The 60,948-nt window shown below is 65.6% G+C and overlaps 1 protein-coding gene across 1 annotated transcript; it reads right to left on the bottom strand.

Moving 5' to 3' along the window:
• Positions 1 to 600: 600 nt before the first annotated feature.
• Positions 601 to 37,602, bottom strand: ADGRD1 (adhesion G protein-coupled receptor D1). Its single transcript, XM_037509874.2, has 25 exons — positions 37,437 to 37,602; positions 33,807 to 33,890; positions 32,136 to 32,231; positions 30,693 to 30,815; positions 29,896 to 30,075; positions 25,894 to 26,148; positions 23,291 to 23,355; positions 22,660 to 22,815; positions 19,946 to 20,005; positions 17,948 to 18,065; positions 17,274 to 17,387; positions 17,045 to 17,120; positions 15,859 to 16,000; positions 13,505 to 13,578; positions 10,651 to 10,774; positions 7,642 to 7,745; positions 6,775 to 6,886; positions 6,244 to 6,397; positions 5,663 to 5,729; positions 5,146 to 5,212; positions 4,381 to 4,472; positions 3,682 to 3,808; positions 2,801 to 2,842; positions 2,293 to 2,385; positions 601 to 2,079 (listed from the first exon to the last, which is right to left on the bottom strand). Exons 1-25 carry the CDS (start codon positions 37,600 to 37,602, stop codon positions 1,984 to 1,986), a joined length of 2,787 nt encoding a protein of 928 aa, XP_037365771.1. The 3' UTR covers positions 601 to 1,983.
• Between the last annotated feature and the right edge of the window lie 23,346 nt (positions 37,603 to 60,948).

Raw genomic sequence — 60,948 nt, 5'->3', positions numbered from 1 at the left:
AGCCCCGGGTCAGGCTGGCGCTGAGGTTGCTGCTGACACGCTTCCTGGCGAGGCGTGGCAGGAGCAACAATGTCCCCTGGGGTGACACCTGCCGGCCCCCCTTCCGGCTGGCAGGTTGGCAAAGTGTTTCGGTCGGGGGATCGCAGGTGCAGGAACCCCTCTTGGCTTCGCGGCCTGGAAAACAGCGTAAGGATCGGCAGGGCAGAGGGGCGGAGGTGCGGCGGACACTCGCCACCGGTCACTGCAGAGGCCAGTGTGGGCACCTGCGCTGTCCCCATCACAGGGGCCGCGGAAGCCTGGCCCGCGGGTCAGACACCCTGCGCGGCGGGGTGTCTCGGGGGTGACAGGGCGTGAAGGCCGAGGCACGGTTCCCCCGAAGCAGCCACGGGACGCGGGCCAGCTGGGTTGGTGCTGAGCCCCCCACCAGTGCGAGCACCCCTGGTCAACCTGCCGCTCCCCGCCTTCCCGGGCGGCGCTCGCCGGCCAGGGCTGGCCCACAGCAGGCCTGAGTCAGGGTCTCAGGAGCCCCCTGGGGGATTTCACCCCTGGCGCTTCCCGACCCGCCGCGGTCGGGGGAAAACCACGCCCGAGTTGAAGGACATCAGGATTTTATTCCACAAACGTCACGGCGTGTCTCTCTGCGCGGCCAGCCCTCAGCTCCGCTGCGCTCTGAACTATCGCGAACACGCAGAGCCCCCCAGTTTCTCATCTTTGGCCAAATATGTGCAGATAATAAGCACCGCGGAAGCCAGCGCAGGGAACCTATAGAGCCCCCACCCCCGCTCCCCTGCGCCGGCTGAGGCTGAGCAGAGTGATCTTGGGGCGCAGACAGTGGCCTCGGGGTGCAGAGTGGACTTGGAGTGCCGGGTGCTCCCTCGGGGCGGGCGAGGCGCTGGCCGGGGCGGAGCGGGGCTGGTCACGGGGGTGAGGCCCGGGCTCTGGCTCCAGACAGCGACCCTGTGCGCGTGGCTGCCCTGCCTCCTGTGCTGGGGGCACGGGGGGCCGGGGGCCATAGGGAGGCGCTCTGGGGGGGAGGTGGTGCTGGCACAAGGACTGCCAGCCGTGGCCCCGTGGCCCGGGGCTCCCCAGCTGACTTCTCAGAACCAGCGTCGGGTCTGGCCTTGGCACCTGCACAGCTCCCGACATCACCACGCGCCCCAGGCCCAGCGACGCCGGTCCACACCAGGGGCAGACGCCCGGACGCAGCCCCCGCGGACCTGTGACGTGGCCGAGGGCTGAGGACCACTGGATGACGCCCTCTTGGGAGACACGGCTGCCACGCCCCTGCCGCCCCACAGGCCTGAGGGTCTCGCGCTCTGCTCACGGCGACAGGAAGCCAGCTCAGGCCACAAGGCCCTCCTCGGGGCCCCTGGACACGGGGACTGGCGCAGGCAGGCGGGCAGCTCACAGCCGTGCGACACCACGGGGTGGGGTGCTGGAGGAGGGGTTTCTCGGGGAGGGGCTGGGGGCGCCCTGGCAGTCAAGAGCTGGCCGAGCCGCGGCCACATGGGCCCTTCACATTGGTGGGGACAGGGGAGCAGCCAGAGGCCCCAGCCAAGAGCCAGGGCAGCAGCCAGGGGCCAGCTCAGGCCAGCAACCAGCGGCAAGGTCCAGACCTGGCTTCCGGGAGCCCGCGGGGGGCATACTGCAGGCTGAGAGCATCTCCCACCCCCCACGGGCCAGCAGGCCCCTCTGGAGGCGCAGCAGCTGGATGCTGGTGCCCAGGGGGCAGGTCTGGTGTCCCCTGCAGGGAGGGGCACTGGGCCCGGGACCAGCAGGCATCCGGGGCGCCGCAGGGGTGGACGCGCAGCCCCAGAAGGCCAGATCAGAGGCTGCCATCCGCCCCGGCCGTGAGCTGAGCGGGGTTCCGTCCCTGGGAGTGTTGCGTCGAGGACGCCTTTGGGGCTCCATGGCTGTCCAGTCGTCACGAGGAGCGGGGCCCTGGCGGGGCGGCTGGTCAGGCGCCGTGAGCGCAGCGCAGAGTCACACGGCGGACAGGTCCACGCGGGGGGCGGAGCGGCTGCTCGGGTCCCAGGGGCTGAGCTTGGTGGAGGCGGCGCCCGGCCGGGTCCCGTGCACCTGCGCGCGAGGGACGCTGAGGCCAGAGCCGCCCTGCAGAGGCCAGCACCGCCCAGGGCTGCCGCAGGAGCAGTGCTCTGGACTCGAGCACAGGCGCGGGGCTGGCAGGTGTGGGGCAGCCGGTGACAGCCCGGGCGGGCGGGCACAGGCCAGAGAGCAGGCTCAGCACGGCTCAGCAGGAGAGAGGGGTGGGGGGGGGCAGGACCCACTCACAGTGTCGGAGCTGAAGGGCCTGGCCTGGCCACTGCGGGCGGAGCTGCTCGTGAGCGACCAGACCTTGGTTTTGTGCTTGAAGGCGGCTCTCACCTGAGGGCAGGGGCAGGCTCAGGGGACGCCAGGAGCTGGGGCCTGTGTCTGGGGCAGCGGCCGCGGGAGGGGACGGGCCGGCGCAGGGCTGGGCGGTGGCACTGGAGCAAGCGAGTCAGCCTGCCCGGGGCTGTGCCCACCCTGTGCCGGCCGCCCCCCACTCCTGCGGCCACGTGGCCCTCTCCCGCCCCACCCCAGCACTCGCTGGCCCCAGCCACCCTCCCCCTGCCTGCCCACCCGGCGCACACCCCGCTCTGCCAACAGCAGCCCCACTCCGCCCACCCCGGCCCCTCGGCCTCGGGCTCAAGAGTCTGCGCCATGTGGGGTCGGGGCGGGAGGCTGAGGAAAGGCGGAGGGACCGGCCCTCGGCACACGGCCGGGGACCCAGACGCCAGCCCGAGCGCCGCAGACGCACCTCGGAGTTCAGCAGGCAGTGGAAGAGGAAGATGAAGAGGCCCTGGAGGGGGGCGGGGACACCGCTCAGTGGCTGGCCTCGCCCAGCGCTCCCGGGGGCCGTCCAGGCCTGGGCCCTGGCGCGGGGGCGAACCGGGGACTGAGCCACGAGGCGGGCGCGCCCTGCATCCTGTGCCGGGAGGGCCGGGCGTCGGGGAGGGCGAGCTGTGGCCGGGGCGCAGGGGCCCGCAGCAGACACAGGCCTGACGGGGCGGGGGGCAGCCTGGGCCCACGCGGCGAGGACACGGCGTCTCTAACGAGCCTGGCGCCCCCGTGGGCCTCGGGGGACAGCGGCCACAGACAGAGCGAGGAGTCAGCGACCTCGGCCCCTCCGCATCAGGCCTGGGCCTGCCCCTGCCTTATGTCAGCGGGCGCAAGAGCCGGAGGGGGCCTGTCCTCTCCCCAATTTACGGAAGAGGACGCTGGCGGAGGGGAGTGCCAGGGGAGGCCCAGGACCGGGAGAGGTGAGCAGCAGCCACCGGCGAGCACCCGCGGCCAGCAGGCACGAGGCCGGGGGCTGTGCCCTCCAGGACCGGCTTAGGCCCGCCGCAGCCACGGGGCCACCAGCTCCGCCTGCCCCAGGCTTCAGGCCCGGCCTCCCGTGTCTCTGGTTTCCAGGCTGGTAGCTCTTCCCCGCCCCTTGCCCAGAACCCGAGGTGCCCCTCGCCCCCAGGCGGGCCACCCTGCCGTCCCGGCTGGAGGCCCAGGCCAGCCGTGCTGCCCAAGCCTGGTGTGTGCTCCGGACCCCACGCCATGAGCTCCAGGGGTGTAGGGGACGAAGCGAGGGCTCCTCTGCCACTGTGGGACCCCGCTCCTCCTACCCCCACTCATCGAAGCCCTTACCTGTAAGGAGTTGAGTATGGCAAACAGGTACTGGAAGACCACGGCCCGGCTGTTGATGGCGAGCACGCCGAACACCCACGAGGTGCCCAGGATGGGCAGCAGCACGGCCACGGCCTTGGCCGTCAACCTGGAAGACACGGAGCCTGGGTGTGGGCAGCGCGCACGGGCCTGAGGAGCAGAGGCCCGGCGGAGGGGCCTCACCTTCCCCGAGTCACCAGTGAGCCGGCCTGCGGGCAGTCCGAGCCGGGGCAGCGTGGCCTCCCCTGCTGCAGCGGCCCAGGGTCCGCCCCCCTCGGGACACAGCCGGAGGCGCAGGCCCAGGACCGCTGGGTGAGCCGGCAGACAGGGCAGACAGGCGCGGCGCTGGGCGAGCGGGGTGGCCGGGGCCGGGTCATCAGGGGGCCGAGGCCGGCCCCCACCCTGGGCAGCGCTGCTCATGCTGGGCTCCGCCTGAGCCTGAGGCAGCCTGTTGAGCCGAGCGGGCGACCCAGCCACCCCCGCCTCGCAGGGCAGAGGCTGGCACCCCGTGGGCCTTGACCATCCTCTCCCGCCGCACCAGCCCCGCCGAGCAGGCCGGGAAGGGAGCCCCTCCGCTCCCCCTCCGGTGGGCTTTGCGTCGCTTGCCGCGGGGAGCCCTCCGACCCGGCCAGGAACCGGTGCCGGGTCCCCCCAGGGCGGCTGCGGGGCGGCCAAGCTTACTTGAAGACACTGGGGTCCCCGTGTATCTTGTAGTTGCCGGTGCTGATCTGCGCGATCGCCCGCGTCACAGCCACAAGGATGCCGGCGTTGGCCTGGGGGAGAGATGCGTGGGGCCGTAGCGTGTCCAGCCCTGCCCGGCCAGCAGCCCCACAGAGCCGGAGGCTCCGGAGCCAGGCAGCACATCCCTGAGCACGGGCTCCAGGCCCCGAGGTCCCGCCAACCCCAGGCACGGCAGAGGCCCCTGTGACCCAGGGCACTGACTGAGGTCCTCTGAGCCTCAGTTTCCCCAGGTGACACGGACTATGACACCCGCAGGGCATCCCGGCCCCACTGGAGGGAGCGGAGCCTTGTGGGTGACAGCAGAGGCGGCAAACACACGCCCCAACTGGCGGCGACCCTGGGAGTGGGGCCCCTCAAGGCCAGAGCAGGCGGCCCCACGCGGCCCAGGGCAGGGGACAGGCCTGGACCCCAAAGCTCGGTCCCAGGCCACCCAGCATCATTCCCAGCCTCGTGCAAGGAGCCCGCCCAGCCCGAGTGTGAGGGCAGGGCCCAAGCCCTTCCGGGCGGAGACACCTGCCCACTGCGCCTACCAGTTCCCCGGGGGTCAGAGAGAAGCATGAGGACCCGCCTGCCCCTCCCCAGGCATTTTTTGGACCGAGACACCCCGGGGGACCGTCCCCAAAGGCACCACGGGACTGGTGAGGGGTCCCCAGTCTGTGAAGCCTGGAGCCCCTCCCACGCCAGCCCTGTCCCCACAGGACCTACCGCCACGACCAGCAGGGCGGGGCCCACGAAGGCCCAGATGGCTCCAGAGCCCAGCGACAGCCAGCAGCTGTGGGGGAGCGCACGGTTACTGGCCCTGCCTGGCACGCAGGCCGGCAGGCAGCCGTCGGACACGTTCCCCCGGCGGCCCCGGCTTGTCTGTCCCACGTTCCAGAAAGACTCCCAGGCCCCGGCCCAGCTCAGGGATGGCCCAGACCCGAGTTGGGCTACGTGAGAAACCAGCCAGCCCTCGGGCGCCCCTCTAGGGGGGCAGCCTGGGCCAGCAGCCTGGGCCCCAGGGACACAGCATAGAGCCCCGCCCCCCGCACACCCCATGGAGACACCAGGGCCCAGAGCAGGCGGCGCCCTGCAGGACTCCTGTGCCCCCCACCCTGCTCCAGGAGCCGTCCCCCAGGGCAGCGCTGATGGCCCGGCCCTTGAGTCCCACCGTCGCCCCCCGAGCCAGGAGGCGGCCTCCCCGCCAAGCCCCCCGCACAGCAGCACCAGGGCCCCCACTCACTTGTTACTGGTCCCATAACTGTCCGTGGCAGACAACACAGAAATGACGCAGATGAGCAGGGGGCAGCCTGCAGAAAGCGAGACGGGGCGCCCGGCCAGTCACTCCCGGCCGGTCACTGGCCCCTCTGATAGCGCACAGTGGGCTCGCCCGCCTCTGCCCCAGCACTGCGGCTGCACACACGTGACCACACGCTCCCTGACGGGGGCGGGCATGGCCGCCGAGCGGTCTGCTCGACCCAGGGCTCTCCGAGAGGGAGGTGCCGTGTCCCCCCACTGCCCCCCCATGGAGGTCAGCACAGGCGGTGAGGACAGCTGGGCGTGGACAGCAGCCCCCAGCCGCCTCTACCCAGCGTGCTGGGGAGGACACGCTGGGCCCCCAGCCATCGGGAGGACAGGCACAAGAAGCCACGGCAGCCACTAGTGTCCCTCACAATGGACAAAACAGTCAGGAATGCGGGGGGACGCGGGGCCTGTGGTCGGCCTCATGGTTCTTCTCAGCTGGCCTCTCGGGCGCAGAAACACAATATGAGGGCGTGAGGGTGACGTCACCTCCCCTCCCCCCGCCCGCCCCCGCCCGCCTACCCCACCCGATGCCGTAGTAGCAGAGGTGCTTGCTGTCCTCGGCGCCGAAGACCTGGACCACCATGCTGTACAGGTGCAGCCCCTCGGCCAGCATCCAGGCGAAGGCGCTCAGGAAGAAGAAGTGCAGCAGCACGGCCAGCACGCGGCACGGCACCTGGGCACACACAGGCTCTTGGGGTGCGGCGGCTGGACCCGCCTGCCCCCCGCTCCGGGCTTCCAGGCACTGCCTCTCACTCCTCGGGAGGGCCGGAGCCGCGGCCCAGCCCTCAGGGTGCTGGGGCCCTAGCTGGCGGCCTGCCCTGTGTCTGGGGCCCGGCCCAGTGGCTTGGGGCTTGGCCGCGCTGCCCCTGGACACTCCTACTCTGCACTCCCCAGCGGTGGGGCTGGGGCAGCCACCTTCCGGTCCCCCTGGGGGCCGCCGCCTGCGTCTCTGGGCCAGCTCTGAATTCCCAGCTGATAAAACAAGCGGGAGAAAGTGCACCCAGAGCCCCTGTTGGCTGGCGGGGTGGGGGTGGGGGTGCTCCTACTTACGGTGCCGGCGTCGAAATGGAAGCTGATGAGCAGCAGGACCTGGGCCACCAGCACGGCCAGGGACAGGTTGGCATGGATGTGGTAGCGCTGGTTCCGGATGGTGCTCACCGAGCTGTGGGCAGAAGCAGCAGCCTGTGCAAAGGCCCTGTGGCCGCTGCCTGCTGCCAGCCGCCCTGCCCGCCTCCCCGCTCACTGTGCCCTCTGCTGCCAACCGCCCAGGCTGCTCCGGCTGTTCCCCTGCAAACACTCCTCGGGCCTCCCCAGAGGGAAGGCTCAGGACGGGCACAGTGAGCAGGGAGGAGGGGCAGCTCACCCCCTGGTGACCCCTGGGGTTACCAGGCAGACAGGGGAGTGTCCCAGGGGAACAAGGCGCCCCACAGCCGCCTTGTTTTCTGTCAACAGGGCCATAGGTGGGCTAAGTGGCTGCCCCCCAGGACACAGAGGCCCTCTGAGGCCTGACCAGACAATGTGGCCTCTGCCTGGATGAGGGGGTGCTACGGGGCATGAGCCTCCCCCACCCCAGCCTTGCCCTCCCAGGGGCCCTTCGGAACCCAATGCCTGGATACCCTGGGGCAGGGGCAGCTCAGTCCTGAGGGCCAGAGAGCCCCGGGCTGCGGGCGTTCCAGCTCTTTCCAGCTTAAGTAAAGCCGCACCCCGGCCCCCTGCCTCCTTCTCCCCCCTCTCCAGCAGCCCCACGACCCCTCTGACACCCCAAATCTCAGAACGGGAAGGAGCGGGATGCGGCCATCCTTGGGGTGGACGCGCAGGGGCTCGTGGGCCAGCGGCCTCCACTCTCAGGGAAGGAGGCGGGCGGGTGGCACTAGCATCTCCACGAGGAGGCTACTGGGCAGCGGGCAGGCGACTCACGACAGCATGGCGAAGGTGGCCAGCGTGGCCGCCAGGCAGACCACGGACAGGGAGCAGCCCGCGTAGCTGATGGAGGAGAGCGCCACCTGGTGTCCGTGCACGAGCTGTGCGGGGAGCGGCACGTCAGTGCTGCGGCCTGTGGGGGCCCATCCTGTCCCAAATGGGGTGGTATCCCCTGTCCCGCTGCCCACGGTGGTCTCTGCTGCCCCAGGGGAGGGCCGGTCCTGGGGGTCAGCCCTGGAGCCTGCACACTTCAGTGCCCCAGTGCTCCTCCAATGCAGTAGGCACGGCAGCTCACCCTGCGCCCTCGCCTGCCGCCTTGGGTCCTGTTGGTGCTGTTGGTCCTCTGCTCCCACGTGCCCACATCCCTGGCTCTCTCCCCAAGTCCACAGCCCCTGCCCGACTCTCCACCTCCCGTCCCCCACTGCGTCCCGAGCCCATCTGCACTCGCTCAGCAAGACCTGGCCCCCATGCCCTGCACCCCACACCCGGGGGGCCCCATGCCATGCAGCGCCTCCTGGCCCACAATCCGGCCCCAGTGGCTGCCCAGCTGCACCCTCAGCCACCCCACTGCAGGTGCAGATGGGAGAGCAAGGCCCGCCAAGAGCCAGAGGGAGCAGCAACCGCGTGCCCTTATCTGGGCTCAGGCAGAGCCCCACGGCCTGCGGGGCGCTCAGGCAGGCACCACGGGGGTGGGGGGGCATGACAGGCCTGCAGGGGCAGGGGGAGAGGCTGCGGGTCAGCCATCCCCATCACTGAATCACAGCAGGAGGCTGCTGTCTTGGGAACTAGAGGCAGAGAGGGCACGAGAGCACACAGCCAGGCACGCCCAGCGTGAGCCCACCCACAGCCCGCCTTGACACGCTCGCGGCCCTGACACGCTCACAGCCCGGCCCTGCTCTGACACGCTCATGGCCCTGACACGCTCAGCTCACCCGCTGCCCACTCTGCTCTCTGCCTTGGACGCGCCGCCTGCCCGCCCCATCTCTGCAAGGGCCCCTGGTCCTGTCCTCAGGCTGCTGGGAGCCAGGAAGGGGGGCAGGTGTGGGCCTGCACCCCAGGGCTCAGCGAGGTGTCAGGGGCAGGGGTGAGGTGGAGAGGGAGCCGCCTGTCCAGGGCCCGTCCCTGAGGCCGCGGCCAGGGCTGGAGCCTGCACTGAGGAAGGCATTGAGGACAGGGCCCACCCCTTCCACCATGGAGCTCCTGGGGGAGCAGGAGAGCACCCCACACCTGCCCCCCTCACTCTGCCCCCAGGACCAGAGAGGCCACGGGAAGAGGTGGCCCCACCCTAGTGCTCCCCTCCCCCGCTCCCCAGGTGGGCAGGGAGACAGGTCACCTGCTCTGCCTGTGAGAGGAGGGGTGGCCGGAGGGGTGCGGCTGGGAGCGCTTCCCACTCAGACCCCAGCGGCGCAGCCCCCGCCCGCTCCAGGCTCAGGTGGCAACTCCAGCCGGACCCAGGTGCCCTCAGGCTAGCGCTGACCAGGCCACCCTCAGCCAGCCGGGCTCGGACCGGGCGCTAGGCTGTTGCCGGGAGCTCAGTGCCGGGCCGGGAGGCCAGCTCGTGGGGCTCGGTGCTGAGGCACAGGCTGCAGTGTGCCGGGGGGGACCCTGAGTGACAGCCACGGGAGGTGGGGGGAGCCTGGTTCCCGACAGCGGGTGGGCGCAGAGGGGGTGGAGACACCCCAGGCACAGCCTGGCACAGAGGGGTGTCGTCACCACTTCCCGGCAGTCCGGTCTTGACCCCAGCCCGTCCGCTGGGGGGGCTGTGAAGGCAGGGCCCGCACCGTGCCAGCCTCGGAGGGCGGCCCCAGCCGTGCCCTCAGCTAGATTTAGAAGTGTCCAGAACAGCCCGAGTTTGCTCCGGGACGTAGAGGCCTGTGAGTCAGAGACCATGAACTCGGCGCCCCAGAGCCAGCTGGCGCGAGCCCAGCGCAAGCGGGGCCTGTCCTGGGGGAGGCGTCCCCTGAGTTAGTCCCTCTCAGCGGCGTGTCACCCCCTCCTGGGAGAACAAGAAACAATTCCGTCTTCCCCTTGGCGGGGAGGCAGCAGGGAGTGGTGGGGCCTGGGGAGAAGCAGCCGTTCCACAGCCCAGGACCCCAAATCGCCCGAAGGCTCCCAGGGTGCAGCCTCCCTCGAGCCTCCACCCATCCTCCCCGCAGGTCCTGGGGTTCAGTTTCCCTTCCCATTAGCCTTGCTGGGCGGGTGGCTACTAAGGTCGCTCCGGGAGAGCCAGGGAGTCACCTGGCCCTCCCTGGTCCTGGTGGGCAGCCCAGCTGCTCCGCCCCGGCGGGACCCGAGCCCGCCACCCCTCTGGTCCCGAAGCTGGTGCCTCCTCCTCCTGCCGTGGACACCTGACCAGCAGCCCCCGGCCAGCCAGACACGCAGGGGGCCGCCTCCCCACTGCCGTCCCCCCTGCACTAGCTCCGCCTCCCCGGGCCTGGGGGCAGAGGAGGTGGTTCTCACCCAGGCTCAGGGGCTCAATGCTGGGAGGGCCCCGCCCCTGGGTTCTTCTCCCACGAACAAGACTTGCCTTAAGCCAGAGAAAGGACTCTCTCCCCCAGGGCGAGGGCGGACCAGGAAGCCCAGCCAGAGAGTAAATTAAATGCTCTGAAGCAGAGACACCCAAGCAGAGGCCTCGCAGCAGCCAACCTGAGCCTCAGGGCAGGTGTCCACTGCTGGAGAGAGGACACTGGGGCTGCTGGAATGCCTCCCTCCTTCCCCCCACCCCTGCCAGCTCTGGGGGCTCCAAAACAGCTGCTGCATCCCAGCCCGGCCCCGCCCCGCAGTGCCAGGCCACAGTCCCCACAGACACAGGCCTGTGACCCGGAACAGCGCGTCGGCACCCCACGCCGCAGTCAAGGGCCACACTCAGCTGAGCTGGACACAGCCAGCGCCGAGGCAGGGAGGCAGGGGTGCCGCCCTGTGTGCACAGGTCCCCGGGGCCAGCTGGGGATGCTGCAGCCTGGGGGTGGGGGCACCTGGGCCTGGGTGGGCCGGGCTGGCTCCTACCTTCAGCGGGACCACCTGCATGAGGATGGCGAAGTTGGTGAGGTGGGTGCAGCGGCAAGTGGAGTAGCTGAGGTTTCCCTCTGTTGGAGCACAGCCCTCGTTGGACCAGATCCCCCCTGCAGAGCTGAGCACAGGGGGCACGGTCAGCGGGTGCAGGTGGGGCCAGGGGGCGCGGCCTGGCCTTCTGGAGCAGGCGCTGCCGGGGGGAGGCCGGGGTGGGGGGTGCCGCGCAGCAGCACCCACCTCCTGGGACCTGGGCCCTGGCTGGGCGGGTGCAGGGCAGGGAATGGGTGGGCTGACCCAGACTGCACCGGGGCCACCGTGCCCGGGCAGGGCACCACACAAGTGACGCGGGCAAGAAAGCGCCACAGGCAGGAGGAAGCCACTGGGTGCCCATCCAGGCCGGGGAGTGTGGGCCGGAGCCGCTGCCCCAGGAACATGAGGTGGAGGCGGCCGTGATGGGAGCGCGAGGGGCGTGTGTGGGGCGCCCTGCATGTGGGGATGTGGGCGCCTTGGAGCAGGAGGCTGCTGTGCCCCAACGAGCTGCCTGCAGGACAAGCCTTCGCAGAGCAGCCCGGAGCAGGGGTCCAGCGTGAGTGGCTGGTCCAGGTGGTGAGGACTCGGCAGCTCCCTTCCGCGCGTTCCTCCATGTTCCAGCTCCAAGGCGATGCCTAAGAGCTTTCCCGCGTGCTCAGTGGAGGAAAATGTCTCGCGGCCCTCGGGGGAGGTGCTTGCAAAGTGAGGAAGGTCCGGGCCTGCCGAGCCCTCGCGCGGCCTTGCAGGGGGCTGCCCCCAGGGCTGGCGACAGACCGGGCCTCCCCTTCTGGCCAGCGTCCCGTGAAGGAGGGGGACACTGGCGGCATTTTGTTTTCGCCCTGAGGAGGAGGCAGCCCCGCAACCAGGGAGGACGCAGGCCGAGGGCGTGGGGTGGGGTGGGAACCCTGGCCAGCCTGGGCACTGGGTGCCTGCCGTGGGCTCCGGAAGGCCACGTGGGGTGACTCGGGGTATCAGCCTGGAGGCGGAGATGGGTGACGAGGCAGCAGGGAGGTGGGCGCTGGGCAGAGCCCGGAGAGCACAGCCTGGGCCTGGCACCGTCAGAGAACAAGCCCGCCAAGAGCAGGACCAACGGGACTGAGGTGGCTCCTGCCCTCCCCCTCGGGCCTGGTGTCCGGACCCTGAGCCTCCGCAAACACTGCCCCGGGGCTGCAGCAGCGCCCGCCAGCCCTGTGTGTCGGGCCCGGCCCCTCCAGGGTGACAGCGACAGTGTCAGGGGTGGCCGGGCTGCTCCTGAGCAGACACCCATGTGCGAAACCCGACAGCGGGACAGCTTGAGGTGCGAGGCAGAAACGGGGGGCGGGAGAGCCTGGGTGCCACCTCGCACTCCCCGAAGCAAACGTGTCATGTCGCTGCCGTCGGATCTTCGTCCAGCAACCAGCGACTCAGCAGGAACATCTCTCAAAACCAAGGACTCGCAGACAAAACTGAACTTGGCGCGGGCGGACACACCCCAGCCCAGGGGAGGGTCCGCGCACGGAAGGGAAGCGCTGGCCAGGGGAGGGGCGGAGGGCTGCGCGGCTGTCTGGCTTTCCGCGGCTCTGGGGGAGAGCATGCCGGGCCGGGCCCTGCGCTTCTGGCATCTGCAGGGTGACACGTGGGACGTGGGATGAGACGGCGCCGGGGCGGGGGCTGCGGAGCTCAGAGCGGAGCAGGGGAGCCCCTGAGCAGACGGGGGGAATTCAAGACCCACGCGGCCGCCACGGTACAGGCAAAGGCGGTTTTATCTGCGAGTCGGAGGAGGAGGATGGAGCGGAGGCCGCGCCCCGAGGCCTGAATGAAGCAGGAGCGAGCAGGAGCCACGGGAGGGCTGGAGGCGGCTGCAATGGCGGGTTTTAACCCACCACGTCGGCGCCGGCGCTATTCGGACACGCCGAGCACGGGAGAGAGCAGACCAGTGAGACTGGGAAAAAACTCTCAGGAAAGTAAAATCAAGGAAACCCAGAGGTTTCTTTGCAAAAAAAATCAGTGCAACTGGGGGACTCCGGGGCCGGGGAGGCAGCCGGCCAGGCCCGCGCCGCAGACACGATTTGAACAAATTCTTTAAAAATGCACCCACGGCTCAGACCCCGAGGACACGGCTTCTGTCTGCTCCGGGCTGGGGCCGGGGCCGGGCGGGGCGGGCGGGGCGGGCCCCCGCAGGAGAGGCCCCCGCGGGACAGCGGCAGCTGGCCGAGGCGAGCTCCAGCCCAGGCCCTCGCCAAGGCGCCATGAGCGGGACTCAAAGCCAGGGAAGTACAAGGAGAGGAACGACAGACCAGCCTCCGTGGACACAGACACGCCGGCCCTCAGGGGCCTGGACGTCAAATTCAACAGGCAAAACTGGAAAGGACGAAGAGATGGCGCATCGCGGCGAGGGGGCTGGCCCGGGAAGGCGGAGCTGGCAGGACACTGGCTCTGCCGGGCCCCCGAACAGGAGGCAGCGAGGGGTCCAACCCCGGGGAGCAGACCAGCACACGGCGCGCCCAGGGGTCCCTGCTCAGCCACGCAGACTGGCGAGTGACTGGCGGGCACGGGCGCCGCGGGCGCTGACGGACGGGCGGACCAAGGGCCCCGGTGCGGGCCCCGACATGCCGGCCTTCCTGCGCAGGCCACAGGCCACGGCCGCCGTGCCGACTGCCCAGCTCCACCAGCTCCAGAGCAGGGCCGCTGCCGGGATCCTGCCTGGCCCCAGCCCTTCCCGGCATCTAAGGGTGACGCCTCCAAACGGGGTCCCAGAGCACCCTGGCCCCAGCTGGGCCCAAGCACTGGGGCCCGCAGGCGCCCCCCCCAACCTGCGTCCCCCACCTGCCCGCTGTACCTCAGGTCCAGGAAGGCGCAGTACAGGAAGACGCGGTGGCCCTGGGCGGCAGCCTCGCTGTGCTGCCGGCGCGTCTGAAAGGAAGGGACGGTGAGGGCGTGAGGGGCAGAAAAGCCGGCCCGGGATAGAGGGGCGCCCATGGCCAGGGGAGGCGGCCAACCCAGCCGTGGAAAGGCCCCGCCAGCCGGAGGCCAGAGATGCTGCCAGCACCCCAGACACCCAGCCCTGCAGCACCGTGAGCCCGGACTCACGGCCTCAGCCCGTGGGGAACACCGTCCTGCTGCCAGGAGCCCCCAGAGGTGGCCGTCTGCCCTCCCAGCCCGCTCCAGGCCAGGCCTGCCCCAGCCTCTGCACCCGCCCCGGCCTCCACAGACCCGCCCCGCCCGCCGCGGCCTCTGCCGAGCGCCTTTTCCAGCAGGATTCTAACCATACGCGGGTTCCCACCCCGCTCTGGCCCACAGTTCTCATGGAATGGCCCCTGCATGGGCGCCCCAGCCCGGCCCTCCAGGAGAGGGGCGTCTCTAGTAAAGAAGGAGGGGACACCCCCGTCAGGGAAGAGGCTGGAAGCCAGCAGCCGGCCGCCCCGCCTCACCGCCAGAGCTTGCGCCCGAGGGCTGTGGCCCACCCTGGCAGGCACAGAGTGCGTGGAGCGGGCTGCACCCCGGGATCAGGGGTGCGGGAGAGGAGATGGTTCACGTCGACACGGCAGAGCCAAACAAGCTGGTCCCGCCAGGACACGTGGGCTCGGAGGCTGCAGCGTGGGCCGCACCCGCTCCCTCCAGGTGCTGACGCCCCTCTGGAGAGAGCCTGGCTGACCGCCACGGGGTGACTCGGGGCCCAGGTCATCAGGAGGGATGCTCCAGCGGATGAGGGACGCCTCAGCCGAGCAGAGTCCTCTGGAGCGCCCGGGACAGTCCCCGCCAGGCCTGCCCCGGCTCCTCACAGCCCGAGCCGAGTCCGGGTCAGGACTGGACGTGCCCCGCTGCCCAACGGGCGATTGGCCACAGGCCCGGCAGAGGGGCCCGGCCCCGGGAGGGCTCTCCCTGGTACAAGGGGAGGGGGCCAGTGCCACTCCCACTCCAGGTTACTCAGTGCCCCGAAGGCCTCTGGACGGGCCGGGGCCAGCGCCGTCCCTGCAGGCCCCCCAGGCCCGTGTCTCTCTGCCAGGCTGGGTGCCCACGCCTGGGCCTCACACCCTTGCCTCCCACTGCTGGAATAAGATGCTGCAGCCTCTGCGCCAGGCTGCCCCCCACCACGATAGGGGGTGCCCCTGAGCCCCCACCCCTCGGTGAGAGCCTCCACGAGAGACAGTTCCCATGATTTTAACTCGAAGAAGCACGCCTCCAGAGCGTCCTCAGAAATGTAAAATCAACCTTCAAAAGAAAAACCCCAAAACCCAGGAGAGCGCCCGGCTGAGACAAGCGTCAATTACCAGCTGCTTTTGGAATGATAAAAACCCCTCTCCGCCTGTCCTCAAGACGAGGCTCTCTACTCAAAACTCTCTTTTTTAAAAATAACTCCAGTAACCAGCCATTAAACAGGGATTGCATTTTAATCCACCCTTTCTTTTTCTCTGGTTTCCAAACTGGCACCTTCCTCCTCCACAGAGGCAGGAGGCAGAGCCGGGCCCGGGCGCCGGCTGCGGGAGGGACCCTGAGCTGGTGCAGCCAGAGGCGGCCAGGACCCGAGAGCGCAGGTCCTGCAGCCCCGCCCAGAGCCCGCTGGGGTACAGGGCCGCCCGCACACCCCCTCCTGGTTCTCGGGGCGGGGCGGAGGCACAGTCACTGGCAAACTCTGGGTGCTGGCCTGACACTTGGGGGGCTGGTGTGGCCCTCCCCCAGGGAGCAAACATGGGGACAGGCCTGCCTCACCCACGTCCTCCCAGGTGCTGCGATGACAGGCCGGGGCTGGTGCACAGCAGGTGTCCAGTGGGGCGGAGCAGGGACACCCCCCACCCTGCCCAGATGAGGCCTGCACGCGGCTGATAGCCCAGGGTGCGCAGCCTCGTCTGACCTGACAAAGGCGGACACCGGAGAAGCAGGACAGACGCCGTCATCAGAGCCAGGAGCCAAGGCCCGAGGGGGCCAGCGCGCGCTTCCCAGGACCAAGCCTCCCCTCTGAGGCCGTCCTGGAGACTGAGGCTGGTGCCTCTGCCGGGGGCCTGTGCAGGCTCCTCAGCCCGGCTGCTAACACGTGACCTGAGGCCCTGAGGCCCAGAGGCCCTGACACAGCGTCCACACCAGCCACGCCCGCCACCCCCCCACGGGGGCCACGCCCTGCCCCCCAGCCACAGGGACAAGCATGTCTCCCAGGCAGAGCCACCACAGACAGGAGGAGGTGGCGCCTGCACTCACCAGTCTGTGCCTGAGGTGGACAGTGACGAGCGGCGAGCCCGACAGGTTCTGGGACAGCACGGGTGGCGGGGACACCTCCAGGGAGATCAGGGGGCTGGCGGCAGACAGCAGGCAGCCTGGGTACCGCGCTGCCTCCGCGATCCTCGGAAAGAAGGGAAGCGTAACAGAGTGAAGCAGGCGGGAGGCACAGCCGGTGGCGGGACCGCAGCCCCCCAGCGCTCACCCCGGCTCCCGGGGGCAGGAAGGCAGAGCCCGGCCGGGTTCCGACGGAGGACCCGAGGCCCACTCTGAGATGTCTGTCTGCCCGGGCCCTGTCCCGGGACCAGACTCTGGGCCAGGCGCTATGCCTGGCCAGGCCGGCCTGGCAGCCTCTGCAGCTCTCCTGGGGCGTCACAAGGGCCTCACCTCCGAGATGCCCGCTGCGGGACATGCCCCTTCGGCTCTCACTTTGGTGCTCTCTGTCCCAGCCCTGGGCTCTGGCCCCTGCACTCCCCGGGGCCCCCTGAAAGGGGAGGGTGCATCCCTCCCTGCTCGCCCCTGGGGGGATCCAGCCCCTTTCCAGGGCCCCAAGTGAGTTGTCCCAACCCTGAGCTGGGGTGTCCCATGAGCAGGGTCCTCTGGTCACCACGTTTGGGGATCAGGACGGGCGCGTGGCCCGAACGGGCCCACCACAGCCCCCTGCACTCGCGTGGGAGCTTTCAGGAAACAGACCCCCTCCTGAGATCCCAGGACCCCACCAGGCGGCCAGAGGCTGCCAGGGTTGGCCACACCCTCCGGAGGGCCTGCCTGGAACGAGGCAAGCAAAGGAGAGCAGAGGTGGAGACAGGACGGCAGGGCGCCCCCGGCTCCTGGATCCAGCCATGCCTGAGGCCGGCCCCTCCTGCCCCTCAGTCCTGTGAGCCCGAGTGCCCTGGTCCTCCGCTCAGGCCGGCGTGGCCGACACAGCTGGCGGCCGGCAAGCGCTGTTTTCCCACCCACAGCGCGACACCGAGGCTCGGGCGGCTCCCTCGACTGCGTCTCAGCATGATGGTTACAGGCGGACTGACACGGCGCCCAAAGCAGGAGGCCCTGCGTGTCCTTCCACAGGCAGTGCCCTCCCGCTCTGACAGGGTCTGGGTGTGGGCGCCTGAGCCCTCAGCCCCGCGGCGTGCCCGGCCGTGGTGGCGGGAGGCGGGCGGGTCCTCACTTGGTGCTGGCCGGCTGGATGTTGCTCAGGTACCGGTGCAGCGTGTGGTAGAGGAGGCCCACGACGGTGGTCCAGGCTGGGGGAGAGCAGAGGGCTCCCGTCAGCCTTCCAGCGACCCGCAGGACAGGCACCGGGTCAGGCGTGCCCTTGGCCTGTGCCCCGAGGACGCTGGGGGCCCCCAGGTTGCCGGGGGTAGGGGTGCCCTGCGTGGCCCGGGCACCGCGCTCACCTTGGCTGCGGCGGAAGGCCTGGTGGGGAATCTCGATGTAGCTCTGCCCGCGGGCTGGGAAGCGGTAGTGGGAGGAGTTCAAGGTCCTGGGCCGCAGCTGGGCCACGGAGAAGTCTGAGAGCAAAGCAGGAGGAAGGCAGGGTGGGCGTCCGCGCGGAGGCAAGGCAGCCCCCCCACCCGCCTTCCCTACAGTGCAGAAGTGACACTGGCCGCCCCGGGCCACCCCCGCCCTGACCATGAGCAGGCGGACCCCGCGGGTGGCTGCCCCACAGTCCCGGAGAGCGAAGCAGCCTCGTCACACAGCCGGCACCCAGGGGGCAGCTGTCCTGGCAACAAACCCCACCAGCCGGGGCCAGGAGCTGTCCTTCCACTGGACATGCTGTCCAGACAGGGGCTGTGGCCGCTCCGGGATGGCACGGGGTCCGGCAGACCAGCCCCGCCGGCTGCCTCTAAGGCCTGGGCTTGCCCCTCGGGCCCCACAGCTCTCCGGGGGCCACTGCGTCTGGGGTCGGCCAGCCGCAGGCCTGGCACACTGAGCCGGGGTTACTGCTTCTCTCTGGGGGACTGCGCAAGGGAGCACTTCGGGGGCGCAGAGGTCTCTGAGCTCTGTGGGGGTGAGTCAGGTGCCCCAAGATGCACCCGAGGCCGCCCGCCCGCCTGCCCTGGCCGGCTACCTGCCATGGAGGAGGGGCCCGCAATGGCCACTGGGGCCGCGCTGGGGTGCAGATTGGACGAGATGTGGCCCATGACCGCATCCACCGTGTCGATCAAGCCCAGTACCACGGAGCTGTCCTGAGAACAAAGGACACGGAGGAGCGTGAGCACGGACAGGCGGACGGACAGTCCCCAGACGCACGGAAGTGCTCGCGCCAGCCTCCGCCAGAGGCCAGCCCCGCCTGCAAGAGGGGTCACGCCACCCACTTCCAGACAGAGGGGCGACCGCTGAGCTCCTGCCCTGCCAGGCTGGGCCATCGCCGTCACGGCTCCGAGGCCTCTGTGCTGAGATGAGGGCCATGGGCTCAGAGACCCATCCTGGCTCGGCTGACCCTGAGCAGAGGCCCCGCCCAGCCCCAGGATGAGGTCACCAGCCGTCCCCCTGAGGGGCGGGAGCCCTGGAGGGGCCGACACCCGACCCTGGTCCGCCAGACTCCTGGGCTCCTTTCCCCTCCTTGCTCCTCAAGGCCGACAGGGGACGCTACCCCCAACGAGCCAGGGCCCCCAGGGCACGCCCTCGTCAGACGCGTCCACCAGGGCCAGACCGCACCATCCCCGGGAGCTCAGGCCGCTCGCCCGCCTCGTACCCGCCCCATACCCGCCCCACTCCCCGCCATTCGGAAAAGCATCTGTCTGCTGCTGGGAGACCTCGGCGTTCTCACCAGGCGGGCACACGCACCGCACACACTTGTGCACACACTGCACGCACACACGCACACACGGAAACCCTAATGCTGGACACAGCACTGATGCCCACGTTAGGACAGCCCTGCGGCCCGGCTTCCGTGCCCAGTGCAGCTGGGCGCCACCGGCCTGTGCTGGGCGTGTCCGGTGATGGCCGATGCGCGCCTCCTTGACGCACACTCGGCCCGCTGAGGCTGAAGAGTCTCACGATTATTCCTGTTTTGGGGCAGAGCACGCAAAGGAGTCCATTTAGGATGGAGCGGCCAAGCCTGCCCGCGGGCAATCTCAACAAGGGGGAGAGAGGTGGGGAGCGCGACATCTCCCCCATCATCAGGCTCGGCGGAACGACCTTCCCGGGGACGGGGGCTGTGGCCTTCCGGGACAGGGGCTGAGACGCCTCCTCCCCTTGCCCGCCGGGCGGGTTCAGGCGCCGCGTGTCCAGGCGGCAGCCCAGGCCGTGGCAGGGCCAGCACCGGGCGTGGGCGGAGAAGCGGCTCCTCTGACCTGAGGGGCGGCCGCCGCCCTCGTGCCACGGAAGGACGCCCAGAGCCCTGGAGCTGACGCAGCCCCATGGCGCGGAGGGAGCGGAGGCCGGGCCGGACAGACCCGGGACGGCGTCCGCACCCCTCGCCCAAGGATCCCGGGGCACTCCGAGGTGACGTGTTTTCACTCTGCATGTTCCAGCTTCTCCACAACGTACTCACTTTTTTTTTTTTTTTTTTAATTTTCTAGAGGCATGTCTTATTTATTTATTTATTTATTTATTATTTGTTTGTTTGTTTTTTGGTTTATACATGCACTGGGTACAGTCAGAAGCGCGGGAGGGTGAGAGAATTCACCAGAGCCAGAGCGGGGAGCAGCGCAGGCAGAAGGACTGCAGTACACTGCTGAGGGGAGCAGCGGGCGGCAGGAGAGGTCTGCACGCCATGTGGGACCCTCCTCCGGTGGCCGGGGAGCAGCCGGGGATCGAACCGGCGCCGCAGAGGCCGCGGGCAGCTTCGCAACCCAGCGCTCAACCGCTGCGCCACCGGGGAGGCCCCGTACTCACTTGTTTTATCTTTTAAACAAGGACAATCAATAAAGATACGTTTAAAAAGAAATGGAAATTCTCCTATTCTTTCAAATTATTCGGAAGAGAAAGGAGAGACGCGTTTGTCACCCCAGGTTTCAGGCACTCGGCGCTTCCCCTGCAGACGCGCTGGGCTGCACGGGTGCCCCTCGGGGAAGGCACCGCGTCCCTCCAGGCCCGCCTGTGGGGAGCCGGGTTCCCTTACCTCTGACACGTCAGTCCAGCTGGGCAGCAGGAGCACCTCGCCCACGGCTCTCAGGAAGGTCTAGAGGCAGACAAGCGACACCACTCAGTGTGGACCCTTCAAAGCCCTAAGACCTCCGGCTTTCCCACCTCTGCCAAGTGCTCACGTTAACACGCCAGGCGACATTTTACCAAGCCCTTTCCTAGGCCCACTTGTCCCACGTGACAGCCCTTAAGGCCAGTGACAAGCATTTAGATGTCAGCGCGAACCCTGCTCAGCTGCAGCTGAGGCCTGAAGCTCAGGGCCTGGAAGAGGTAACAGCCCCCGGGAGACGCCTGTTAAGTGAATGACCAGATGAGCAGATCCTAGCGGCTGAACACGCCTTCCTCACCGTGGGAAGCCACGCAGACCTTAAACCGCTTGTGTCAATTGGAAATTACCTCTCTACAGAGCAAAAGTTATTTAGGGTCCAGCTCCCCCCTTAGACAGGCATGTATTCCCTAGTTCACCCCAGTCCTCAGCACTCCGTATTGCCTTACCCCTACCTGTTTCACTTATTTATAGTGTTCACGGCTTTTAATTATTTGTCTCCTGCCACAGATACCAGATTTAAACTTTTTTTTTTTTTTTAAAGATTTATTCATACAAGCACTGGGGACAGTCAGAAGCGCGGGAGGGTGAGAGGATCCACCAGAGCCAGAGCGGGGAGCAGAGCAGGCAGAAGGACCGAAGGACACTGGGAGGGGAGCAGCGGGCGGCAGGAGAGGTCTGCGCGCCATGTGGGACCCTCCTCTGGTGGCCGGGAAGCAGCCGGGGATCGAACCGGCGCCGCAGAGGCTGCGGGCAGCTTTGCAACCCAGCGCTCCACCGCTGCGCCACCGGGGAGACCCACCAGATTTAAACTTAAAGCTTAACCTAAATCTCCTGTTTCCACCAAACTGCCATCGCTAGAAAAATCACATTCTTCCTCACACTTTTAGGCACTAAATAGTCAGGGAACACACCATCAGAACGCCTCACTTTCTTGTTTATCCGATTAAGACCCTGACGCGCAAAGCCTAAAAATTAAAGGTGAACAGATCAGCCTCGGGCCTGGGACTCGCCGGCGTGGGTGTGGCGGGCAGGCTTAGGGCCCAGAGCATAGGTCAGCCCCCAAAATTCTCAGCTGGCGAAGCGCTTAAGCCTCACACGCCACAGGGCTCTGTCCCCAACGCTCAGCTCCGCCCTGCCGTGATAAAGCAGCCGCGGACGGCCGTAGGTGGACGGCAGCGCCCGCTGAAGCTGGACCAACAGGCCAGGCAAGGCCGCAGACCCGGCTGGGGCAGAGCGTGTTGAGCCGGGAGCGCATCTGTTGATTAGAAACGGGAGCCACATTTGTAATTTAAATTTCTGAGGAGGGCCTCCCCGGTGGCGCAGCGCTTGAGCGCTGGGCTGCAAACTGCCCACAGCCTCTGCGGCGCCGGTTCGATCCCCGGCTGCTCCCCGGCCCTGGAGGAGGGTCCCGCATGGCGCGCAGACCTCTCCTGCCGCCCGCTGCTCCCCTCAGCAGTGTCCTTCGGTCCTTCTGCCTGCTCTGCTCCCCGCTCTGGCTCTGGTGAATTCTCTCACCCTCCCGCGCTCCTGACTGTACCCAGTGCATGCATAAACAAAACAAACAAACAAACAAAAAAAAAAAATAAATAAAAAGCATGCCTCTATAAAAAAATAAATAAATAAATAAATAAATTTCTGAGGAGCTGTCATTTTTTATATTCAAGGAAAATAGGTGAAATTAATTTTGAAAACATATTTTACTTAGCTGGATAGATCTAAAACATGATCACGTCAACAAGCAGCACAAAAATGATCAATTCCTCATTTTGCATTCTTTCTTCGTACGGAGTCTTGGGAATCACTCACACCACCGGCTCCGCAGCCCACGCGCTCGAGAGCCAGGCGCCGTGAGCCGCCCCTGTCAGCGCCGGCGGGGCCGGGGGCCTCCTGTGCAGCTGCCGGAGCTGAGGAGCCGGGACATCGTGGGCACTGGGGAGTGGACGCCAAGGAGTTCTACTTCTCATGAGATTGATTGTGTGGGGTTGCGGGCAATTCCGCAGGTGCCGGGTCAGGCGCCCCCACCTGCCTGCAGCAGGGGCCTCACGCCGAGCCACAGGCTGGGCCTGCCCCACAGATGTCAGCTCTTCACTGGTGTTAGATTCAAGTTAGTTGTCCACTTTCAAATTTTTTTTATTTAAACACTTCAAATTTCTGTGTTAGGAAAGGAATAAATCTCCCCCTTCCCACTTTTTGATTCTCAGGTAACCCTAAAGGCTAAGATCAAGTGGCTCTGGGCTGCCAGTGCCTGCGAGTTGGCTGCAGTCTCCACTCCCCCCTGTTGTGACCCTGCCAGCCATCACCTTCTCTGGCCCCTGTGTGTGGGAGTCCTGAGGGGAGAGGCGAGCCATGAGGCAACAGGAAACCCCCTTGCTTAAAAAGAAAGCACCTCCCACCCACCCTGCCGGATTCTGGGCCCACTGAGGCAGCCCCTCAGGCCTCCACTCTCATCCTCACGTGCCCGCATGCACTCTGCTGACCGGTGCCCCCACCGGGGCTGTTCACCAGGATGTCCAGGAGAAGCCTGGAACCCACACGTTCACGTATAGTCCCTGGTTCTTCTGACTGCGAGGCCCAGCGCCCCCCGAGGGCCCTGGCGGCTGGTGGCTGAGCCCCACTCGCCGGCACGGCATCAAGGGTGTTACCTCGGTAAGGTTCGCTGCTGTCTCCTCCGACAGCGACTTGTTGGGGAGGCTGAGGGACATGTTTTGCAGGTAACTGAGCACAACTCCGGGGCTGTGGAAGCGTTTCCTCTCCTCCGTCAGGTTGGTTATGATGGGGTGGTAGGCATCGGTGGGCATCTGGAAGAAATGAGCCACGTGAGAGCCACCAAGAAAGAAGCCAGGGCGGCCCAGAGTGCAGCGAGTCCTCTGGGCCTCGGCCACAGCCCCAGAGCGGCAGCCAGCTCTGCCCGCTCGCCCGCCACAGTGGGCGAAGGTTTCACCCGCACTCCTGCCGCCGCGGGACACAGCCCTCGGTGCGTGGGGCTGGCTCCAGGCCAAGACACAGAGAGCGACCAGCCTGGGGTGTGACCCCCAGCTGGCTCAGGGCTGCACGCTCATCCCAGGAAGTGCCCCTCACTCCTGCAGCTGGAGGCCAGCACGGCAGCTGAGCGGGCCCTTGCCACCGCGGGGCGTGGGGAGTCAGCGTGGTCAGAACTCCTCCGCCTCCGTCTCCCAGGCGCCCCGGGAGGCCGGGCGGCTGTGGTGTTTCTGGGGCCGGCAGGCCGGCCAGCAGTGAGGCGGCCGCGGGAAGATGGCAGAAGCACCCACTCACCGGTGTGTCTGCCGTGGGGGTCGCGAGGATGCCTGCTGGTGTGGAAGACAGCAGGACGTGCTTCCCTGGAGACACAGAGAAGGCTCGGTTAGGGACAAAAACGCGGTCACCTTTCACCCTGAGGAAGATCTGCCTGATTCCAGACTTGACCAGCTCAGACGCGCCAAGGAAGACTCGAGAACGGTCACGTGGGAATGTGGCCGCGAAGATAACGGGCCGGTAAATCAGCTTAGAGAGCGGGTGGTGTGGATTCCCCAGGTCAATTATCTTTCCATTTATAGTCTAAACCGCTGTGGAACACTCTTCATGCAAATCATCATCGAAAGACGATTTTATACCAACTTTTGCTAATTTCAAATAAGTAATAAACCAAAAGAGCGGCTGCGGGGGCCTTGGACCGTGTAGAGAGAGGCAGTGGGTGTTCAGCCCGGACCGGTGTCCATCCCACAGGCCCAGAGAGTGATGGGGAAGTCGCCCTGAGCCCTTGAACCCTGACACTTCCAGTCATTTCTCTTTGAGACGCCGCTGAGGAACAGTGAGGACGCCCAGGCCCAGGGCCGAGCCACGACGCGTCCTCCCTCCGTGGCCGCCCAGCCACACCTCATCTCGGTGGTTCCCAGTGATGCAGGCCTATCCCGACCTTCCACTCCTCGGGAGGCCCCTGCAAGCGCTTTAGACGAGCTGAGAAAGGGCCTCTTGTCACCCCTCGTCACTGCAGGAGTCACTGTCCTTGGGTTGGGGCAGGGCTGGGTGGCTGGTGTGAGGTAGGGGTGACGCCCCTGGAGCCCCAACACTCTGTGTCCAAGCCGGGGTGACAGTCACTCCCGAGCGCCACAGTGTGACGGAGACGCCGCTTAGCTCCAGCGTGCCACAGATGAAGGGCGACAGTCAGCCCGGCCACCAGAGCAGCCCGGGCGACGGCCACGGAGGCTGGGGGCAGGTGCAGTCTGCGTGCTGGCGGGCCTGCTGCAGGCCCCCTGATGCCAGATGGGGACCGTCCATGCGGGTCTCTCGTCTTCTCAGGCGCCTGCCACACCACACGGCTCGGGCGTCGCTGCAGCTCCCTCGGGTGTCTACAGGCGGGCAGAGGGGCCAGCGCTGCCCCTGGGGGGACGAGAAAGGTCGCCCATCTGCCCGGTTAACTGGCTTGGAAGAGGCGCCCCTGCTAGCTGGCCCAGAGCAGGCCTCAGCGCCCAGCCCGCATGAGGCCCAGCGCAGAGGTCTTCCGCAGACACAGGCTGGTTCCGCCCCCGATGTGCCGACAGGGCCCAGAGGCCCGAGGCAGCAGATTTCAGTGCAGTTGTCTGAACACCTCAGCCGGTGCTGGTTAGCCTGGCGCTGGCGTGAGACGCCCCCAGGCCTGCCAGGGCCTCAGGCAGCGGCCTCCATGCGCTCCACGTCCCGCAGCCTGCCCGGGGCGTCCTGGCCTGCTGTGCCTGGCGCTGATAATCAGTGAGTGGTGAGGCAGCAGCTTCGCCCGGGCCTCCCAGCTCAGGTGCATCTTGTTCTCCAAGGGACAAACCTCTGGGCCGGGGCGGTAAATGCGGTGATGGGTGTCCTCCTTGAAAGGACATGGCATTCACCCTCTGTCACTCCGTGAATGAGGATGCGTCCTCGGGGAGAGACCGACAGGGGGACAGGGGGCTGCACAGCGCCCTCTGAGGCCCGGCCCAGTGTCCTTCTTGGCCTCCTTCTCTCTGCACTGGGCGAGGCTGGGGTGGCCTGGACCCAGCTCCACCAGCAGCACGTTCTGCGCCCTCCCAGCTCAGTGGCTCTCGGACGCGGAAATGGTGACCGTAGGGCCTCAGCACCAGAACCTCAGCGCCAGGGCCTCAGTGCCACAACCGCCCCGGTGGGCTCCTGCCACACAGGCCTGTCTTCTCGGCAGGCTAATGTGAAAACAGAGAAACTGCGCCTATGCGCGAGCGGACTGAAAGCAGAACTGCAGGAGGAAAGAGGACCAGACCTAAAGGCGGCTGAGAGGCACCTGCCCCCACCCCTCGAGCCATCCACCCTCACACATGCCGGGCGGCTGCTTCACGTGGTCAGCGGAGAGCACTGATGGGGAGAGACTGACCTCAGGGCCCGTGTGAGGGCCCCCACGTTGGTGGGGTGTCCAGAGGAGCAAGCCACAGACAGGACATGCTCGCAGGCCCAGCGGGCAGTGGGGCAGGCAGTGCCGCGGGCACGGGTGATCCGCAGGGTGCGTGGGTGGGGTCAGGGCCGCGGGGTTGCACGCACCGGGGTGGCTGAGCTAAGGATCTGGTATCGTGAAAGGGAAAGACTCCCAAGCCCGGGCCCAAGGCGGCCAGTGCCACAGGCCCGCCCTGAGCACGGGGTGCCTCCTGGGGGCAAGTCTGGCCTGGGGACGAGCAACAGGACGCACCTGCGGCCAAGCGCCCTGCCCGGTGCTGCCCCGCACGCCCGCAGCCGCCACACACCTCACACGGCGGTGGGGTTGCCGTCCCTGCCAGCTCTCCAGGGGCGTTCTGGGAACAGGGTTGGGCTCCCCAGCACCTGCCTGGGACCACGGTGCTGAGTACCGGGGTGGGGGGTGATGGGCGGGGACAGGCGGGACTTGGGGCACCCACGCCCCCACTAACCGACAGCTGCGGTGAAGTACATGGCGACCTCGTCCGGCGTCAGGGCGCGCTCCCAGATGATGAACTCGTCGAAGGCGCCGTTCTCGTAGCGCTTGGCCTGGTCCTGCTCGGACCCGACCACCAGGCTGCCGTTGGGCTCGCCGTACACGCGCGACACGCTGCCGCTCGGGTCCGAGGTGCTCAGGGTCCCGTTCACGTACACTTTCAGGCCCTCCTTGGGCTTCCACGTGAACAGGACATGCGTCCAGTAGGGGCCTGGGGAGAGCAAGGGTCGCATGTGGGAGGGGCTCGGGCTGGTGGCCCTGCCGGCCGCCCCCTCCCTCCTCCAGGCAGCGGGTCACGCCCACATGGCTAAGTCCTTACACACGTCCGAACGCAGAGCTGGCTTTCCTCAGGGCCCTGGAGCACAGGGAAAAAAATGCTTCCACCCCGAAATTCCAAAAGCAGTTCAAAGAGACACTTTACTATTTTAAATTAGGATGCCCAAATTAAAATGCTAGAGGCAAAAGCGATAATTAGAATATGTGGCAGCAAGCAGGATAGAAGCACCAACCACAAGCCCAGCTGCAGAAGCCAGCACGGCTAGCAGCGAGAGCAAGAGGTCCCCCCCATCCCTCTCAGCTCGGTGCCAGACGTCCCGGAAAGTGCAGTACGACCGAAAGAGAGACACTACACAGATTTAGAAAGAAGAAATAAAACTGTTCTCAGATGACATGACTGTTTATGTTGAGAACTTGAGAGGATCTATTTTTAAAAGTCTCTGGAACTAACAGGCAGTCCCAGCCACGCTGCAGGAGAGAAGAGAAATAATTCAGGAGACTTGGCCACTCTCTCATCTGGCTGCAACAAACAAGTGGCATTTGGACTTAAAATGCATAAAATTTACTTGAACACCCCCCAAAATTAAAACTCAGGTATTACTCTAGTAAAAAGATGTGAGATCCCTATGAAAACAACTACAAGGCTTTGGCGAACAATTAAACGAGAGCTGAATAAATGGAGAGATGGCCGTGCCCAGGGGCCGGGAGCTTTGAGATTGTCGCCAAGCCAGTTCTCCCAACTCGATCTGCATTTGGGCAGGATGGGTCTAAAGTTTGTATTGCGAGGGCGAGGACCCAGGATAGCTGAACGGTATTACAGGGAAGACAAAATCAGAACGGACGCGGCCCAGCTGCAGGACTCGCTATGAAGCGCTAGTGACCAAGAGAGTGTGGAACTGACAAAAGAACAAACAGGTGAATGGAAAGGAATAGAGAGGCCAGCATAGGCCGGCAAGCAGTCAACTCCGTCAAATGGCCCTGGGACAGCGGGAAACCCACACGCAGCCCCTCTAGACTCAGACCTCACACCCACTTACAATTCAGCTCAATACAGAGACCCTGCCTGGGGTTACGGCGGCCGCAGCCTGGAGAAGATGCTGACACGTCACCACAGCCACTGCTGGGGCAAGTTGGGGGGTCCAGCCAGTGGCAGGACACAGCCAGCGTGCAGGGAGCAGCTGCAGCTCCACAGCCTGCAGCCAGAGGCGGCTGGAGTGGCCGCAGTCCGGGCTGGTAGGGGACAGGCGTGGTGGCCCCCTGGGAGCCCTCCAGTCTTCAGCCACCACACCGCAGTTCCCAGCGCGGCAGGCAGCAGGTTCTGGAGGGGGTGGGGCGGGGGAAGCTTCGGGAGGGAGGGGGAGGGGCCCAGCCACGTGTTGGGTGGGGAGGGGGAGACGGCTCTCCGTGGCTTTGGTGCTTGGATCTGGCTCTCTGCAGATGGTGGCGGCCGCCGGCATGGCCCTCTATTTGGCCTGGGAGGTACATTTTGGCTCTAAGCTCCCTGGGGCCTGCCTAACCCGTTGCGTGTGGTTCCTGCTGGGAGAGGCCTTGGGCTCAGCCTCTGGGCAGCTGTGCCTCTGGACCAGGGCCATTGGCTCTGGGCCTGCCTGTTTGGCTGAACTTTGGCCCATGAGGGGTGGATGATTTTGGAGCGACTGGAAATCTGTATTTTCAAATCCTTCTCTCCCCTAAACCTTTTCTCTCTCTTGCCCTTTCACCAGTTAAAGACCTCGGCACACACTGGAGCGTGACTGCTGTGCCTTTATGCGTGTTGGCGGCAAGAACCCCTGGAGTGGATTTCCCCCCCCAATAGCTTGGGTGTGCCTCTGTTTCACCCAGAATCAGTGTCCATTCCCTGTGGTTTTGCCTGGAATCACTAACAATGAGAGATCTTAAAAAGAAACCAAAAAAAAATGAAACTAAGAAAACAGCCCATTCATGAGAGCGTCAAAAATTATCAAATGCTTAGGAAAAATTTAACCAACGATGTGGAAGATCTAAACACTGAAAATTACAAGACACTGATGTATCACAGGAAGAAAAACAATCCCAGAGTTTACGTGGCACACGAAGAGAGCCCCACAGCCAGAGCAATCCCAAGAAAGAACAAAGCTGGAGGCATCACCCTTCCTAGCTTCAAACTATACTACAAACCTGTGGTAATCAAAACAATATGGTGCTGGCATAAAAACAGACACATCGATGAATAGAACAGAACTGAGAGTCAAGAAATAAAACCACTAATTGTCATGGCAATTGTCAAGAAATAAACCCAACTAATTGTCATGGCAATGAGTTTTTTGATATCACATCAAAAGCACAAGGAAAAATTCAAAAATTAGTGAGCAATACTACATCTCACCAAAAAGCTTCTACACACCGAAAGAAAGAACAAAATAAAGACGACCTATGGGGTGGAGGAGACATCTTCAGTTCAGGAGCTGATCAGCAGCTAATGTTCAGAATGCAACCAGCTGGGACCTCTCGAGTGGTTACCGCGGGAAAGAGGAAAGAACAAGTGTTGGCGAGGAGGTGAGGTGACTGTTGCAGGCCCCTCTGGAAGCAGCGAGGCGGTTGCCATGGGCGCTGCCCGTCCTCGCGGGATACCCATCCAGAGGAAATGAGATCGGGCCTCCAGAGAGCCGTGTGGCACGCCAGCCGAGCACGGAGACCACCCCGCTTAAGGAGGAGCTGAGAGCCGTGGACGGGGCAGGCAGGTCCGTGGGGCAGGGACGCAGGGGACACGTGAGTTCTCCGGGGGAGTGGGGGGCAGTGAGCCCATGGTGCCACCCACACACCTCCAGGCTCCACCGCCACGTGGTGCCCGCCCAGCTCCTCACACGCCTGGACTCCTGTGGGAGCACTGCCAACAGCCCCACGTGGTGGGGGGGAAACTGAGGCACGGGAGGGTACATCAGGGGCCCAAGGTCCCGCAGCCAACACCCAGCTCTTGGGCTCCAGTCCCTCATCAACAAACACCGCGGACCTGTCCCACCCGGAGGAGGCTGCTCCAGGCCTCCATCGGCCCTGCACCGCCCGCTGCCCTCTGCCTCCAGCCCGAAGGGGCCTCAGTGCTACCCCAATACATTTCTCTGCCGCCCCCTTCTCCAGGCTCCGCTTCCACTCTCTCCCCACCGCCTACCCATCACCTCTGACCTCACACTGGAGGTGATCAGGAGAGAGGGGTCCTCAGAGCTCCTGCCAAGCCAGCCCTCCACCCCCTCCTCCAGGCCCAGCACCCCCGCACCGCACCCGGCCTCCTCCAGCCCGGCTGCCCCACCTCCTTGCCCGGAAGCTTTCTCATGCCGTGTCTCAAACATCTTCGAGTTGTGCACCACAGAGGGGAGGAGGAGGAGGTGGCAAGGACAGGAGGTGCGGGGAGGAGGGGCACCCCCATTCGAGCCCCATCCTGCTGCAGCCCATTAGCCGTGTCCAGCACGGCCACCCCGGAGGCCTGCCACCCCAGGCTGTGCCTCAGGGACCTGCGTGGTGCAGGCTGGCTCGGGCCGGAGGGCCGGGGCCAGGGAGTCACAGCCCCTGCCCTGCTGCCCCTGAAGTGGGAGCATGGGCCAGGGCCAGGGCAAGCCCTCTGGGGGTCCCGAGGGCAGGGAGCTCCGCGGAGGCCCCCAGCTGGGGGCTGGTGGTCCCCCATCAGCAGCCCCCCACCCGCAGAGGCCCCTACCTGGCGGGCTGAAGGTGGCCCCCCATGTCCGGGAGTTCTCCCGCGTGTACACCTCCACCGAGCCCCGGCCGCCGCTGGAGCAGACTTTGAAGCCGTCGGAAATGACCTGTCCCCCGTAGGCCAATGGGGCAGGCCTTGAATGTCCCCCTTGTGTCTTCCAGAAGAAGGAGAAGGTGACGCCTGAGGGAGGAAGGCACGGTCACTGCTGACGCGCAGAGGGGCAGCCGCATGCCCTGCTCTCGGGTGCTCACGCCCCCCCAGCCAGCGGCCCAGCCACACTCATGGGCCCGCCGAGCTCCAGGCTCTTTCCTGTGCGTCCTAAAGGTGCCCTCGCCTTTCCCTGGCGCCTGTTATCACCCACCATGCAGAAAATCACAAGACGCTGGGGCAGAGGAGTTTCCTGGAGTCCGGTCTGAGGCGCAAGGTCAGCTCTGACCTCAGGCGCAGACATCGGCTCAGGCCGCACGTCCCAGCCTGGAGCTCAGCTCTGGTGGTGGAGAGCCCCAGGGCTCTCCCTGCGTGGCAGCCGCACTGGCCACTCGGCTGGGCCTCAGGGGCCCCGACTCGGCCTGCGGGAGGTCTGATGTCTCCATTCTGCTCCCGCTCCGGTCGCATGGGCCCCTCTGGGCCCGGCCTCACTGCTGGGCACACTGAAGCCCACACGCCCCCATGGAGGTTGGTGCTTACACGGTCAGCTGTCTGACCCCGAGTCTGGGGCCCTGCCGCAGGTTGGGGGAGGCCCCCACACCTGCACCCCAGGGCCGAGCCCCTGACCAGAGGCGCCGGGAGCTGCTCACCGTGGGGCCCGCAGCGGGCGGGGTTGCTGATGCAGGACGTCTTGTAGCGGCCATAGTAGAGCAGCGTCAGCCTCTTCTCCTCCTGGAGGTAGATGCCCTTGTCCACCTTCCCCTCCACGATGTCTGGCAGGGAGAGCCGAGAGCACACGTTAGCAGGCGGCCACGCTGGGGGGACTCGCGCTCCGCTCCCCGGGGTGCACAGGCGCCGGCTCGGGCCGCGGGCGTGGGGGTGCCGTCGTGAAGCGTCAGGTGCGACAGCCCTTCACGCCGAGTCATAGACGACGTGCTCGCCTGAGTGCTGGGCGGCAGGGGAGGCGCCATGACCTGGTCCCTGTGGGGGATTCTGGGTCCGGGGCAGTGGCCTCCCCAGGGGCCGACCACCTCTCCCCCCCGACTCCACGCCTCCCGCCTCAGAGCCCGCGGCCATCACGCTCCAGGGAGGTGGGCGCATGTCTGAGCGGGAACCCGCCCCGAGCACCCCGAGATGTGGGGCCGCAACTCTGCAGGGCTGCCCTCCGCCTCCAGCAGGGAGCGCAGGGAAGGTCCACACAGCCCGGCCTGCAGCCCTCCTGCCCACGGGCAGCGGTGATGGCGAAGAGCTGGCCAGTGGCTCACAGCACAGACAAGAGCGGACTGTGAAGCGAAGGCCACAGAACATGTGTGTCCCCTGGGGCCAGTCGCCAGCTACATCCTCTGCCATGTGCTGCTGGCCGGGACCCTGGCCTGCGACCCCAGCCCAGGCCCCCGGTTCAGTCACTGGAGAGCCAAGGTGGGCCCCGATCCTCGCCGTCTCGGGCCCCTCACTTCTGCCCAACTGAACAGACAGGTCAGACCCACGCCAGGCTGCCTGGGAGGGCAAAGGCCAGGCCGGAGGAGCTGAGCTGCCTCCCTGCGACCCCCAGGCCCGGCCCTCTCCCCACCCCCACCCCAAAAGGGAGGCCCCACCTTCTCGCTCTGAAGTGAGCAGGGCGCCACGGGGACTCTGGGAGGTGCTAAGTGACTCTGGGAGTGTCTGGTACAAACCAGCTTCTACGGTTTAAATAAATCCCAGCCACAGAAGAAATGCAGGTTTCCGGGTCTGTGAGAAACCATAGCTCTGACGAGGTGTTTTGCAATAACCTCAGTTTTCCACCAAGAGGGCACACTGTCCTCCCCTAGAGTAGCATCCGCTCTAAAATCCAAACAACTGCTATTTCCAGCCCGGGCGCGCTGCTGTCTGTCTGGTTCTGCAGGCAAGCAGCTGGCCGGGTCACGTGTCCACCTCCGCCGGCGGCTCCGAGGCGAGGCCGTGTCTGGAGCGAGCCCCGGGCAGTCCCCTAGCCCCGGGCCTTGCCCCTTCCTGGACTGGCTCGGTGCCGGCCCAGCTCCCGTGAGCTCACACGGAACCGACCGGCCTGGGCGGCGCGGCCACAGCGGCCGAGGCGGAGCAGGGGCGGTGCTCACCGACAGTTGCAGAGAGGTTTGAGTAGGCAGAGCCGCCGGCCAGGGCAAAGGTGGAGTTATGGGGAGGGAGCACAGTGAGGTGGTGGGTTCGTGACACTGGGTGAAACGACAAGAGAAAGCGGGACACGTGAGTGAGACAACACACAGACGCCCGCACATCTCTCCACTGAGCGTGTGCGGCCCCTCCCCGGCGGCGCCCCCCGCACCCCACCCTCGTGTTTGCTCAGCCCATCATAGCTCGCCCGGCCCTGGCCCAGAGCGGCGAGACTAGGGGCTGGCCCCGAAGGCGCCCCCTGGGCCCGACCCCTGCCCGCACACTGAGCTGAGAGATGTGCTGCGGCCCTGAGGGGCCCCGCGGGAGGCTGGACGCGTCCCGAGGACGGATGGAGCAGGCACGAGACACCGTGTGACGCGGACACAGACGGACGTGCGACAGAGGCTTTGGCAACAAATAACGAAGCTGACACGCGGGAAATGACTCCCCGGCCGTCGGGCTTCCCCGCAGCGCGGGCCGACGGGGTCCAGTCTCCGTCTTCCTGAGGGAGCCGGTCTCGGGCCGAGCCGTGTGGCAGAGCCCGGCCGGAGGGACGCCCCCCGGGAACAGAGGGGCGCAGGGCCCATCGCTGGCCATGCGGGGCAGGCTGCGCTGCGAGCGTCACGGGAAGTCGGCGTGTTTGGTGAGCGAGGTTCAGCCGCAACGCAGTTGTGCCCCAGTAACTACGGGAAGAGAGTCCCCCAGGCGGCGCGTGCCAAAACATCAGCAAGCGCTGATTTACTCTGCAGGAGCGAGCTGGGCTCAGGGCGGGAGGGGGGATTACACCGATGGTTCCTCCGGCTCTTGCTCCCCAGACAGCCACAGTCCAGCTGCTGGCCCTGGGCAGCGAGCTCTCCCGGCAGGCGTCTCCCCTCGAAGGAGGATCATTCCAAAGGCTCGAAAACAAAGGCCCCAAGAAAAGCAACCGGGTCATAACCAGGGAGGCCATTTATGGGCCTGAGCTGGCTGCGGCCGAGGCCCCACACGGGCCTTTTGGTCCCGGGGAGAGAAGCTCGGCTGCCCGGTGACCAGCCCACGGGGGACGCAGCGACACGGACACTTCTCGACTCACAGCACTCAGGGGGGCCTGTGGCAGCACGCGGGGTCGGGGCAGAAGGACCCCAGCAGCTGCTGTGGAAGCCGCCGTCAGCCCTGTGGGTCTTTTTTAAGACTCCATGGCGGTCGAGACAGCTGAGCTTTGAGCACCCGGCTGTAAATGCCGACGTTGGCATCAGCTGTCTCTCACACCAGGGGTCACAGGAAATGCAGATTGAAGTGGCCGCAGGCCCTGCTGGTGGGGAGAGTGAGGTGTGAAGCGGGGCAGCTGGTGGGAGCATGGGTGCGGGCCAGCGGGCACGGCCGTGGGCGGGAGTGGAGCCAGGCCCCCCCCCCGGAATGGTGCACCTGCAGTCACAGGTCGGCCCACCCGTGCCGCAGAACCCTGCCTCTGCCAAAGGCTGCTGGGCCGAGCACGCCCCGGAAGGCCCGGAGCCACACCCACCCTCCCTGCGTGGGAGGCCCGTCCTGGTGAGATACTTCGGACGCGCCCCTGACGGGCAGCTGCGGGCGCAGGACCCAGCGGCGGCCCCACCCTGCGCCCAGCCCCAGCTGTGGCCTCGGCCCCCACCGCCCGCTACCTCCAGTTGTGTCCTGAAGCTCATGGATCCCGTCCACGTTTTCCAGCGGCCAGTAGTGGGAGGCCGAAGCCAAGACCTCAAACCCTTGGGGAAAAAGAATAAAAATGTTAAATTGTAAGTGGGTGGTCCCCAGGACGAGGGGAGGTTCCAGGTCCCCTGCCCCACCCCAGGAGGGTGGAGCTGGAGGGCGGCGGGAAGCCAGAGAGGAGCCTGAAGGGGGCCGAGGGCAGGAGGAGCAGGGGACGCAGGAGGAGCCTGGGGGAGGCCAGGGAGCAGGTCTTGGTCCTGGACCAGCGAAGCAGACGCGGGGAGGCCCGTGGAGGTGACCCCGGCAGCGCTGATCTGGGTCTTCATCTTGCTCCTTTCCTCCCAGCCCCGCCGGGGCCCTCTGCCCCTTTCCTGCGGGCCCCCCCAGAGGGGCCTTTGCCGGGGGCAGCGCTTGGGCCTCAGCGGCCCTGCTTTGCCGCCCATGTCAGGCTGGGCGTCCACGCACGGGGGACAGGAGACTTCGGGTCTGGATTTGGAAACCGTGTCCCTCCCCGTCTCTGCCGCACGCCCGTTGTGCTGCAGCTCCTCTCCGTTCAAGGCCTCGCGCACGCACTGAGCATGTTTTGTCTTGACGTGGCGGATGACAGAACTTATTTAGAGCTGTAAACTGGCTTTTTGGGGGGTTCTGGGTGCCCCTCCCCCTGCCCTGTAACTGTCTTTGGCTTCAGCCCCGGTTACAAGATCGCCCTGGGAAGGAGAGCGGGCTCGGGGCTGCCACGCACAGCAGGAGCCGCGGAGGCCGCGAGGCGTCCGAATTGGCTCAGGGCACAGCAGGCTGCAAAGAGCTCGCAGGAGACCAAAGACGGGGGTGCGTCTCCTCCAGGGGCGCACGCGCCAACAGAACAGGCGACACCTCCTAACCAGAGAAAACCAGCAGTGGACGCACGCCCGTTGGCGCCAGGCTGGGCAGCACGTCCCGGCCGGCCCGGAGCGGCTGGTGGCCTGAGGAGGAAGACCAGAGCTGTTGGGGGGCTTTGGCACGTGGGGGGCTTTGGGGGGGGCGGGCCGCGCCGGGCGTGCATCCTCCCAGCCTCACTGCCCACCGGCCGCGTCCTGGCCTGTGTGCGCTCGAGGGACGCGTGTGTCCTGCTGCAGCCGGCGCCATCGCCGTGAGCGTGACTCAACGGCAGGAGACAGGCCGGTAGCTAGTCTCAGGCACGGGGCTCCGGGACCCCGAGTTTGGTCCCGACCCCTCGTCCCTGCGTCCTTCACACCCAGTCGTCTCCGACTCCCCGACACGGCCCCCCAGCCCTCGCCCCCCAGCCTTCGGCGGTGACGCGCTCCCCGCTGCCATCTTCCCAGAGGCGGCCGCCGAGAACTGGGCGCGGCCCCCACGGGGTGAGCGCTAGGACTGGGGTCTGCAGGGGGCGGGGGGGCTTGCTCCGGGTGGAGCACCAGGCCCAGCCGAACCAGTGGTGCCCCCCGCTGCCCGCCCCACGCCGCAGTGGCTCTGGGAGAACCATCCCTCCTGCGGCGGGGGTGGTCAGTCAGGCTGGACGCCGAGAGGCGGGGCCGTGGACACTCACAAAGACGCCGCCAAGCCCTCCGCCTCCTCCTTCCGGGGCTCCTCCCAGCCCCTCCTGCCGTCCTGCCGCTGGAGGGCCACGTTGGGAGCGTGTGGGCAGCGCCCTCGCCCCCGCGCCCACCCGCCAGCCTGGGCTCTGGGCCACCCACTGCAAGGCCAGGGGTCTCAGCCCGCGGGCGCCCGGGCCCGGCCCTGGAATGCCGCCCGTCCCCCCGGTGATTCTCCCGTGGACGCGTGCAGTCAGCTGTTGTGCCACAGCCACACCCAGACAGTCCCTGCGCGCGTGAGTGTGCAAGTCAGCAGGCGGGCGTGCCCGGCGTGCCCCTCAGACGTCCAGCTTTGCAGCCCTCCAGGCCGTGTAGGCGGAGCCAGAGCAGGAGGCACAACGGAGCCTCTACCGCTGCCCGAGGACCCCGCCTGGTGCGGGCCTGCCCACGTCCACTCCCGCCAGCCCGTCCGCCCCGGGGAGTGGAGGCTGCCCACCCACTCGGTGCCCCGCGTGCCCGTCACGCCCTGGGTGCAGGCCGGCAGGGGGATGGGGTGCTCGCCCTGGGCCAGGCGCCCCGGGGACCCCTGGCAGCGACGCCACGGAAGCCACTCACTGTGGGGCTGTTTAGCGACCGGCACTGCCCACCCCGGGCTGGTGTCCCATCGCGCGTCCTGCGTCCTCTGGGGGACAGGGCCGGCAGGGGCCACCCAGGGCACGAAGGTGACTGGGGGGATGCAGACTCTGCCAGCCCCGCTCCCCTCCCCTTCGCCAGCTGTGAATGGGGGCGCCTCTGCCCTCCTGCTACCACACAGCCCCAGGACGAAGGCCCCGTCCAGGGCAGGGGAGCCCCAGGCGCCAGCGCACGGCTGAGAACCACCCGCAGAAGCAGGCGCTGGCTGCAGGGGGAGAGTGAGCCCCGGCGGCGTGGACGGCCCAGGCAGCCGGCCGGGAGCCGGAACCCCTCGGGCCCCTCGGCTGTCTCGAGGGCTCGCTTCCCGGGGCCCGCACCCCGCCCGGCAGGTGCCCCAGCACCCAGCACGGGAGAGCCGGGCCGGAGTGGGCCGAGGCGGACACAGGGCCCCGAGGCTGGTGGGCCACGGGGAGGAGGTGAGCCCAGGGGTGTCGGGGAGGGAGGGAGAGGGTGTCAGGGAAGAAGAGCAAGGCGGGGGGGTCTGGCGGGCAGCAAAGAGAAAGGACGCGGGGCCCACGTCCACGGGGAGACCGTCTCCCGCAGCCTCGCCAGGCCGGAGGCGGCCGGAGGGGGACACAGGGCCGCATTCACGTGGGCAGGCGGAGGAGCTGGCGGGGCTGGACAGGTGAGACAGTGGACCCGGGGAGGAGCCCCGGCCCCTGCCGCCCCCGTCCTCGCGCCCTGCCACCCCGCCGCCTGCCTCCCAGGGGCTGGACGCCGAGCAGCGTCTGTTCCACCCCAGTTCCCGGAACCGAAGCCCGACCTCCTGGACGTGGGCTGCGGAGGGCACGGGCTGGGCATGGTGTGGGTACGTGTGCCCGCGTGTGTGCCCGGGTGTGTGCCCGCGTGTGGGTGTGGGGCCCACAAGGTCCAGCTCCCGTCGGGCGTGAGCATGCTGCAGGGCCAGGGTCTCCTGGACACAGGCTGTGTCTGTGGCCCATCAACGACACCCCCCTCCCTCCCGGAGCACCCCTGGGCTGGACGGGCAGCCCCGGCCTCTGCCCCGCAACGCGGAGTCCCTGCTTCCCGTGCTGGCCACAAGACCACCCGCTGGCAGGGCCGGGCCAGGGCCCAGGGGGCCTCCTCCCCAGTGTGGGCACGGGCTGACCCCACCCGAGCGCGGGGACCGGCCAAGCCACCCTGGGGGTAGCGCCCAGCGCCTGCCAGTCCCTTGCCGGGGCCGTGGGCAGGGCTGTGGGTGCCGGGCCCCGTGTCTCCCCAGCCACGGGACCCCAGCACGGGACCCCAGGCACTCATGGGCGACAGGCGGCCGGGCAGCCCCGGGTCGGGCCGGGAGGGACCCCGCCCAGCTGGGCACACACCGGACGGCCCAGCCATGCCGGAAGGCAGGGGAGGGCAGCGCGCCGCGTCCCTTACCTGGGTGGGCGAGAGGCCTGGCCGGGGCTCCGCGCACCTGCGCGGGAAGCAGCGTGGGGCGAGTGGGCCCGCTGGCCGCCCCCGGGGGGCCCCGCTCCTCCGGCTGGGCGGGCCTCACCTGGGCGCTGCCCAGCAGCAGCAGCCAGGCGGCCAGCAGCCTCCTCATGGTGCCGAGCGGCCGCGCCCGAGCCCACGTCCCGCTAGCTCCCGCCGCCCGGGGAGAGGCGCATGGCGGGCCCGGGGCCTCCCTCGGCCGGGGCGGCTGTGCCGCGGGGTGCTCGTCCAGCCCAGGCGGGCTGTGCCGCCCCCTCACAGGCGGGCGAGGGCCGGGGCCGTCTCAGACCTGGGCCGCCGCGGCCCCTCCGTGCCCAGAGTCTGCGGCTCCTCCGGGCGGCGGGCGGGCGCAGGGAGGCGACGGGAGGCGGCGGGAGGGGCTCCTCCTGCTCGCGCCGCCCTGTGGTCGGACTCAGGGTCACTCGGAGTTTACCCGCCCCGCTCGGGCGGGGACCCCGACGGCCCTCCCCGCGCCCCACGGCCCTCCCCGCCTGGCCCTCCCCGCGCCCAGACGCCCGGCCGGGGGCCCTCACCCCGCACAGATGGATCAACGCTGCCACGCGCTGCCGCTGCCTCCTGGCCCCGAGACTGGTGAGGGGGGCTCCCGCCCCCGCAGGCGCCCCGTCTCTTAACCCTTCCAGGCCCAGGGCACCCCACGCTGGGCAGGCCAGGGCCCGCCCAGGCTCCTCTGGGGAGCCCCACGTGAGCGCCCGCCGGCCTCAGTTTACCAAGACCAGGGCTCGTCCACCCTGCTCAGACACACACACCCCCCCTCACACACACACCCCCACACACACCACACACACACCACACATCACACACACCCCACCACACACATCACACACATCGCCCCCCATATCATACACACCCCCACATCACACACACACACCCCACATCACACCCCCCACACATCACACACCACACCACACACACTGCACACCCCACACCCTACACATCACACACACACACCACACACATACTACATCACATGCACCCCACACACTACACACAACACACCACACACATCACACACCACACACACATCACACACCACACCACACACCCCACACACCCCACACACCCCACACATCACACACCACACACATATCACGCCTCACACCCCACACCACACACACCCCACACACACCACACCACACACACATCACATACCACACCACACACATCACACACCACACACACATCACACACCACACACACATCACACACCACACACCACACACACCACACACACCACACACACCACACCACACACTACATACACCCCACACACACAACACACACCAACCCACACCACATACCACACACACCACACCACACACACCACACCACACACGCACACACCAACCCACACCACACACCCCATACACCACACACACCACACATACACACCACACACACCTCACACACACCACACACCACACACACACACCACACACACAAACCAACCCACACCACACACCACACACACACACCACACACATACCACACACCACACACACACCTCACACATACCACATTACATGCACCCCACACACTACACATACCACACCATACACACACACCACACACACCCCCCCACACTACACACACACACCACACATACCACACTACACATACCACACACCACTCGCACACACACACCACACATACCACACACCACACCACACACCAACCCTGCACACAACACACACACCCCACGACATCACACACACCACATACACATACCACACACACCAAACACACACTGCAATCCCCACACACACACCACACACAATACCACTCACACACTCCACAACATCACACACATACCACACATACCACATACCACACACCACACACCTGCAACATCACACGCACCACACATCGCACACCACACACACCCCACACATAGAGGCAGTGAGAGGAAACCCAAGTCCCTGAGCGCGAGAGCAGGGTGCGCATCTCCTCGCCAGGAGCGCTCAGCACTGCTCCTGGGTCAGGGCGCGGTCCCGGCCGCCCGAAGCCCAGGCCTGGCCTGCGCGTGCGAGAGAGGACGGCAGGGCTGGGGGCCGGGGGCTCGCTGGGCGCCCACACCCGGCCACGGCGAGGGTCAGCCGCACGGGCCGGGAGGAGCGGGCTCCGCCTCAGGCAACGGCAGGGGAGCGCCTGCGTGGCGGCCGGACGCGAGAGACGAGAGTCAGGCTCGCGGGGCGGGGCCGGGGCGCGCAGAGGCGGCAGGGCAGGCGGGCAGCTGGCCCCAGTGTCCATTGCTGTGACAAGGAAAGGCCCGCTCAGAGGCGCGGACGCAGCGGGCGGGCGGGCGGGGCGTCCGCGCAAAGGTGGGGCCTGGGGGAGCCCGGCCAGCCAGATGGGCCCCGGGGCACCGAGCTGGGACGGGCGGGAGGACTAGCGAGGACGAGGACCAGTGGGTGTGGGCACACGAGGCCTGCCCAGCCCAGAGAGGGCGCGGCCCATGGAGAGCCCCGGGTGGCGGCGCGGGCGGCCAGAGGGAGTCCAGGGCCGCGTCGTGGAGCGGCGGGAAACACGGCCACTCGGTGAGCAGGACGGCGGCCCAGCGCATCCCCAGGGCTGCTGGGAGCCACGGAGGGGGGAGCGGTGACCACACCAGGATGAGGGTGACGGGGCAGCACCCGGCACCCCTAGACATGTGCACGTAGCAAAGGTAGGAGCACACTGGGGCTCCCCCCGCCGCCCTCGTGTTGCGCAGTCTGGGCTCACCCGGCCCCAACCCCAGAGCAGCCTGCAGAGTGTGACTGGGGCTGGTCCCGACAGCGCCCCCGTCCCCGTGCCCCGACAGCCTCCCCTGCGCCCCCGCCCGCACACTGACCCGAGCGATGTGCTGTGGCCCCCGAGGAGCCCGGGGAGAGGCGGGTCCGCCCGGAGGCCAGATGGAGCAGGCACGAGACGCTGCGTGATGCGGAGACAGAGACGGGCGCGGGAGAGATGGCCCCCCAACTCACCGAGACGCGGGGAAACCACAAGGACTCTCTTGCAAGGCGGGGGTGCCGCGGGCCAGCTCCGTCCTGTCCCTGCTGAGAGCGCGGGCAGCACGCCCCAAGCTGGTCTCCTCCCTCTGCGGGCCGGGCTCACCCGCCGGGGGCTGGTGAGGGGACAGCTCCAGGCGTCAGGAGATGTGGCCGGCGGGTGCCAAGGAGCCGGGTAAGGGTCTTGCGGCATCACTGCCGCCAGCGCCGTGGAGCCGCAAGTGTGTCCCTGGCAAACAACACGAGGTGTCATGTAGACGCGACATCGCCTGCAAAGAGAGGCCACCGACTCCCTGGCAGCTCGGGCGAGAAGGCCCTGTGGCATCACTGCCGCGAAACCAGCGACTACACAGAACTGCACCACAGCCCAGGGGGCCGCGAGGCACCTGCTCTGTGCCAGAGCTGCCTGGCACGGGGCTTCTGGGGAGAACCACCAGCAAGCGTCCCAATCTTGCCCGTCGTCGTGACTTTGTAAATGGAATTAACCTAGAGATCAAAAACCGAAAAGAAAGGTGTTTGGACTTGAAATCCCACTGAATTTCACAATTCTGTCTCTGAACTTGGCATACGACTTAAACCATGACCAGCGAGAGATCAGCCTGGCCTCCCTCGCCCCTCCCTGGCCCTCGGGGACCTGTCAGCTGCAGGTGACAGAGACAGCCTGGGGCAAAGCGGGGAGAGCCTTGTGTCGACTCAAGCTGCTGGAACTCCAGGGATGGCCTGGTACTGCAGGACCCAGTGTCACCCCGAGTTTAGTTTCTATTTCTCAGTCTCTGCTTCCTTTCTGAGCACGCCGTCCTGCCGGTGTCTCCTGCGGGAAAAGAAGCAGACATGTGGGAAACTCACTGTGTTCTCCTCCCCTCCAAAGTTCTTTGAAACACGCTAGACAGTTGAAAGCAAACAAACAAATAAATAAATGCACCCATGACATTGACTGGCGTTTTTATTTTTATTTTTTTATTATTATTTTTTTAAAGATTTATTTATTTATTTAAACAAGCACTGGGGACAGTCAGAAGCGCGGGAGGGTGAGAGGATTCACCAGAGCCAGAGCGGGGAGCAGAGCAGGCAGAAGGACCGAAGGACACTGCTGAGGGGAGCAGCGGGCGGCAGGAGAGGTCTGCGCGCCATGTGGGACCCTCCTCTGGTGGCCGGGGAGCAGCCGGGGATCGAACCGGCGCCGCAGAGGCTGCGGGCGGCTTCGCAACCCAGTGCTCAACCACTGCACCACCAGGGAGGCCCTGACTGGCGTTTTTAATGTCCACAAACATACAGTGGTCCCCCCTTGTCCAGGGGACACGTCCCAAGAGCCCAGGGGGATGCCTGAGCCCAGGGGCAGCACTGAGCCTAAAGGTGCTGTGCTTTCTTGTGCACCTATGACGTTTGGTTTCTGAATTAGGCAAGTCAGAGATTACAACAATAGCTAACTATCAATCAGGATAACTGTAACATTGTCCATAACACAAGTTACGTGAACGTTTTCTCTCTCCAAAAATATTTTGTTGTCCATCATATTTTCAGACACAGCTCACGGCAGGCAGCTGGGCAGGCAAAGTGGAGCAGGAGATAAGGGAGGACTGTGGACGCCCGGGGCCCTCAGGTGTGTGCAGTAGCCATGAAGGGCGTGGGGGGTGGGGACGGAACCACAGCATGACAAGACCACAGCATTCACTTCGAAGAGATAATTGTTGATTCTGAATAGATCGAAAAGTTAAGAATGTAATTTGTAGTCTCTAGAGCAGCCACTAAAAATTATGCAAAGTGATATCATCAAAATGATAAGGTAAGGGGCCTCCCCGGTGGCGCAGCGGTTGAGCGCTGGGTTGCGAAGCTGCCCGCAGCCTCCGCAGCACCGGTTTGAACCCGGCTGCTCCCCAGACACTGGAGGAGGGTCCCGCATGGCGCGCAGACCTCTCCTGCCGCCCGCTGCTCCCCTCAGCAGTGTACCTCGGTCCGTCTGTCCGTTCTGCTCCCCGCTCTGGCTCTGGTGAATCCTCTCACCCTCCCACGCATCTGGCCTGTACCCCAGCTCTTGAATAAGTAAATAAATTTTTAAAAATGAAACAAACAGAAAAAAAAGATAGATTTAAACCCAAACTCCCAAAATTATCAAGAACTAAACTAAATACAACAGTTCAGTTCTAAGGCAAACATCGTCAGTCAGGTTGTATGTAATGACCTTCACTGTCTACAGGAAACTCTCTTCAGACACAATGATATAGCTAAGTTAAAAGTAAGCAAATGGGAACATATATATAATGCAAACATAGGTGTTTTTAAAAAGGCCAGACTGGTTATATGAATATCAGAAAAGACAGATTTAGAATAAAGAAAATTATCAAAGATAGAACGGAAAAAGTCATACATAAAAGAGTCGGTTCACCCCAGACGTAACAATATTACATGTGTCTGTACCTAACGACAGAGCTTCTAAACACACGGGGCAAAGCCTGGCAGAATTGAGAGGAGAAAGACAAACCCACGATTAGACTTGGATGCCTCAACACTGCTCTCTCTGACCAGAGAGAACCAGGAAACAGGAATCAGCAAGGGACTGAGAAGAAATGAACAACACGATCAGCCATCTGGATCTCATCGACCCCGGGACGCCCCACCCAACCACAGCCGACACACATTCTCACGCGCGCCCACGACAGTCGCCACGACGGGCCAGCTCCCAGGCCACGGAGCAAGTCCGCACCAGTAGAAGGGAACACATACAACGGATGCGCCCTGCACATCCGGAAACTGAAATCGGTCCCAGATAAATAACAGGCCAATTTCCAACCACCTGGAAATTCAACAACATACTCTCTGTTCATCCATGGTTAGAAGAGGAACTCTCAAGGGAAATTAGAAAATATCTTGCATTGAGTGAGAATGAAAATACAACGTATGAGGGCCTCCCTGGTGGCGCAGGGGTTGGGGCGCAACCTATGAAGCTGTCCGCAGCTTCTGCAGCACGAGTTCGATCCCCAGCCAGCCAAGGAGCAACCCACATGGCGGGGCAGACCTCTCCTGTCTCCCGCTGCTCCCCTCAGCAGTGGGTTTCAGTGGATCCGCCAGTTCTGCTCCCCACTTTGTCTCTGGGGAGTCCTCTCACGCCCCCACCTCTGCATAAATAAATAAAATAAATCTTTAAAATTAATTAATTAATTAATTAATTACGGAATCTCAAAAATGTCTCTGCTTAGAAATCTCCGGTAACATGTAACTCGTTGCCATCATAGAGTCACGTTCTTCTCGATGACGTGCCACCTAAGCTCCCAGCTTGACCACGTTCTCCTTCCCCTTCGCCTTCCCCCACACCCTCTCTGCGCTCCCCCCAGCCCACTGACCCTCTTGGGGTTTCCTCGCCCGCATCCTCTGACCTTCGTCCCACCCCGTCTTGGACAAAGGGCCTCCATTTCCGCCCTGCATCGTAAATGCTTAATAAAAGATGCAGCTTTAGACGGTTCATGTGCATTATGTTGTCTAATCTTCTTGACGATTCCATGACGTCGGCACTCTTTCTGCATTTCAGAAGGAACTGAGGCACGGGCCCTGAATTAACTTGCCTAAGATCACGCAAGTAGTAACAGGAGAGCAAATCAGTGCGTCTCGCCTCCTCTTGCCCACACTCCGCGAGGCCCACTCCACGCTGTCCACGGCACGCGCTAAACCGCACCCTGGATTCTGAGTGTGTGTCCTTACCTGAGCTCTCTTGTGCATCATATTCCCAGGCCATATCCCCTGTCTCCTGAGTCAAATTCAGCCCTGATGCATGTCTGTGGGGGGGCGAGAGGGAGGGCGAGGGAGCCAGTGAGGCCTCCAGGGAACAGCGCCAATGCACAGGACACGCGGAATGCATAGGCCTCAGCCTCCTCCTGCGAGCTAGAGATGGAGGAGACTGTGGTGTGACTGCAGCCCAGCTCGGGGGCCTGACAGCCAGGGAGCCGTGGGGTAAACCCCACTCCCAGGACAGGGCCAGGGGACAAACTCCCTCCTTCCAGGCCCGCAGACTGAGGTGCCCCCGCACTGGGGGGGGGGTGATCTGCTCGCTGGGCCTATCCACTCGCCCAGACCCCCTCGCAGATGTGCCCAGAGGATGTGCTAGCGCCTGGGAGGGCCCAGCCGACGTGGGAGCTGATGGCGTGGGAGCCGACAAGGGATCGGCCAGCACAGGGGCGCACGTCCCAGGGTCGGGAAGAGCTTCGGTGCCGGCAACGCTGAGCCTTCTCCAGCACAAAAAACTCTCTGACTTCCCTAAAATCCTGGAGACCTCAGTCAGGTGCTCACGCACCCCACGAGCACCCACGAGCCCTCGGCCCCGCGGACCCCGCCCGACCTGCCATCCTCCACGCCGGACAGGGAGAGCAGGGTCTTCCCCAGGGTCCTGAGGGCCAAGGCCCGAGACACCACGCACAGGCCACAGAAAGTCAGGAAAATGCAACTCGCGCCAAGTGCTCTGAGGCGACAGCAGCGCGGCCAGCGAGACGGGAGGGCGGAGGCTGCCGCCGTGAGAGTCCGTCCTTGCTGGACCGTGAACCCCCAGCGCCCCGAGCGACAGAGGGGCCCGGGCACACACAGCTCCACGGGAGGCCTTGCCAGGTGAGAACCCCAAATTCCCCAAAGGCGCTCACGGGAATTAGGAAAGCTGGGGAGGCTGAGGGAGCGCCCGAGGGGGGCTCAGGGAGCAGAGCACTGAGCTGCGCTGGCGCCCGCGGCGGGAGGGGTCAGGGAGGCGCGTCCAGGGCCTTCTGTGTCTTCAGGGGGCCGCGCTGGTGTGGCGGGGATAGCAGTGACCCGAGGGCAGGCCCCACAGGAGGACGTCTTGTTAGAAGGCTTGGGGCACATTCGACAGAGGGACACGGCGGCTTGGAGCCGGGTGCCAGGCGAAGGGTGGAGAGAAGTGGTCAGCTCAGACTCGGGGAGCAGGCTGGGTACGGGGGCATGGGGCCCAGGGTCTCCAGACCCAGGTGACCCCTGCTCCCCGATGGCGCAGGCTCCTCGGGGGCCCCTTGGAGGCCACCATGCCGGGACCCTCGGAGGGGCCTGGACCAGGGACGCTTTCTGGGATGGTGAAGACTCAGGAACGTGGACACTGCTGGGAACAAGTCGGCCCCGGGACCCAGAACACCCGGGCGGTGAGGAGGAGGGATGTGTGGGCCACAGGGGTTTCCCCCCGGTCCCCGGCTAGAGGCTTCTGGGAAGCCACCCTGGCCAGAGGAATCACCTCACACCCCACAAGCATAACCAGGAGCATCCTCGTCTGCCTTGGGCCTGTCCCTACGCGGGGGACACGGCCTGTCGCGCTCGGCGTCTGCACCGCGCGCCTCTCCCTCCCGCGGAGGGCCCGCTGCTCCCCCCAGCCGCGCTGGGGGGGTAACCAGACCCCTTCTCGGCCCCGTCGCTCCCTCACCCCATCCCAGGCTCACCCTATTTATTTGTTTTCAGTGTGGGGCTTTGCTAAGTGTCCGTGGAATTCGCCTCCCTTGCCAAGGGAGCTGGAACAGCACAGGGAGGAGGCAGCTGACACCATGGTCAATTCCTTAACGGTGACTTAAGAGCGAGGAGGAAGCGCCCTCCGGCTTCTCTTCCCGATTGTTTTCCTTGTCACTCGTTTTCCAGAACACACGTGTCTTCCTTTCCCCTGTCCGAGACCCGAGGGCACCGCCAGCCCCACATCAGCGCTAGCGCGGCCTGGGGCGGCGCTCGGCATTCTGCAGGCCCTGAGACCCGGCCACCCGCCGGGCGTGGGGTGGGGGCAGGAACCCATTAACTCTGCTCTGGCACGGTCGCCTCTTCAGGGTTGGGGTGTGCCCTTTCCATCTTGCTTTACCCCAAAGAAGATAATTGTGCTCACAGAGTGAGGGCCTCGAGGCCGCCTGCCGGGTAACGCGGTCGTGAAGTGGGTCGGATCATCACCCCTCCCCGGCAGCCATCTTCACCGTCACCTCCTTCATCACCGCCACGGTCTTCATCAGCGTCGCCTTCACCGTCGCCGTCCCCGTCACCTCCCTCATCGCCTCCAGCACCTCCATCCTCTTCCTTCTCGTGCCCACCATCCTCCTGGAAGCAGCGCCCGCAGGGGCCACCATGTGCAGACTCTGTTCTCAGCACCCACCTGCAGTCATCCACCGAGCCCTTTCCACGCCCCAGCAGACGCGTGCTATTTTTAATCTCTGCCTTGCACACGAAGATAATGATGCTCAGAGAGGGGAGGTAAGTCCCCCAAAGTCAAACCGTGTAGGAGTGGGGGGATTAGGGGCTCTTACCCAGCAGCACGAGCTGAACCCCGCACCGCGCAGCCTCGCTGTGCTCGGAACCTTGAGGAAGAGAAGCGTTTTATAGAAATGATGCTCATTTTCCTGACACTATATTCTGCTCGTGCGCAGAGACACATCGCAGCCCCACACATGGCCTCTGGTGACCCTTAGCTCGTGCTCTTGCACACGAGTCTCAGACGTGCATACAGGCTCATGCTCACGTGCACATGGCGGCTGTTTTTAAGTTACCATGGAGACATGAGCTCTGAAAGACTTTGGAAACTTCCCCGCCCTTAGCACCTTCCTCTCAAGAGAATGTTTCTTTCTCGAACCCACAAGAACCTCTTGTCACCCCGCTGCTGCTGCCGACAGCATCCCCTCCTGCTCACCACGGCAGCAGAGCATGAGCTGGCTGGCCAGCACGCCCGTCCTCTCACCAGAGAGAAACAGGTCCGTGCACACTTGCTGTGCCTGAAATAAGACTTTAAAATTTGTGAGTCCTTGTGGAGCAAGAAAACAAAATCAATGTGCAATGAAGTGCTCATAACAATTCACAGAGCGCGCGGGCTGCCATCTGCCAAGCAGTGATGGAGAGGCCATCAGACGCAAGTTCCTGGCAGGAACTTGAGAATGACAAATAGGAGACTGTAAATGGGACAAGGCACAGCCCCCTCCTCCACGGCGCCCCTGGAGTGGAGGTCTGCGAAGCACCAGGGGACAGGCGGGGCCCAGAAAGCCAGCAGCATCCACATTTGTGCCTCGTGGCCCGAGCTGAGTGGGAACTAGCACACAGGTCCACGTAGCGACCAGCCTGTCGCCACGCAAGCAGTGGCTTAGGCTGTGCAGCGGCAGCTGACTTTTTTGGTCTTTTGAAATAAAGAGAGAAGGAAGGCGTCCAGGGAGGAAAATGCAACCAGAAATAAACAAACCAGCATAGCAACAGAGTCTGCTGCAGGAGCCCTGTCCGCGAGCACCACGGCCTGACCGGCCCTTGCTGGGAGCAGAAGGAAAATGTGTTGGTTCACTGAAGGGAAGGGCCAGCTGCAGGCACGGCTGCATCCAGGCCCGCGGATGGAGCCCGAGCCTCAGCGGACCCTCCCAGGGTTGGCCTCATTCTCAGCCCCTCTCTGTTAGGGACAGACACGAGACACTGCTCACCACCCGGCCTGGGCTTCCTCTCTGAGTCACTGTGATGGCTCTTCAGACCAGTTTCAGTAAACACGGCTGAAAAGTGGCGATCGCTTTAAGCTCCGCTCTCAAGGATAGGGGAACGTGACCAATTAATTCAGGCAAATGAACACAGGAGAGGTGGCTTTGTAGGGGAATCACTGCCACTTCCCCATGAGGAGCCCTGATTTGCTGCCGAGTCAGGGGAAATCCTGAAAATTATAAGGGTTTTTAGGAAGCGTAAAGAAACCCAAGATCACGTATTTCCTGGTAAGAGAAGCTAGCTGCCAAACGGCATGAAGTGTGGGGGCTCCAGAATTTCCCCCAATGCTGCAGACGTGGCTAAGACGTGCTCTGCAGGGTCGTGGGGAGGTCAGGACAGACAGGCCCCGCCACAGAGGGTCGCCCACATGACACGTGAGCAGGACAAGTGACAGAGCTGCTGGAGACACGGGAAGCCGGCGCAACATGGGCACACACATGCCACGTTCTCTCTGGGGACATAAAAATGTAGGGAGAGAGGGCCTCCCCGGTGGCGCAGCGGGTTGAGCGCAGTACTGTGTCGCTGTCCGCAGTCTCTGCAGGGCTGGTTCAATCCCCACCGGCTGGCGAGAATCCCACAGGCACAGCAGACCTCTCCTGTCTCCCCGCTGCTCCCCTCAGCAGTGTTTTCAGTCCGTCTGCCTGTTCTGCTCCCCACTCTGTCTCTGATGAATCTTCTCACCCTCCCACACCTCTGGCCTGTACCCCAGGTCTTGTATAAGTAAGTAAAGCTTTTTGTTAAAATGTAGGGAGAGGCACAGGAAGGTTCTGGAAGGACAGACAGCAAGCTCAGAAGAGAAGATGCCTCCGATGATCGGAGGGAGGTCTGGACGCCAGAAACCTCTCCCCTCCGCGGGATGTGCTTCCTCACAAGAAGTCCGGTCCGCGGCCAAAGTTCCGGGTCCGGGGCTCAGCACACACTAGGGCCTCTGGTTCTAAGGCCCGCAGGGGGAGGCCACCGATCCCGCACCGTCGTGTGATCCCAATGTCTGAGATCCCGGGGTCGGGCCGAGCCACCCTCCCAGATCACACCGCCAACCTCGCGGCTTCCACTGGCTCAGAAGCAGGAACAAAGACCATCCTTTTCTGGTCTGAAGATGAGGCCAGCAGGCGGGAGGGCGCGTTCCCAAAGCTTCCCGGCTTCCATGGCGACGTGAGCCCCTCAGACAGGAGCCGGGCCACCCGCCCGTGCCCACCCCTCGAGCCCCTGGTCTGTGCCTGGAAGGCCCAGAGGGACGCGGGGACGGAGGAGCTGTAAGGGTGTCTGTGGAGGTGGCAGTCCTCGGACTGCCCCACACGATGACGCAGCCCCAGTGCTAGTCGGGGTTGCCCCACCCTCCCCAAGCCCCCCAGCGGCTCAGCCGTGCAAAACCCAGGTCATCCGCGAGGCCCGCGGCTGCTGGGACGGCCCAGCCACTCGACCCAGCTGTGGGCCCAGGAGCCGGCTCAGGCTTGTGGGGGAGAGGGGCTGCCCCGCGGGGCCCACGTTCCTGGGAGGGGGCTCGGAGGCTAGTTCTGGGGTGCAGGAAGGAGCTGGAATGTCGAAGGCCGTGTCTGGGAGAGGACGCGTGACAGAAGAGTGGACGCGTCCCACGAGCACACAGGATCACTTGACTTTAACCGGCATTTCCCCCACTACACGCGCCCCGGGCCGCAGAGAGGCGCAAAACGGGCACCCCAGAGGCGGAAGCCGCAGCAGGACCCCGCCAGGGCAGCGGTCAGCGTCCCCAGGGCCCTCCGTGTGGGAGTGGGCACACGGTCTCGGCGGCAGAGGAAAGAGCTCGGTTTTGCAAGATTCCAGATTCTCCCCGGGCCTCTTAGAGAAGGTGACACTGTAAACGCTGCGGTTTTCCACGCTGACAGCTAATGCCGACGTCCCGCGGAGACGTGTGCCAAGAAGCCCGGGGGTCTGTGGACAGCGATGACTGACTTACAGGAGGGATTTAAGAAACTCCGAGCAGCTGGGGCAACGTCCTCCCAGCCAAGAGGGGACCTCGCCCCCCATTCCGCACTGGCGAGTCATCCTCTCTTCTAGCTGCCCCACCCAGCCACCAACACCGCCTCCCGGGCTGGCTCGGGGGCCAGCGGGGACCTGGGGGGCCCTGCCTTCGCGCTCCCACAATCTCGCTAAGTGATTCCAGTGGGTTCTGCGAAAGTCAAGCCCCTCCTCGGCCAGGAAGACAACTCAGCTCGCAAAAAGACACCGTCTACTTTGAGCTTCCTTGATAATTTCGCACTCCCTAGTGGTGCTAAATGCTGCTTAGATTCGTAATAGAAAGCAATTAAGAGACAAAATCGCCATCTTCAGTTAATTCTGCTCCCTTCAAAATGCGGGGTTTCCGCAGACACAGATAAAAGCCGGCAGCTGGGGGAGGCGACGCCTTCCCTCTCTAACTGATCCAGCGAGTCTGCTCTGCCAGGGCCCGCCCAGGGAGCTGGCATTTTTTTCTTGGCTTCCTCTGGCCCCTCTGCTTTTTCTGCAACTAGGCGAATATTGACGAAGATAACACGGGGATTGCAGCCAAGCCCCCCCCCTTCCAGACCTCATGGCTTTTCCCAAAACTGCCCCTCCAGGGCGACGCCCTGCTGCCTGACCTCAGCTCCCGTCACTGCCGGGCACCGTGAGCCGGGCGGAGGGGCCTCCCAGGAGGGGTCCAGCTCTAGCCCAGCCTGGAGCCCAGGCCCTGGAACAGGGGAGTCCCGGGGAGGGGGTGGGCTTGGAGGGGGCCGCAGGTGCGCATGCGGCTCTGCTCCCCGGGCCTGTGGTGGGGCCTTCTCCTCTGTGCAGGGGGGACTGGCATCTGGGGCGATACAGCGAGACAGCATCTGGGGAGGCCTGAGGCGTGACAGCGCCGGCAGCCCGCGCCGACCTCCCTGGAGAGCGAGTGGGCCCCAGACCTGGAAGTCGGGCCTGTCTGCCCAGGGCCTCCCCTCCCGCCCTGTGCACACGCGCCAGCAGGGCCTGGGCGGTTCCGCGGCCAGCGCTTGTGACCGGCCTTCCTGGGGTGTGCCAGCCCCTCACCGTCGGGGGACGTGAGCAGAAGGGAGCCCGCCAACGTGGGCTTGCGGCCCCACCAGGGCTGCTCAGAACCCGGATCCAGGCGATTCCTCTGCTGGGAGGCCCGGACTCTGCCACTGCTGCGGCCCGGGCTGGCTGGGCCTGGACCCTGAAGCGCTGCATGGCAGGGCCCCACCCGGGAGGCGCCTGCGTGTGGAGCTGTCCACACTGGAGAGGAAGGAGACAGTCAGGGGAGCCGTGATGCCTGCCCATGCAGGGGCCTCTCCTGGGGCACCAAGCAAGCCCGGGCAAGCTGCCCTCGCGCCCGCCAGGGGGTGCAGGCTGCGGGGGTCTCCCAGGCTGCCCCCCCAGACCCTGAGAAGCAGCAGACCCCACACGTCTTTCCCAAACTTTCCCGTTCACATAGAAAGGGGGAGCAGGACAACAGCTGGCGGCCAGGGGCCTGACGAACAGACCTGATATCAGCGGGGAAAAATGTTTACACACACTCGCCCCCCGTCCGCCGAGCCGGCCAGCCCCGCCCGCAACTGGAGGGGAGCGGCGGCCAAGCGGCCCGCCCTTGGCCAGGCCTGCGGGAGACGTTTTGTGAATTTACGACAGCCCAGACCGCCAGGCCTGGTCATCCTCTGGCCACAGGACACACCTTGGCAGGGCTGGCCTAGGAAGCGGTGCCGGATCCCAGTGCAGCCACGGCTTGGGAGCGCGAGCGAGGAGGCCGGGGCGCCGGGAAGCAGCTCTGCAGAGATGAGTGCCCGGAGGCTGCCGGGAAGCATCTGGAAGCTGAGGCTTGGCCCCGGGACACAGCTGTCACCTGGGCAGCCCTGCAAAGCTGCTCTGCGGTGGGTTCTGCACAGGGGGGCCCCACCCCGCCAGGAAAGAGAGCGGGGCCTGTGTGGGTGACCAGCACCCCTCTCCCCAGCAGGGTGATGGTTCCTTAGCCCACTCCCTGAGGGGAGACCCCCGGCGGGCAGCCCTCACTGGCCGACCAACCCGTGCCTTCCCCCGGCTCACAGCAGGCCGTGGAAAGGCCCAGAAGTGGCTGGTCACGTGGGGAGCTCTGCTCCCCTGCAGGCCTATCCCTCTGGCCACCCCAGCCACCGGCGAGGCCGGGCCTCACCCCAGAGCCCAGGAGGCAAGGGGAGAGGCAGCACATAGCAGCTGCGAGGGTCCCCAACGGCAGCCCAGCTCTCGGCCCCTGCAGTCAGCCCCAGTCTCCCAAGCTCAGCGCAGGGCGGGCACAGGCATGGGTGAGGGCTGGGCCTCACTCTGCACCATCATGTCCCCAACACGCAGCAACTCCCAGCCGGGCGTTATGGGGACCCCAGCCTCCTCGCAGTCTCTGAACAAAGACAACAGCCTTGCTGGACCTGACTTAAGCAGGTCCCCCCACATCTCCACAGGGGTATAGGCAGGCAGTCGGCCCCCCTGAAGCTGCTCCTCCTGCCCCCCCGGGGTTGGGGTGCCACCAGCACCGTCCCTGAGCCCAGAAAAGACCAGAGAGCCCAAAGGCAGACCGGCGCCTAGAGACCAGAGCACGTGCCTGTCCAGCTGGCCGCCCCAAGCCACCACCAGGCTCTGCTGCCCCCTCAGCACCCAGTCAGGAGCCCACGTCGCCCCCGGCCAGCCCTCTGCATGCAGATGCCCCTGAGACACTCGTGTGGGAGGTGGGCCTGCCCGGACCCCGGAGGACCCCAGCTCCTGTGCAGAGAGCCAGGCGGGGAGAGTTAGCTCCGAGGAAGCTGGCCACCCAGAAAGAGAGCGGCTGGGCTGCGCGCCAGGGTCCCACTGCCCCCGCAGCCCTGGCTCCCCTGCAGGCTCGCGAGCAGGAAGCCACCAAGTCCCCCCTGCTGCCTCCCCTGGAGGCCCCGCTCCGGCGTGTCTCCGGCTAGGCGTGGAGACCTGTGCTTCTGCGTAGCGAGGCTGCCCCACACCCGCCCAAGGGGGCTCCGCGCCAGCGTCCTCGCCTCGTGTGGGGCACCAGCAGCTGCCCAGCAGGACCACCAGCCCCTGCCAGCCCCTGCCAGGCCCTGCCGCTCTTCAAAGGAGGTGCCCCTGGGCAGGATTCCCCACCCCTCCGGCAGCGAACCCCCGGGCCTGCTAACCTCAGCACCCTGCTCTCCCGACGTCTGAACCCGCTCACACACACCCGTTCTATGCCCCAGCCAGGAGCTGCCAACCTACGAGGCCATTTGTCTCCCGAACTAAGAAACAAGCTTCAGAGGACCAAGTTCAAGTTCACTCATCATGTCTCTCTGGCCACCGTCTGGTCAGGCCCCCGGGCACTGGCGGGCGCTCTGCTGTCTTGCAGAGAGGCACCGCAGAGGCACCGGCAGGCACCGCAGAGGTGAGGAGGGCGGCAGCCTACAGGGTCCCCTGTGCCGCCCTTAACACCAGCAGTGCCGCCCCTGCAGGAGCTGGTCAGGTGCGGCCAGAAGCCCGGCCTGGGGCAGGCACTGCCCAGAAAGGCGGACCTGGCCGGCTCTCGCCGGGCGCGCAGTTGCGCAGACGGCCTCCACCTCGCTCCAAGATGGAATCCAGACGCCCCCTGAGCCCCAGGAGCTCCAATGCAGCATGGTTTTGTTACAGGGCAACCCCGAGATGAAACTCCACCCTCAGGTCCTCGCAGCTCTCCCTTTGGGGATCCTGGGATTTGTAGCTGCTGGTGACTTGACGGCATGGGGGTGCAGTCCACAAAGCCTGCATGGAGTTTGCTCGGGACAGCCTTTCCCCTAACACTCTTACCACCTGGACACCCCAATGTTTCCAAGCTGAGGGCACTCCCGGGGCTCCCCCAGGTAACTGGCCTGCGGGCCTGTCAGCATCGGCTGAGTCTGCCTCACCGGGAGTTAACATTCTCCAGGACTGGCCCGTGGGCGCCGAGACACCCGGGACCCCAGGCGCCCGCGCTTAGGAGCTTCCTAGGAGCCCCGCGGAAGTGCCCGGCGGGCAGCGCTGGCCTGGCCAGAAGCGCCCCTCCCCGCCCCTGCTTCCCGGCCGCAGCGCTGCCCCTGCAGACACAGCCCCTCCCGGCCGGCCCTGGCCTGTGGGCGCCCCGGCCCCAGGGGGGTCGTCCAGGCCTCGTCGGAGGGCAGACCCGCTGGAGACCATGGTCCGGCCGGAGCCAAGGGTCTGCTCTGGCCACACGGCACGTCCTGCCGTGGCTCCTCTCCTGGCCCCTCAGACCCGCGCGCGTCAGCAGGTGCTCGCCCAGGTGGCTTTCCCTGAAGGAGACCCCAGGGAGCCCGCCCGGCCGCCCCGGCGCAGGCTGCGTGGAGCGCGCGCGCCCCCGTGTGGCGAGGAGGGGATGGCTCCGCCTGGCCTGCTCCACCCCAGCCCACGGGCCCGGCCCACCAGCGCCTGGGGGTGGGGGCAGTGCCTGACAGCCAGGAGCCCAGCACAGGCCTCCGCCCTGCCCACCACGCTGCGGTGGCTCTGTCCACCCCTCGGCCTCCTGGCGACCTGGGGCCGGCCTGCCGGTCGACCCCCTCGGCCTCCGGGGAGTGGAGCCCGGGGCGGGACAGACCCTGCCCGTCCACACCTGCAGCCCCAAATACCCTGTGTCCCCCCCAGCCCGTGGCCCCAAAGATGCCCCATCCCGAACCCAGAACCTCCCGGAGCAAAGGGGCGCAAGGCAAGCCCAAGGAGGGTCTGGAGATGGGGGCAGGGCCAACCTGGGGCCGGGGTCCTTCCAGCAGGGAGAAGGGGGTCTGAGAAGAAGCTGTGAGGAGGGTCCAGGAGCTCCTGGAAGTCCAGCGGCAAGGAAACTGAGGCTCCCCGGGAGCCTCAGAAGGAACCAGCCCTGCCAAGCCCCCCGTTTTGGAGTTCTGTGGGGTTTTTTAACCAGTGAAAGGGGCCAGAGGGAGGGAGCACACGGGGCAGCCCAGGCCTGAGGTGTGGGGGTTGCAGGGCTGAGGCCCAGCTGGCCCAGGGGTGCTGGGGGGAGGGGGCTGCTCGTGACCCGGAGGCCAGGTTTGATTCCCAGGGGGTTGTAGGTAGTGTGGTCATATAAATAATTCAGATTTTCAAAGGATCACTTGCAAGTGTTGCTTTTATTTAACAGAGTTTTGTTTCTGAGCCCAGGGAAACCGTGGCGCCGGGCGGGGAGACGCGTGAGGGCACAGCCGCTGGGGGACAGGTGCCGCCTGGCGAGGCGACCCCTTCGCCACATCGGGCCACGGTCTCCAGACTTGACTGATGCGGGCAGGTCACTCAGAGGCTTGCTAATCACATCCCCAGAGCCGGGGCCTAAAAACTGGCTCGCAGTTCTGGGGTCGGGCCTGGAACGTCCACAGTGAACAGATGCCCCGGCGCAGGGCTCAGCATCTGAGCAGAAGGGAGTAAGGAGGAGGCGGAACTGGCCGTGGGCGCCAGTTCAGCCCAGGCCAGACAGCTCCGCTGCGGAGTCCCACCAAACACTGAACGGAGAGCTCGATTCTGCTCAGGCTCTGCCAGAAATAGAAGGGGCAGGGGCACCTCCACAATCACTTCACAAGGCTGCACCCCCCGACACCAGAGCCGGACAAGGGCACCCCCGAGAAGGAGCCAGGAGCCCGCATCCCGGGCGGACGGACGCAGAAACTCTCACAAGACACCAGCAAACGGAACTGCCCAGCACACTGGGCGGTGCAGCGGCTTCACCCTGGGCGGGAGGTGGCCCGACGTTCGCAGGTCAACGTGGCGGATGCGCTAACAACTGGACAACAAACCGCGCGGTCACCTCACAGGTGCGCAGAAGCGCTCGGCAAACGAAACAGCCTTTCTGCGGAGGAAAGGAGCCTCTCCCACAGCTGCTGGGACGCACACCCGTCCAGCCACCCTGGAAAGCCGAGTGGCGGGCCCTCAAAGTACTGAAAATGGATCCGCCCTGTGACCCAGCAGTTCCACTCCTCGGAGTCTACCCGAAGGACACGAAGCACAGGTTGGCAAGGAAACCTGCTCTCCCGCGCGCACCGCAGCGCTGGTCACTGTCCCAAGATACAGAACCAGCCCAAATGCCCCCAAACAGACGAATGGATCAAAAAGTTCTGGTCTATACACACGGGAATACTACTAAGCCTTCAAAAAGACAAACTCATGGCATCTGCAGCAACCTGAATGGAGCTGGGAGGGATTCTGCTGGGCAAAATTAGTCAGAAGGAAAAAGATAAATACCAGGTGGTCTCACCGATGCATGGAATATAGAGAGACAAAAAAAGGTCAAGAAAAAGGCAAAACTAGCAGCTGACCATAGACCCGAGGCATCCAACAAGGGGGGGATGGGTCAAAGCGGGGGAGGGAGGGACAGAGGTGATGGTCACATGGAGGTGGGAGAACTGGGGGGCCCTGCGGGGAGCCCTCAGATGCTGACCGAAAGTGAACGACATCAGAAAATTAAAAATTTAAAAATAAAGTTGTCTTGGGCAGCGTGCTCACTTCAGAGACACAAGTCCGCTACGCGGGAGACGCACCCTTTGAGCTTCAATAAGAGAAGCCGTCTTCCTGGGATGCGCTGCCATTCCATGACCCACCAAAAAGTGGGCCAACCGGATACAGGCGCTTTCAAGACGGGGGCGACCTTTTTCCAGGGGGCCGGCGTGCAGAGGAGAGCGGGGCTGTGCGGAAGCAGGGGAGGCCTCCCGCCCTCACCCCACGCCCCGAGGGGAGGAGGCAGCACGCGCCCCTCTGGCCGGACACCCTCAGCACCACGCCCCAGGCCAGGCCCTCTCTGCAGACACTGTCAGTTCGGGCCCTCCCCATCGTGGTCCCCGCGAGTGCCCACGCTGCACCCTCTGCGTCCAGACGGCCCTTCCTGCGAGGTCGTCCGCCAGGCCACGCTTCACCCAGTCACCCCTTCGAAGGCCCCGTCTATGGACATAGTCCGCCGCGCAGGGGCTGGGGCCGGGACCCCACCACAAGTCCGGAGCCTTCCAAGTCGGCCCCAGGCAGGACGGGCTGGTCCGCGGACGCCCCGCGCGCTGGCCCGTAAAGGACCCGTGGCCCGGGAGGGGCCACAGGCAGGTTCTGGTGCGCTGCCGGGACGAGGCCGTGTCTGAGTCTCAAAGCCACGCGGAGAGAAGAGTGGCCGGAGGAAACGTGTGGCAGAGAGGGGCCGCGTCGTCCATCGGAGCTCAGACCTCCTGGCCGCCTCCGCACGCGTGGAGACCGGGCCCGCGGCAGGCGCAGGGCGCGCCAGGCAGGACGCCGCCGCAGGAAAGCCCACGGCCCCTCCGACCGGCGCCGACACCCGCGGGATGGAGCCGAGGCTGGAGCCCCGGGTCTCCCGCCTTCCGTCAAAACAACCCCCAGGACAGCGCGGGAGACACTCCAGGCGACACAGGGACAGTGACGGCGAGCGGCTCTCAGCCTCGGGAGGGGAGGGCTTTGTAGACCGGATTCCAGTGCCCTAGAAACCCACGATTCATCTACGCTTCGAAATGAAAGAAACGAAGCAGCAGCCACGTAAGGGGGCGGGCGTGTCGCCGGCCGCGGGGACCGCGCGGGGCGCCCACGAGCCTCACGCCACCGCGAACCGCTTTCAACCCGCGCGGCGCCGCCAGCCTTCGCGGGAGGGAAACGTAACCCGAAGCACAAACCGCCAGCGGGGCTGGGGAGGCCTTGCTCCCCGCCATGAAGACCCCGCACGGCGAGGCAACAGAGGCTCGTGGCGGGAGATGGGGCCGCCTCAGCGGGGCCGCCTCTCACCCGGGGGGGCGCCCCTCGTTGCCCGAGCACGGTGCAGGCTGCCGCCGCGGGCAGTCGTCCTCCCTCGCCCGGCAGCTCTGCCGGAGGCGGGTGGGCGCGCCACCGGGCCTGGGCGCCCCCTGCGCCTGCCTGCGTCCCCACGGGCGCCGTGCCCCGGCCTCCCGGTCCCTTCGGAGGTTCCCGCCATCTGTTCTGACTCCTCCATCTCCAGCCGCCCGCGCCCGCTCTGATGCCTGGGAACGCAGGACGCTCAGCCGAGAGAGGCTGCGATTCGGCGAGAGACGTGAGACGCCACCAGGCGGGTGAGAGGCCGCGGTTCCCCGCAGCTGCCAGGGACGTGACCCCCAGAGGACTGGGCGGCGACCTGGACGAGAGCGTGAGCAGGCTGCGGGCGCGCCGGGGGAGGAACACGAGTGCCGAAGCTCGGAGCCCTCGAATATGTTTAACACAAACAGTTTCATGCTCATGCTCGGAAGCCAGGTGAGCTGGGAGGACGCCTCGGTCCTCCACGCAAAGCCAGCACCCCCGCGACGGGCGGGATTCTTTGGGGTTTGCTCCAAGGAGGAGCACGTGGCTCCACCGGGAACTCAGCGACAGCAGACACGAAACTTGTCATCATCTTGAACTTCATTTTCAAGTGAAGGTCCTAATCTTTCTTACTCTTCACTCTGAGTTGTTTTTTTAAAAAGATTTATTTATTTTATACAAGAACCAGGGCACAGGCCAGAGGTGTGGGGGTGAGAGGACTCAGCAGAGACAGAGCGGGGAGCAGCAACCCACTGCCGAGGGGAGCAGCGGGGGGACAGGAGAGGTCTGCTGCGCCCTGTGGGTAGCTCCCTGGCCGGGGATCGAACTCCTGCCACAGAGGCTGTGGACAGCGTCATAGGTTGCGTCTTAAGCCCTTGAGCCACCGGGAGGCCCCCTTCACTCTGAGTTTTTGATCCTTGTATTAAATACTTTTATTTCAAGTGCCTACGCTGAATACCAGTGACTCCCGGCCAGCGAGGACGTGTGCTCCAGGGCGGCGCTGCAGGTGTCTGGTGAGGACTCGCTGCTCCTAGTAAAAGGGCCTCTGAGCCAGCAGCAGTGCCATAGCCCAGACCCCTGGTCCCCCCCCACACCTGCCTGCACAACCAAGTCCCCATCTTTCCCCAGGGGCTGGCTCCCTGCAGAACAAGGTCGAAGCACCCCCCCCCAATATTTCAAACCCGACTCAATATTTTTTAAAGATTTATATTTATACAGGAACAGGGGTACAGGCCAGAGGTGCAGGGGGTAAGAGGACTCCCCAGAGACAGAGTGGGGAGCAGAACAGGTAGATCCACTGAAACACACTGCTGAGGGGAGCAGCGGGGAGACAGGAGAGGTCTGCTGCGCCCTGTGGGAATCTCCCTGGCCGGCCAGGGATCAAACCCGCGCTGCAGAGTCTGCGGACAGCTTCACAGCGCGGCGTTCAACCCACTGGCCACCGGGGAGGCCCACCGACTCAATTTTTGTAGTGAAAATAGAACCGGGCAAAGAGCTTTCCAGTTTTAATGACAACCCCACAACCTAGGCACGGCTGAGGAATCACCGGCCACCAGCACCAGAACTCCCCTCCCCCGGCCTGCGGCGAGAAGGGGACCCTCGGGCCAGGCGCTCAGGCACGCTAGGGGTCTGGGGGCTCCGAATCAGGAACTGAGTGAAGAGCACACGCGGCGGAGGAGTGCGGGCGTCGGAATGAACAGACAGGCCCTGCTCTTACACTCCCAACAGGGCGGCCGCCCTGGCCTGGGGACGCGGATCGTGCGGGCGACAGGACAGGAGCTCGCGGGCCGCAGCCTCGGGCGTCCAGAGCGCCGGCTGCTCGTGGCCCGGGGAGCCGCCTCGTGGCCCGCGGCCGTGGTGACGAGGCCGCCGTGCGCAGCCGGGGCCTCCAAAGACGCGTGTGTGAACACAGGACACAGGACTGCGGCCATCAGGGGCGCGGAGTGGAGGGGAATGAGGGCGAAGGGCTGGAAGCGCGGGCTTGGTCGGGGCCTGCTACGCGTCGTTCTGGAGAACTGTGGCCGCCACGGGCCCTCGTGGGGGTCTTTTCAAAAAAGCTGTGAGATTCATTTTTCCTCTAATTATAATGCATGTTCCTAGTAGAGAATGTATCATAAATAAAAAGAGAAGCACCCCTCCTCCCAGCACTCAGAAACAAACCCGTCCCCAGGGAAAATTTGCGTTTTGCCTGAACTTCCTCTCGGCCTGCCCGTCCCCGCGCCGGGGCGGCTGAACCCGGAGCGGACGCGTTGTGGTCCCGCGACGACCGAGCCCGCCCGCCGGCCCGCACGGAGCGCGACCCAGGGACCAGGTGCCACGAAACCGGTCCGGGTGCCCGCGCCGAGACCAGGGGGCTCCCGGCAGGCTGCGGGGCGAGGCCCAGGCTCGGGCAGGAGGGAGGTCCCGGGGGCTTGGGGCCCAGGGCTGAGAGCGGAGCAGGGGGTGGCACTGGCTGAAAAGGGGGCTCAGGGCCAAGAAGAGGACTCGGCGGCAGGTCCTGGCGAGCCCAGGGCGAGCCCCGCAGTGAGAAGGAGGGCCTCTCCCGGACACTGGGGGGCGGGTCTCTGCGGGTGGGACCCTCCCCGCTGGGGAGCCCCCTCCCCTCACTCCTAGTCCCCAGTCGGCTTTGAAGCTCCGGCCTGGTTGTGTCTCCAGGTGCAGCCTCAGAGCGCAGTCGGGGAGTCTGCGGGGTGTCGGCGGCACGCGGCCCCAGGGCAGAGCGGCGTGAGCCTCGGGCTTGCTCCCTGGTGACGGACCGGTGCCACCCCAGCCCACCGCCGGCAGCAGTTGATGGGCAGTGAGCGGGGCAGCAGCCTCCCCCCAGGCAGGGCAGGACACGGCTACTGGGACGCAGAGGCGTCAGTGGGGGGCTGACGTCAGCCTCACGTGTTCAGAGCAAGCGCCGGGCGGCTTGGAAGGCGCTTTAGGGGGTCAGAGTAGGAGTCTGTGTTGACAGATAGACTCCACGTATGTGCAGTGGAATATCATTCGGCCGTTAAGTCCCGTCATTTGTGGCAACACGAATGACCCCCCTGTACAGCACAGACGGAGTGAAATGAGCTCCTGGCGTGGCCCGCAGCTCCCTGTGCCCCTCCCTCCTCAGTCTGTCCTGGGGGTGACAGCGCGGCGGCCCAGGCGCTCTTAGCTCACCGGAAAGGAGCAGGTGCTCTTAGCTCACCGCTCACTCAACTGCCAGCGACTGCCCGTCGGGGAAAGCAGAGACAGCCGAGAGGTAAACCCCGCCTGCGCCGGCCGCGTCTCCTGCGGTG

The sequence above is a fragment of the Talpa occidentalis genome, unplaced genomic scaffold (assembly GCF_014898055.3).
Source record: "Talpa occidentalis isolate TD23 unplaced genomic scaffold, MPIMG_talOcc4v2.1 talOcc4.14, whole genome shotgun sequence".
Taxonomy (NCBI): Eukaryota; Metazoa; Chordata; class Mammalia; order Eulipotyphla; family Talpidae; genus Talpa; species Talpa occidentalis.
Note: the sequence above shows the minus strand (reverse complement) of the source record. Positions and strands in the feature narration are given on the sequence as shown.

Coding starts and splice junctions, on each gene's coding strand:
- ADGRD1 (XM_037509874.2), bottom strand. CDS start 37,602: ATGAGGAGGCTGCTGGCCGCCTGGCTGCTGCTGCTGGGCAGCGCCCAG. Junction 30,816..32,135: donor AAACCTCTCTGCAACTGTCG/GTGAGCACCGCC, acceptor TCTCCCTGCCAG/ACATCGTGGAGGGGAAGGTG. Junction 2,080..2,292: donor GGCCCTTCAGCTCCGACACT/GTGAGTGGGTCC, acceptor CCTCGCGCGCAG/GTGCACGGGACCCGGCCGGG.